Here is a 60,877-nt window from a genome sequence, read left to right as displayed (position 1 = left end):
AGAGATGTAATTATAAGGAGATTGGATGGGATGTGTTTATTCTCAGGAAGCTAAATAGGAGTTAATAACATTATGAAGTGCATGGTCTTCTTTCCCAGGGCAAGCAGGTCTAGAATTAGAGAGCATAGATTTAAGGTGGGAGGGGAGAAATTTAAAGGTGATCTGAAGGATGTCTTTCACACATTGGCTGGTGTTTATCTGGGACGAGCTGCCAGAGAAGGTAGTGGAGTCACATACAGTTAAGATATTAAAAAGCTATTTGTACAGGGGCTTAGATCCCCTTTTGTGGTGCAGTCTCGAAGGGCCAAATGGACTCCTCCTGCACCTATTTTCTATGTTTCTAAATAGGATAAACATAGAGGGAAGGAGGTAAACGGACATCATGGTCTGCATGGGCTGAAAGGGCTAATTTCTGTGCTGTGTGCTTCTGTGATTCTATGGAAGCTATGGAAGAGTAGGCTATTCCATGAGTTATGTTTGAACTGTTACTTCAGTTACACTTTGCTACATTGATGTGACAACCTTTGATTTTCTGAATATCCAAATCTGCTTTCTGTCTTCAATATACTCACTGACAAACCTTTCCTGGTGTTCTTGGGTACAGAATTCCAAATATTTCCCCAGACATGCTGTCTGATCCGCGGGGTTACTCCAGTATTTTTGAGTCTATCTTCCAAATATTCAGTGCCTACTGAGTGAAGAGATTTCTTGCAACACCCTCCTGATAGTCTGACTCCTGAATTTTAAATGTTAGCTCTTGGTTCCAGATATCTCACACTAGGGTTAGTTCGTTCAGAAGAGGGAATGACTGGGGTGTAAGTGATCCCTGATTATGTTGGCTGCTTTATTGAGGCAGAGTTAAGTGTAGCTGGACTGATGGAGTTGAAGGGGGAGAAGGTTGGTTTGGATGATGGGCTGGTTCGCATCCACAACCCTCTGCAATTTATTGCCGTCTTGTGCAGAACATTTGCTGATCCAAGACTGACAACAATTTATTGCTAATTTCCATTGACAAAAACTTTCACTGGAGGAAGGCTCTCTTTTTATCTCAAAAACAAACCTTCAGAAAATTTGCATTGCAGCTTATGTTCATTCATACTGTACAATTCACAGCACAAGGCAGGCACCTCTGTTTACATTAAAAATGCTGATCATATCAGCATAGCATTGATTTTCCTTTTGCAGATCTTTTCATGAACAAATGGATTAACGAATTTGCATGGGTTCCAGGTCGTCAGTGTGCAATGGTAGCAGATCCTTATACAATGGCCTTTCTCAATTGAGTCTTTGCAATGGGTCAAATAACCTTCTGTACATTCTTCAGCATGTTGTTCTGGACGACTTGCACAGAAGGAACAAAAGGGACCTTACACCATGTGTAGTTTAGTTTAGTTTATTATTGTCACGACCACCAAGGTACAGTGAAAAGCTTTTTTCTTTCCCTTTTTTCACCTCATGACAAAACAGATGGAAATATAGGGCCACCTGAATGTCCCTGGAATGCTGCAGCCATTCAATGTTCTTACTACTTCCAAAGTGGGATGACTCCCAGAAGAATGAAAGTTAACAGTTCAAGGTAATTTAATACTGAGTACACTGATGGTTCTACATGGCCCTTGTCTTGATAGTTATCTACAACCTTTTCTGGCCTTGACCGGAGGTTGTTTTTTCTTTAATAATTACATTTCTTTGTAGAACAAAATTACACAATGTGCACCAAAGAATGAAAATCCCAATAATCTTCTGCCGGTGTGCTGTAACATCCATTCAGTTTTCTGAGGTATTGTGTCTTCAACATATCTGTGACATGTTTTATAATGATCTTGTTTAAATTTCAATTTATCTGCACTTGGGTTATTTTTGTGGCTGATGCAAATAATAAACTTATCACTTCTGAGACTGAGAATTGCTTTTTGTTCGATGGTGACATATAAGCTTTGACTGGGTACCATGACATTGATCTGCATAATCTTAATAGTAATGGAAATAGGAACTATTTTAGCTCTTTTCAAAGACGTATATAGTGACCCAGATATCCAAATGAATACTGTCAGCAACTTGTATCTTGGAAATATTTTAAAAATGTAGTCAAATAAATCAAATCTATATGTGCAGAGGAAAAGAGAGTTAATGTTTTCAGAGATGAAAAGAAACTAAAACAAGGATGTGTCAAGCAAATCGAAAGGAAGGATGAAGAGGACAAAGGGAATATCTGTGACAGATTGAAAACCAAGGGAATCTTGGAAAACCTAGATAGCATATAACCATCTGTGTAGGAAGGAACTGTAGATGCTGGTGTAAACAGAAGGTAGTCACAAAAAGCTGGAGTAACTCAGCGGGTCAGACAGCATCTCTGGTGAAAAGGAATCGGGTCGACCTGAAATGTCACCTATTATACCATATAACCATATAACTTTTCTCCAGACATGCTGTCTGACCCGCGGAGTTACTCCAGCTTTTTATGTCAAACATAACCATCTGTTGTGTCATGAGATAACATACATGTCATCCAAAAAAGCAATAAAACCTCTTAAACATAACCAATTGGACTGGAGGATGTGAAATTAGAGACAATTGAGAACAGGGAAGATAAATATTGGAACTGTGAGATGCAAAAAAGTGCAGTTACAGAAATATTCATCGGGTCAGGTAATATCTGAGTGGAGATCAAAACCAGGTGAATGTTACATGCTTTATGACCTTCCAGCAGAACTGCCAGATTTGACAGAAACTGGAAAGACTGTTTATCTGAAATTGTTTAACAGGAAATTAATTAAGATCTTACACATTTGTAAATTTGATTTAAAATATTGAATGAGGTCCTTCCGACTCCACTGTGGAAGCCAGGAGCATTGGCGGACATCCTGACCCATTGGCAAAGAATTTGCTGGCTTTTGCGTGCAGTTCTGCACAGGACTGCCAGTATTTCCTATTTTAATGCTGACCAAGTTTCACAGTTCTCAAAAACTAAAACTGCCATGTGTCCAGACTGAAGATGAGGTGCATTTCCTTGTCCTGTGTTGGGGTTTGTGGTAACAGTGTGGCAGGCCATGGACGGTGAGGGGTTACAGTGAGAATAGAAAGAAGAATTAAAGTAACAAGCAACTGAGACACCTTTAATAACAAAATAGAAGCATTCTACAAATTGGTCACCCATTCCGTGTTTGGTTGCTCCAAGCAAAGGTGTTCTAAATTATATTTCAAACAACTGTTTAATTTCTCCATAGATGCTAGAATGTAGAGCATAGAACAGTACAGTACACGAACAGGCCCTTTGGTCCACAATATCTGTGCCAAACATAATGGCAAGACCATCAGTTATCTACCTGCAAATACACCATATCCCTCCATTCCCTGCATATCCATATGCCTTTCCAAAAGTCTTTAAAATAGCACTAATGTATCTGCTTCAACCACTATTCCAGGCAGTGTGTTCCAATCCTGGCACTCATCACCTTCTGAGTAAAAAAAACCTGTCCTGCACATCTCCTTTAAACTTTGCCCCTCTCACCTTAAAGCTATGTACTCTAGTATTTGATTTTTCCAACCTGGGAAAAAGATTCTGACTGTCTACCCTATCTATGCCTCTCATAGTTTTATATACTGCTATCAGGTTTCTCCGCAACCTCCGGTACTTCAGAGCAAACAAGCCAAGTCTGTCCAACCTCTCCCTGTAGCTAATACCCAGTAATCCACGCATCATTCTGGTAAAAAAAAGGGTCTGAAGAAGGGTTTTGACCCAAAACATTGCCTATTTCCTTCGCTCCATGGATGCTGCCTCACCCGTTGAGTTTTCCCAGCCTTTTTGTTTTCCTTCGATTTTCCAGCACCTGCAGTTCCTTCTTAATCATTCTGGTAAATATTGCTATGATACTATGTTGGTTCATCGACTGAGTATCTCCAACTTGTTTATTGTTTTACAAACTGATTTTGAATAGCAGCATTTTAGATTTGCTTTATTTGACTACATGTTTTCATTTCCCAAGATACAAGTTGCTGACAGTATTCATTTGACTATCTAGGCCACGACGTACATTTTCTGAAAGACTGAAATAATTTATATTTCCATTGCTATTAAGATGATGCCTTCAATCAAAACCAATTTGCAGCATCTGCAATTTCTCCTTTTCCCTTTAGATTAATGATCAGGTTGTCCCTCCGGAACTATGTATCAATAATCTGTTTTCTATCTCTGCCTTACAAATTGATTTAGAGGTCACCTTGATGACGTCAAAAATATTGAAGCTAGAGAATGGTACTGATCTTAATTGTTAATGACACTACTGTTGCTGTGATATAGATTGTTTGCAATTCCACTTGCAATAAATTCACATGTCTACATAGCTATCTTCCTGACAAAGCTCCCCTCAAATGCAGTTCGCCTCAGATATAACCAGATATCCGCATATGAGTCTGTGTTGACGTACTTTTAGCGTTTTAGAGAACAGCTCAGAAATAGGCCCTTTGGCCCACCGGGTCTGCGCCGACCTACGATCCCCGCACATTAACACTATCCTACATTTTTTTTTACATTTACCAAGCCGATTAACTTACAAACCTGTACATCTTTGGAGGAGTGTGGGAGGAAACCAAAGTTCTCGGAGAAAATGGTCTGATGCATTCAATCTTTTTTTGGGTTCTGAGTTCATTCATCTGCAGCAATAATAACTACTTACTTTTGTAATGTGATCTTTGCCATTCATCAGAGTGCTGCTTACAAGATCCAGAAAGTAGGAATTATTTTATAAGAGGATGGCAACAAGCAAAGTTGTGTGGCATTCTTCCATGAGTGGGACTAACTTCTTGAGACTCAAAAAAACTCCACAGGGTTAATGTGTTTAATCGCTCTGCCATGAAAATAACAAATGTCATAGACCATAGCACAGGAGCATCCCCAGTAATTTATGTGTGTGTTGCGAATCAACTTCTTTTTCAAGATGTTCAGAATGAACCCATCTGGTTTTTATTGATAAATAGAAAAGGACACAAAGTGCTAGAGTAATGCAGCATGTCAGGCAGCATCTCTGGGGTACGTGGATTGGTGACGTTTCAGATGAGGAAAAAACATCGCTGCTGAGTTACTCCAGCACTTGGTATCTTTACTTTTTTTTGAAAACCAGCATCTGCAGTTCCTTGTGTCTGTTTTACTTCGTGCTTTAGACAACGCTAATGCTTATAACACAGAAAATATGCTAGCAAAAAAAGAGCAGGATGCCCAGATTGTTCAATATTTTTTCCATAGTAGAACCTTGCAGGACAATATATTTTTCGGACAAATTGAGTAATATTCTTGCTGCCCAACTGAGTACATGAACTTCAACTAGAAAAAAGCCCAATAAATATTTTCTTCTATTTGGAAATTAGTTTTAACTGCAACCATTTGATGTGCGCAGCAACATTGAAGTAAAACAATTGTTTGATTTGTGTGGAATCTGGGGAAGAAGCCAATTGAATTATGAACCGGGTATTATCTTATTTTCCTATAGAAGCACTTAATCTTTAAACTAGAATATATAAATCTGGAGATCCGCAGTAGCTCTACATTTTTTTAATGCAGACTGATAAAGAAGAGTTCAGGAAAGGAGTTGACGGACTGAAAACCTCATAAAATTACACCAGCTGCTGTGTCTCCTACATGAGACACGAGTAGATGTCAGGCCTCAGGCACGTCATCTGGATATATGCAGTCTCTCGTGGCACCATTCAGCTGTATATACTGTATATCCTGTAGTAGACATGTGGTTTATGTTTGGTGCCACTGGTGGGAGAGACAGTTTATTTTTATACAAACCATTAATTTGCTGCCCATATTTAAAACATTTCAAGTAAAACTCAATTTTTTTACTGAATTATAAAACACTTCAAAATGATACAATAAAATATGAGCTGCTTGCACACAACAAGGTCATGTGAAGAGCACAAGATAAAAATAACTGCTTTTAGTGGTCTTGCTTGAGAAGGGATTTTGGAATTTTACAAAACGCGATATTTCAAAATGATACAATTAAAAATTGTAATCGTACAATTCGTAAGTATGTTGTTCATCAGATCACGCAAATTGCTGCAAGATAAAATAAGAGATGTTTTCGGAGCTTTTAGTTGAGAAGAAAGTGTTGGCTGGGATCCCAGTCTGAAGAAAGGTCCCAGCCCAAATTATTTGCCTGCTTATTTCCCCCCACAGATGCTGCCTAAACCTACTCCAGCGATAGACACAAAAAGCTTTTTGGAAAAAACATTCTGGAGATAAGGAATAGGTGATGATTCAGGTCAAGATCCTTCTTCAGACCTTGCTCTAGCGATCTTTCCTTTGCTCAATATTCCAGTCTCTAGTGAAGTCCTTGTTTTTGTTCCTATTGTACCACAATCTTCCCAGCTGTTATCAGGCATCTGAACCATCCTATCAACAACTCGAGGGTGATCCTGAGCCACTATCTACCTCATTGGAGACCCTCGGGCTATCGTTAATCGGAGTTTACTGGAATTTTTCTTGCATAAACGTTTGTCCCTGTATCATGTATCTGTATACTGTGGATGACTTGATTGTAATCATGTATAGTCTTTCCGCTGACTGGTCAGCATGCAACAAAAGCTTTTCACTGTAGCTTTGTACATGTGACATTAAACTAAACTAACTAATAATTATATCTTGAGCCATTCATCCGAACAGACCAAATAACTTTTCAACATTGCAGCTGCACCTTCTCTGTGGTGCTGGACAGTGCAGAACCTGCAAAACATCCAAGAATGTGAAGCGAAAAGCCTTTACAAATATTGCTTCCTTTTTAAATAAATACTATTTCTGCACACCCCACCCTCTCAATCTGCATTAACATGTGATTGTTACAAGCCATTTGCCAAGTCAAGTGTTACATTCTGCATCCTCTCAAATGAACACATTCTAGAATAAGCAAACACCAACAAAGATCACAGGATCATGGTGATAAACAGGGGAAATCATGGCCAAGGTGGTCAAATATTTAATTGAAAGAGCCAAGTTGATACTGTCTCAATCGGTGTTTGATTAATTTACTCTTGAATCAATGAGCAACTTTATATAACATACACACTGAGCTATGTTACACCAAAACTATGCTTGGATAATTTGTTGTATATTTGAATAAAGATGCCTCATAGCTTTGCTGTTTGTTGTTACACAATGTGAAAGAGAATTAAGAAGCATCCTGACAGAAAACGTCATTGGCCCATTACCTCCATAGATGCTGCCTGACCCGCTGAGTTCCTCCAGCATTTTGTATTTTGCTCAAGATTCCAGCATTTGCAGTTCCTTGTGTCTCTCTGAAGGAGTTAGATGGACGAAATATGTAAAGAGCTCCATTGCCTCCAGACAAATACACAAGAAGCTGGAGTAGCTCAGCAGATCAGACAGCATCTCTGGAGAAAAGGGTGACGTTTTGGGTCGAGACCCTTCTTCAGACTGGTAAAATAAATGGTTTGCATAAAACGATTAGCCTGTCACATTCACGGGCTCCCTTGTGAACACAGCAAAAGGCCAAACTACGGGGCGGCAAGCATTAAAGAAAAATATCAAAATATGATAGAGGGAATAAAGTGAATTGGAGGGCCAGCGTGTTTAAAACGGGACCAAATTTCGAGGATACACGGAAAATCAAACGAGAAAAGAACTGAGAAGAGGTCAAATGAAGACAGGGGTTATTATTAGGGTAAGTAGACAAGGGTCTCGACCCGAAACGTCACCCATTCCTTCTCTCCAGAGATGCTACCTGTCCTGCTGAGTTACTCCAGCATTTTGTGTCTACCTTCGATTTAAACCAGCATCTGCAGTTCTTTCTTACACAAAGGGGTTAGGGCATGTGGATTCGGGCGAACGCGCACAGAATCACAGAAAATGGAGATGGTTCAGAAAGTGTAAGCTGTAATGCACACCCGGAAACTGGAGCGAAGGATACAATCAAACTTAGGCACTGCCTCACAGCGCCAGAGACCCGTGTTCGATCCTAACCTGGGCTGCTGTCTGTGTGGAGTTTGCACGTTCTCCCTGTGACCGTGTGGGTCTCCTCCGGATGCTCCCGTTTCCTCCCACATCCCAAACAAAGATCCCGTGCGGGTTCTCAGGTTAATTGGCATCTGTGGAAGTAGCCCTAGTGTGTCTGGAGTGGATGAAATAGTGTGTCAACGTAGAACTGCTGTGACAAGTGGTTGGTGGGCCGAAGGGCCTGTTTCCATCTTTAAACTAATTTAAATTAAATAGGACTGCGTTGTGGAAAATATACATTAACAACTAGGATAATAACGTGACAAAATTGGAGCGAAATTATGCTTCCCTTCCCTAGCGATGTACGAATAGAGCGGACAAAATTGAATAACGAGAGGAAAAACTTTCGGCGCCGTTTTGGAAAAGGGCAATTCACCATTAACCAAGTAAATGATTTAAAGGGTGCACTGTTTGGAGTACATTTATTTTTTACTTCAACGAGGAACAATGAAAAATAAATATTTCGCTGAATTTCAGAAGGAAGCTGATTAAAGGCCGCGCTGTCGAGAAAGGTACAATTAATAATAAATAGATGGTTCACGGGAGCAAAAAGTTTGAAAGGAGATTTGAAAGGAGACGCGAGAGGATTAGAAAAAAAAAATCACGTCGCGTCCTGGGGGAAGGGGTTGAGTTCGCTCCCGCCTTCTCGAAATCCGAGAAGTTCAGAAGATGAAATCAGCGGTGCCCTTCCCGCGGCCCAGCCCGTGTGCGTGTGTGTTTCAGACAAACCTCCAGCGAGCGAGCCAAACCCAGCAGAAATTAACAAGATGATGTTCCACCGAACAGCATTGCGTCCCTCGTCGGCGGATCACACGGGATTAACAGGATTAGATTGAAAACTCGAATATCCACCCTCCAGCGAAGAGTTGCCATGTGTGGACGTGCAGGAAATCACAGTAAACCGAGATGATTCGGAAACATTAAGCTGGAAGGGGGACCTAGGAAGGGATTCAGTTGTCTGAAAGTTGTCCGCTTACTTTGCTGGTCTCGACCCACACCCTCTCGTTTGCTCCTCACTCACAGGAAGTACAGTACAGCGGTGCTGTCGGAGCTCTAAGATCTTTGGTCGGAATGACGATCTTCTGCATTTGACACAAGCTCTTGGCCGCCGCGCTGGTAAACATTGCTGGGACAGTAAAGTGGGAGACCCGTTCGCCCCACATTTTTGTGTCAGTTTCACTACTTCATCGCAAGTAACTGGAAACCCGGGCTGGGCGAGTTAGTTCTTCCAATTCGCTCTGGTGTGTCGACAGAGTTGTTTGGTCTGATGTGTTTGGTCTGATGCCGAACGACTGATAGTTGGAAATTGGCGCGGATTATTTATTTATTTTGAACAGCAGCGGCGCCCGCCTTTTGTCGCTCCGGATCGCGGAACACCTTTCCTACAGGAGCAGCGACATAAGGCAGGCAGTCGGTGCCCGGTCCGAGGATGCCCGCGGCGGCGGGGGACAGCATGGACCACCCGGCTCCGGGAGCTCTCCGCATTGCCACCTCGGAAATTAACCTTCCATTTTCGGTTGCCCATGTTTCTCGAGAGTCGATCCGGAATTTCCACCACACCAAGAGGGTCGGAAGCTATCTGATTGGGAGGAAGTTAGGAGAGGGCTCTTTCGCCAAAGTTAGGGAAGGATTACACGTTCTAACTGGTGAAAAGGTAAATTAATTTACTGGCTCTAATTTGATATGTATTTTTTTTTAATCAATTGGTTCCCTGTCTGGCTGAAAGAGTAGAAGATTAAACATGAAAGAATAGCTTCACGGGTTTAAGGAAGAGTCAAACCAGGTTTGATAATGACAGTGGGCGAGAGAAATTCCTCCTTCCACATTCAGAACAGAACAGAACAGAATTTGATGCAGGGCATTGTGACATTGGAGATGAACGCCTTTGGGCAGAGGATCTTGGAGGAAAGATAACAAAATGCTGGAGCAAATCAACTCAGCAGGTCAGACAGCATCCCTGGAGAACATGCATAGGGTGACATTTCGGGTTGGGACCCTTCTTCAGACACGACGCAAAACGTCATGCTCTCCAGGGATGCTGCCTGACCTGCTGAGTTACTCCAGCTCATTGTGTTTCTTTCCTTGGTAAACCAACATATGCGGTTCCTTGTTTCCACGTGGTAACTTGTGCTGGAAGAGTGGAAGAAAAGCGTAGACTGGTGATGGACTCCCCTACTCAAAAGTATGCTAACTTAAGTGTGTCGGAAGGAACTGCAGATGCTGTTTTTTTTACTGTAGATATGATAGATAGTTTGAAGAAAGGTTCCGACCCGAAATGTTACCTATTCTTTCTCTCCAGCGAAGCTACCCGACCCGGTGTTATTCACCAGGATTTTGTATCTATTTTGTGTTAGATTTAGGTTGGACTTTCCTGTATTGATTTGTGGTAACATCGGAAATAGCAGGGACAGCGTACTCTGCCATTCGTTAAATCAAGAAGATGTCCAATTTATATTCCCACCTAATCTCTGACTCCTTTTATTTCCTCATTGATTTAGAACACATTGACGTCAGTTAAATTAAAAACTGACCATCAGTGGCCTGTTGAAGTGGAGAATTCCAGATCCATCCCCCTTTGAGCATGGAAATGTGCCCTGTCTATGCTGAGGTCATGACCCGCAGGTTCTAGACGCTCCAATACACGACTCAACATCCACCTCGTTAATCTTAAATCAGTAGTCAGTCCTTCTTAAACACTCCCCAAAGATTAATCCTGTCATGCTAAGAGTGAATGTCAAAGTTGTTTTCTCTCTTCTCTGCGGCGCTTGTTGCCTATTCAGCAACTATATTAGGGGTGGCTGCATCGGAGAAAGTACGCAAAGTGCTGGAGTAACTCAGCGGGCAGGCAGTATCTCTGAAGAAAAAGGATGGGTGACATTTCGAGTTGGGACCCATCTTCAGGCTATTTTGCAGCCAGGAATCTGATGCTGTGCCATAATAAATGTTGCCCCCGTTGACATTTTAGTACATATTTTCTGGATGTAATATGTTGTAAAGCTGCTTCAAGCATCTTAGCCAACTTGACAATTTTGCTTGCTGTGGATTGCTATGGGCAAGAAAGAGTAACACTGAATTTTTGGTTGATATGCTTCTTGGCTCAAGGCCTGTGTATAAGAGATAAAAGGTGAGTGGAACTGTGCAAGCTTGTTATGTCCTGGGTCCCCTCTGTCCTGGGTCTCCTCCATTGCCAGAGTGAGCAACAGTGGAAATTGGAGGAACAGCACCTCATATTCCGCCTGGGGACCTTGCGTCCGGATGGCATTAACATTGAATTCTCCCAATTTTGCTAGCCCTTGTTGTCTCCTCCCCTTCCTTAACCCTCTAGCTGTCTCCTCCCACCCTCCTATCCACCCGCCCTCGGGCTCCTCCTCCTCCCCTTTTCCTTCCTTCTCCCCCCCCCCCCCCCCCCCCCCCACCCCCCATCAGTCTGAAGAAGGGTTTCGGCCCAAAACGTCGCCTATTTCCTTCGCTCCATAGATGCTGCTGTACCCGCTGAGTTTCTCCAGCATTTTTGTGTACCTTCGATTTTCCAGCATCTGCAGTTCCTTCTTGAACAAGCTTGCAGCACCATTTAGGATAATTAAATTTTAAGAAGGAATCTGGAGCCAAAAACAAACTGCTTGAAGAACTCAGCAGGATAGGTTGCACCTCTGGAGGGAATGGACAGACGATGTTTCAGCTCAAGACCCTTCTTCAGGCCATTTGGAATCATTGGTTGGGGAAGAGAGTTAATGGCACGGACCAAAGAAAATTCTCAGTACTTGATTGGAGAAAACTTTTTTAAAAAAAAATCATTTTATACAACGGATACATTTAGTGACAGGAGAATGATATGGTAGTGCAGCAGAGTTTGGTGTGGTTAGCATCCATGTCAGAATGGTTCTTAACTTTTGATGCCATTACTGAAGAATAGGAATGGGCCAGGTATAAGCTCATGGTGACAATCTGAGGTATTGCTGCAGTCACAAGAAGGGATGAGATTGGAGGGGAATGAAAATAAATACACTTAAGATGTTGCAAACCTAAAATAAAACAACAAATGCTGGAAACATTTGACGGCCTCTATGGAAAGGGAGATTTGGTTAACATTCAACGATCCTTTGTCAAAATTACAATGGAGATAAACTTGGGAAAACGATTTTTGATTGTGAATGACTAAATAAGAATGGAGCCAGATGAACTAAACCTAGGTGGACATTGATGAAGAGGCGGTGGTGGAGGGTGATATGGTTGGATAGGTTGAGAATGTCAAGGAGTGATAAATTACTCATACAGAACTTTATTAGTTATCTCGATCAATAGTGTACCTTTAAGTGTGAACTCTACTTCTGTGCACTGTTTATGTTCATACACTGATTCTTGCTCCGGTTAGTTTGTGATGTGCCAGCTTACCAATAATGTAACAATGTTACCGTATGGAACATTCTAGTACTTCTAATGAAGACACAGTATGTGCAAAACGTAGGTATTCCGCCTTGAAAGCAAATTATCATTTTTTCACATAGACTAGTTATATCTCTATATATTATATACTGTATATTTAAGACCATGCTATAATGCGTTTGTGAAGACATTACAAACAGGTACTCTAACTGCAGTGGAAACTTGACTACAACAATTCATTTATAATTCAAAGAAAGATAGCCAGAATTTGGAAGTTTTTTGCACTTTGATGGTGCCCTATGGTTCAGGGAATATGTAGTTCTATATATTTTTAGTTCAAGTCTAGACGGTCGTGCGTTGCAATAACAGTGTTCGATTCTAAATATACATTCTGTGCAAGGAGCCAAAATGTACTCACCCAAGTTCACACTCAACTTAGCGAACTTTGACTTGTTTCAACATTGAAAAGAATTTTGGATAGTTACATGGATGAGAAAGGTTTAGGGGGATATGGGCCAAATTCAGGCAGGTGGGACTAGTGCAAATGGGGCATCTTAGTCAGCATGGGCATGTTGGGCTGAAGGGCCTGGTTCCATGCTGCATGACTATGATTCTCCTGACAACCTTCTCCTTATCAGTTAATCTGCTGGTGTCATAAAGTCATAATGAATAGGATTCGAATTAGGCCATTCGGCACATCAAGTCTACTCCGCCATTCAATCATGGCTGATCAATCTCTCCCTCCTAACCCCACTCTCTTGCCTTCTCCCCCTAACCTCCGACACCTGTACTAATCAAAAATCTATCTATCTCTGCCTTACGAATAACCACTGACTTGGCCTCTGCGGCCTTCTGTGGGAAAGAATTCCACAGATTCACCACCCTCTGACTGAAGAAATTTCTCCTCATCTCCTTCCTAAAAGAACATCCTTTAATTCTGACGCTATGACCTCTAGTTTTAGACTCTCCCACTAATGGAAACATCCTCTCCACATCCACTATATCCAAGCCTTTCGCTATTCTGTATGTTTCAATTAGATCTCCCCTCATTCTTCTAACCTCCAGCGAGTACAGGCCCAGTGCCGACAAACGCTCATCGTAGGTTAACCTACTCATTCCTGGGATTCCTGAGTGGAATGGAAGAAGCAACTCATCTACAGAAATCCCCTGCAACACATGTGCAAGATCACAACCCTGTAAATTGTAATTTCAGGAAAACTGACATTAGATATTTTTACGTTAAATTTACACTTTTATACTGGTATTCGCTCTCTTATGCAGTTGTGGTAGAGGGTCTGTGGTGAAATGTTAACTGATTTCTGTTTATAGATGGAATACTGACTTTTACAAAAACAGAATTGATCTATTGCAGGCTGGTATTACATATGCCATCTGCACTACCTCATCCACCTGTGCTGTCAGCAACAACGATCTTTGGACTTGTACACCGATATCCTTCTGTTCCTCAATACGCTGGGGCCAAGGGAACAAAACTGCAGAGGTTAGGGTGGCATGGTGACGTATTGGTTGCAGTATTGTCTTACAGCGGCAGAGACCCTGGATCAATCCTGACACCGGGTGCTGTCTGTATGGAGTTTGTACCTTCTCCCTGTGACCTGCGTGGGTTTTCTCCGAGATTTTCGGTTTCTTCCCACACTCCAAAGACGTACAGATTTGTAGGTTAATTGGCTTGGTATAAATGTAAAATGGTCCCATGTGTATTAATGTGCGGGGATCGCTGGTCGATGCGGACTCAGTGGGTCAAAGGGCCCGTTTCCGTGCTGCATCTCTAAACTAAACTACAAATAGAGAAAATGCTTGAAGAACTGTGACCGTCAAACACCATCCATGAAAGGAAAAGCAAGTGAAAGTTTTGGAGCTTTCCTTAAAACTGGGCGAAAAGTGGAAGCTTTGCAGTTTTCAAAGAGGAGTTCGAGGGTGGAGACAAGACAAAAGACTACAAGGAGATCGGTGAGGACAGATCAGGTAATAAGGAGCATCAGTACTGACCATATAGAAGCTATTTTATAGTAATAAAGTGAGGCAGAGACATAAAAAAAGCAACGAGAGAGCAGTTTTCAAGAGAGCAAGTTAAAACAAAAATCAGCATTCATTCCAGTAGGATGTGAATTACCCAGATGGAAGACAAGATGTTGTTCCCCCAGTTTATATTGGGCCTCACTACAGCAGTGACGACAGACTGACAAGGTCAGAATAGGAATGGGGTTGAGAATTAAAGTGGTACACAATAGGAAGCGTAGGAGACTCGCTTCAGTGCCATGCAATGTGATCACCCGATCTGTGTTTGACTTCTAATGCAGAGGAGGACTCATTGTGAGCAATGAATGCAGTCAACTAGAATGAGCCCTTGGGCCCTACCTTTCAACGTTAATCATATTAGTCCCCCTCAAGTGTATCATCTCACACCAATTAGGATTCAATTCCATATACCATTGCCTTGCTCAGTTTACCAAATGATCAATATTTCCACATAATCTTTCTCACTGTTAACAGTGCAACACTTTTCATGTCCTTTTCAAATTTAGTATTCAGTTTCTACTTTCAGATCCAAATTTTTAATGTAGGTACCAAATAAAAAGAGTCAAGAGTATTTTATTGTCAGATGCCCCAAAACGGAACAATGAAATTTTTACTTGCAGCAGTACCACAGGTATGTAAACACAATACTCTATAAACACATAATAAACAACAGCAATGCTCAGTAGAAGCAATAATCTGCAGTTGTTGGTTTACCAAGGAATGACAAAGTACTGGAGTAACTCAACAGTTCAGGCAGCATCACTGGAGAACAGGGATAGGTGATGTTTCAGGTCGGGACCCTTCCTCAGACTGATTCCCTCTGCTGTCCTTAAGAAAAGGTACAAAGTTGTTGAAGTGAATCAATTTGAAGACTATTAGTAAAACCAAAGCAACAAACAGTGTAATGCAAATCTTTAGTCAGTTGGGATCAACCCCTTAGAACTAGTTTTATGAAATACAAAATAGTCATGAGTGACAGTATTAACTTGCTAGAACACAATTGAGAGCTCCAGAATGTGCAACAATGATCCATTTAATTTAATGTCAGGCCTGATTTGGAATCACAATCAAAGAGCCAAGCAGCATGGAAACACGTCGTGCAGTCCAACTCTTCCATGTTGATTAAGTTGTTTACCCAAGTTGTTTATTCACTTGCCTGCACCTAGACAATATGCCTCCAAATCTTTTCCATTCATGTATCTCTCTCAGTGACTTTTAAATAAAATACTTGTACCTGCTTCTACTACGGTTGATTCCATGTACACCACGCTGTATGTACGTGAGAAAGGCACCCCTCGGTTCCCTTTTAAATACTTTACCTCTCACTTTAAATGCATGCCCTCTTATTTATGACTCTCCTATCCCAGTGAAAAAACTGTAGCTATTCATCTTATTTATGCACCCTCATGATTTTATATACCTTTGTAAGGTCACCCCTCATTGTCCTATGCTCCAAGGAATAAGGTCCCAGCCCATCCAACATCTCCTGATAACTCAATTGCTCCCTACTGGGTAACATCCTCAGAAAAAAACTTTTTTGCACACTTTTCAACTTAATGACATCTTTCCTACAGCACTTTTAATTTTAAATGTTTACTGAAAACTACAATGTTTTGACATTGTACGGTGCACTACTTACATTTCATAATTTGAAGCATATTCTCCAATTTCGGTAAGTTAACTGCTGGGTGTATTTCACAATTGACGTTGACAAATTATGAACATTCGAAACCTCATAAAATCCAAGTGGCAGCAAGGCACCTGGTGGTTTTAACCTACTATCTTTCCAAAAGGAGCTGGCTTATTAATTAGCTTCATAAAATGGCAGGACTGAATTTCACACTGTGGATTAATCATAACCTCTAAAATCTTTTAGGTGGCTGTGAAGGTTATTGACAAGAAGAAAGCCAAGAAAGATTCCTATGTGACAAAGAACCTGAGGAGAGAAGGGCAGATTCACCAGATGATCAGGCACCCTAATATTACACAGCTTCTGGACATACTTGAAACCGAAAACAGCTACTACTTGGTGATGGAGCTGTGCATAGGAGGCAATTTAATGCACAAAATGTACGATAGAAAGATACTAGAAGAAACGGAGGTACGGCGATATATCAGGCAGCTCACTCTCGCAGTGGAGCATCTGCACCGCGCTGGAGTGGTCCACAGGTAGGTGTGTGTGTGTGTGTGTGTGTGTGGATGTGTTTACACATATGCTTCCTTTACGTTAATATCTCAATTTTCCAACAGTTGCTTTCAACAGGTTGCTTTGACCTTGTAAAATAACATAGCTGGTACCATTGCTGAAGGCTGAAATCATTTTCATGTCTGTCATGTCCCAACATTTAGCTGATACGGCTGTTCTCAACATCAAAAAGTCATGCTGCCACCTTCGATATATCAGAGTATAAACCCCTTGAAATGACTAGTGGCATTTTGGGGAAGGCTTGAAGTTAGTTTTCTGACATCTGCTACAGTTGTTTGGAGAAACTAGAATATAAATGGAATTGCGATGAAAGATTTTTGGAATATATAGCATGATAAATTTATTCATTGATCATTTCCAGAAAAACCTGCAAAAACATTCAAGGTATTTAAAGTACAGGTACATGTTAAAAGTCTGATGTTGATGTGATGGGAAAGTTAACCCAGGAAAGGGATGGGATTTAATACAAGATACAAGATACAAGATAGATTTTAATTGTCACATGTGCCAGATGGCACAGTGAAATGAATTCCCATACAGCCATACAATAAAAATAAACAGGACTCAACACACTATAGAATTTAACACAAAACATCCCCACACAGCAGAATCAAAGTTTCCCACTGTCTGGGAAGGCACCAAAGTCAGTCTTCTTCCTCCACTGTTCCCCGTGGTCAGGGTCTCCCCAAGCCCTCCGCAGTTGCAGCTACGGGCGGCCCGATGACCAGGACCGCTCGCCGGGATGATACCAGTCCGACGTCGGGGCTGCGGGACGTCCTCAGCGGCGTGGACACCAGAGTCGGCCCCCTCCTACCAGAGTCGGCGGCTTCCAATGGAGTGTACGCTATCTTTTCCAATTTGTTTTCTTAAATTATTTAATAATTATTTGTGCCCTTTCGCACTGACATAGTAGCTGAATGGAATATGCTTTGTTACTTTGTGTGGATTTGAACAAATCTTTTTTTTAAATGAACAAGTTATTTTCTTACTCCCAGTTCGAAGCAGATTGCACGCCCCGAAAAAAATTCTTATATAATTAATGTATTCTAATGAACCTCTGAGCAGCTAGCAAATACCACTGATATCTGTACGAAACATAAACTTAACTATTTTGGATCCACCAGTGTTGAAACTGCTTAAAATTGTAATCATGGGGAAACTGCTAGTCAGTTATTTTCTTCGACTGAATCAGCAACGAATACGAAACAAAAGCTTTTCAAGGTGTAGTATACACAACTTTAAAGCACATGGCATTGGGGGTACATTGGTGGACAATACAGGAAGCAAAGAGTAGGAGTAAACGGGTCCTTTTCACAATGGCAAAAGGCTCAGTACTAAGCTATTTTCAGTAAAATGAGGGAATTGAAACAGCAGTGTTATATTGCAAGGTGACTTGGAAAGGCAAAAGAACCTAGTGCAGATCCTAAACGGTGGGATGACTTAGCATGCAAAGGCAGTAAAGAAAGCGAATGGCACCAGTACAAATAGTACCTGGAATTGCGTGCAGTTTTTGGTCTCCAAATCTGAGGAAGGAAGAGTTCACCAGACTGATTTTGTATGGGGATGTCAAGATCAATTAAAACATACAAATATATTTGGAAAAAGAATTGGGGTCACAGCTTAAGGATAAGGGGGAAATCCTTTAAAACCGAGATGAAAATTGGCTATATTTAAGAGGGAGTTAGATGTGGCCCTTGTGGCCAAGGGATCAGAGGGTATGGAGAAAAGGCAGGTACGGGATACTGAGTTGGATGATCAGCCATGATCATATTAAATGGCGGTGCAGGCTCGAAGGGCCGAATGGCCTACTCCTGCACCTAATTTCTATGTTTCTATGTTTCTATTCAAGATTTGATTGGTCATAAAAAATTTTCAATGATTACATTGTGCCAGCATTTTGAGTAAAAGATAGCATCCTAAAATTGATTGGAAAACTAAGTCTGAATGAGGGGTAGGGAGCTACCAAAATAAATATCTAAATACATGGGAACCTAGAGTTATAGAGAGATACAGTGTGGAAAAAGGCCATTCGGTCCAACTTACCCACACTAGCCAACATGTGCCAGCTACAATAGTCACACCTGCCTACGTTTAGTACATATCCCTCCAAACCTATTCTATCCATGTACCTGTCCAATTGTTTCTTAAACGTTGGGATAGTTTCAGCCTCAATTACCTTCTCTGGCAGCTTATTCCATACATCCACCAACCTTTGTGCGAACAAGTCACCCCTCAGATCCCTATTAAATCTTTTCCCTTTCACCTTAAACCTGTGTCCAGGTCCTCAATTCACCTACTCTGGGAAAGAGACTCTGCGCATCTACCCAATCTATTCCTCTCATGATTTTATACTCCTCTATAAGATCACCCCTCATCCTCCTGTGTTCCAAGGAATAGGGTCCCAGCCTACTCAATCTAAATTACAGGAAACCTGCATTACAGCCATTCTTGTTATGGAAATTCGTCCTACACTACCCAAAAATCTGAAACATGGAATAAAATTCGCTCATTAAAATTTGTGTGAAAAATGTAAATAAAGCAACACAAAATGCAGCAATTTTTGACGCATGGGCAGATGATGTACCTGTAATGGAAAATTGCGATATGGCCCATTTTCTAGGGATGCAATGCAAATACATATAGTTACCGGACGAAGCGTATCATAACAAGAATTATTTCAGAGGATAAATGGAACCTAGCAGGTTACTACTTTGAATTGGTTATTGAAGGTCTTGCTTTGGCCAATGCAAACCCACATAACACTGTGCTTGTTACGGTGATTCCCCCTACAGAATTCATAAATCACTACCCCAAAAGTTTAATATGGAATTAAATTGGCTCTCATGGCATTAGTGTGAAAAACTGTAAATAAAGCAATATAAAATGTAGCTGTTTTGATGCAAGGACAGCTGTTATGGAAAATTGCTAGAGGTCCCATTTGCTAGGGGCACAATGAAGGGGCTGTCTGTAGTTGCAGTAATAGAAACAGTGGTTTTATAGAGTGTTATAAGGGCCTTTTTTCATGCTATATAACTCTATGTCACTATGACTTGATATCCCAGGGCTAGGGTTTAATAGCAATTAGCTACCTTGATTACTTTGTTACTTTTTTGCATATCTTTCATTTATATCTCTATATCACCGTCCATATCTCTCGTTTCCGTTCCCCCCGAGTCTCCGTCTGTAGAAGGGTCTCGACCTGAATCATCACCTATTCATTTGCTCCAGAGATGCTGCCAGACCCGCTGAGTTACTCCAGCTTTTCGTGTCTATCTTCGGGGAAAACATTAGTTGTTTCAACCATCACTATTTATTTATCTTAATTTAGGAAATGTCACCTGAAAACGAATATTGTTCATGTTATTATGCTATTTAAGAAGGGTGTGGGTAAGGAACCAATGAATTTTAGATCAGTTAGCCACACGTCTGTTGCCAGGAAAGTACTAACAGTTATTACAACCAGCAAAGAGTGGTTGAATGCATTGACAATTTTAAGTTGTTCAGCAAAAGCATGAATTTGTAAAAGATACAACATGCCCCATTTACACTAGTCCCACCTGCCTCATCCAAATGCAGGCAGGTGTGACTAGTCTAAATAGAGCATGTTGGCCGGCGTAGGCAAATTGGGCTGAAGGCCCCTGATTCCGCGCTGTATGACTCTTGACTCCATAAACTTGATGGACGTTTTGAAGAGGTGGTTTAAGTTATATACAGTATAATATTTATGAGTGTTATTTAATGGAAGTTCCAGAAGCGGTTTAATGAAGATCCTAATAAAGAACAGGTCATTGATGATAAAACTTGTAAAATTTATTGTGAATTATTAACCTTTTGAAGATATTGGTTGAACAGCAGGAAACTGAGAGTGGGAATTGAAGGCAGGTGCTAATCTTTGAAGGATGTGACTCTGATAGGGCTTAATGATATAGATGATGTGATTGGAAGCTACATGTCCAAGCTTGCCCATGACATAAAGGTGACACACAGATGGAAGTGCAGAATTACAAATGAGTATCAGTAGATTGAGCAAATGGTTAATACTGTGACATTAGATGTGAGTATTAACTTCATCCACTAGTAAACCTGAAAAATAATTAAAAAGGAGCATATTCTAAATGTGAAATGTTGGAAGAAGTGATCCAGAGATTTTTGGAATCCATGTACATGGATTGTGAAAGGTACAAAATGATGCATCTATATCCAGTTGACTATAATACAAGGGTTAAAAGTTACGCATCATCAATCAAGCCTCAGGTTATATTTTATCTGTAATAACGGGAGCACTGGGCATATATTGGTTTGGAGAGAGGGAAAAACATATCTAACACAATGATAAAGTTGATCCTGACTTTGATGAACGATTATGATTTTTCAACACGATTCAATGGATTGTGACCAGTTGGCCTATTTTTCTCCCTCCATATATTTAGACATTTTCTGCTTCTTATACTCTTTTTGACAAATGCCTTAAGGTGCATGTAACAAAACGAAGAAAAATCATTGATTTGAGCAACTGCACCTTGTCTCCTAAAATGAACATGCAGAACAATACATATAGTTACACAAGAAAGCATGTCATAACAAGAATTAGTGCAGAGGGTAAATGGAACCCAGCAGGTGGCCACTTTGATTGGATTTTTTACAGAGATTGTTCTCTTGCTTTGGCCAATGCAAATCCATAGCACTGTACACACTGCTGTACAAAGATGTTACTTGCACAAGTAACAAAACAATGTCAAACTACTTTTAAATATCCAATTTGGACGTGAAATGTTCAAATAAAATTGATTCTGGGATTGCAAGTAGAGCCTTGAATTGCCACACAATCAGCTATTTATTGTTTTTACAAAGCAGACCTCACTTTGCCCTTCAACTGATTTACTTCCGTACCAGAAAGCGCTATGCACCTGCAAGCAATTCTTCAGTGCAATAATTATTTAATGGAATTCCAACTGTTTCCCATCGATCCTTTTCTCTTTTAACTCATTAATATGTTCTTGGTTAAATAGCACACACAGGAATTAGAAACAGAAGTGTTAACCAGTGCAGTGAAAAGAGGAATGACCCCCTTTGCTTCAAGTTCTATGGGCCTTTGCACGGTTTTCAGAGCCATTAGACGTGCTTCAACAATAAATTATAATGTGTTGCTGTACTTTTGAGCGGTAAACTCCAGATACTTTTTCTACCAATGCCTAAAATGCCATAAACAAGCTTGACAGATCCCCAGAGATGAACTGCATTTTTCATAAGCAGTAAACACTTTGCCCAGTCTTCAATGACTTCATTCACTGAGTGAATACACATGTGTAGAGTAGCTTAATCACTTAAGTGCGCGCTTTCTTTCTCTTCACAGTTGGCGCAGTTCATAGTCTATTCACAGTTATCTTGTCATAACTGCTGCAACACAAAATGTTCCGAATGAGCTCATAAATTTCTTGTTCTTTTTGCAGAGATCTGAAGATTGAAAACCTTTTACTCGACGAGGAAAACAATATAAAATTAATAGGTATGCTCAGTGGGCAGGGGTTCAGAATTGGGAGGAGTTGTATACTTTTCAGACCTTCTCCGTTGTTGGCTCACATCGGGAAAAAAATTGCATGAGAATACTGTGCTTAAAATAAAAACACACGAGCAGAGTTCACAATTATTAGAATGTTGCCCTGGGAAAGAAACTGGGCAGAAGATGAAATTGGGGGGAGGGAAGGGTGCAAAGGGTCTGTTTCCATGCTGTATCTCTCCTAAGCTAAGGATTTTGGACTTTGAGGTTAAAATGGTGTCACAAGGGACAAGCAACAAACACAAAGCTCTGGAGGAACTCAACGGGTCAGGCAGCATCTGTAGAGGGAGATGGACAGATGATGTTTTGGATCGGGACCCTTCTTCAGATTGATAAAATGGTGCCAAGGGACAAAACTGGGAAAATAAAACACTTTGATCCTTGAAAAGACTTTAAATGTGACTGTAATTTTTTTTCCAGCATATTTTCAAGCTAAGACGGCCTTCATTTTTGTTTCTTTTTCCATTGGGTTCACCAGATTTTGGATTGAGCAACTGTGCTGGTATATTGGGTTATTCAGACCCTTTCAGTACTCAGTGTGGAAGTCCAGCCTACGCAGCTCCAGAGCTTTTAGCACGGAAGAAGTATGGTCCCAAGGTGGATATATGGTCAATGTAAGTGCTTTAATAATGATTACATTGGATTTAAATAATAGATATTCAATGAAAGCAAATGCCTTCAGCTTTAGCTTCTCACATTCCTCTTTAAAATTAATGCAACGTTATGGTGAGTGACTTTTAAAAATGTGTTTTGTATTGTATTTCGCCCAGCAATATTTGAATGCATTCACCATTTGTATCCAGGCATGTTTTATTTGCTGATTCTTTCTGATGCATGGTTATTCTAAATCAGTTTATAATGAGGAGCAGCTTTAGTGTGCATGCTGCTGTGAAGCTCTAAGTCATAGAACCTCAACAATATCAGAATTAAAGGATGGTAGTTCTTTTTTAGTTTCAGCTAATGTCAGAATAAATAGTTCTTGGCTTTTTCCATATACCTGAGTTTTGAAATTCAGTTATTGATTTAACAGTTATACTATGGACAGGAAATGTGGGGACGCAGTTTTGAGCTAGGGTGGTTTATGTGTTGGTGGTAGGAAAAATGGGGCTTATTATTGGTGTGACTGTATGGCAAATCAAATTCCTCGTATGTTGCAAAACATGCTTGGTTAAAAATATATGATTATGATTATGATAAATTCCCATTTATTTTATGATGGCACACTTGCTCATGCTTTCTTTTTGTCCTCTAGTGGTGTGAACACCTATGCAATGCTGACTGGCACCTTACCTTTCACAGTGGAGCCATTCAGCCTGAGAGCTTTGCATCAGAAAATGGTTGATAAAGACCTCAATCCCCTACCTGTACATCTCTCATCAGGTAACAAGACGCCATGAGTTTTATTATATTACGTTATGTGAAAGGCTCCAGCAGTCTTTGAAGGAGAATTGCAAACCAGGAAATCAGATTACAAATTTTACTTTCATTTACTTTCACTAATATATCTTCCTAATCTTTGTGTTTACACCAAGGATTATTTCAAAAATGTCTAAACATACTTCCAGGTGCTTTACCAAGAAAATGAGTTACATTTTTAACTTTTCATTGTATTTCTTCCATCTGCAATTTTTAATGCAGATGTTTCTGAGAAAATTTCCTCAGGGGGAAAAGAAAATGGGCCAGACTTTCTCAGGAGTCGGGCTCATATCAATGAAATGCGTTAACTGATGCAGAAACAAGCTGGGTCAGCAGTTCTCAAGAAAAATCAGACAAAAGTAAATTTTGGAGCAGCAGCAACACAATAATCTACAAATAAAAATAGCAATCAAAATGTATTTTACAATTTTCTTAGCACCTTGTTTCTCTCATTATTTTCCCGCCTCCTTCCCCCTGCTCCTTGCTGGTCCGTAATCTTGCAAGCAGTTAAGTGCTCCAGTGACTGTTGATTAACTGTAAGGAAAGTGCAACAAGTTTCTCACACTCCCCAGACGTGATCTGGCTGCAGAATGCAGAGGGCTGAGGCCAACTGTAGTCCTTCCAACTCTTGCTTGGCATGAAGCCAGATAACCAAACAAAAACATATACTGATGAAGAACCGTGAGCATTTATGATCTGGTCAGCTGCAAGTTTAGTCAACTATGTTGAGATATTAAAGCAGTTACCATGGCCTAACTCACATACTGGACCCTGATTACTCTGTACATGTTCAGTGGCACAGCAGTTGTGTGAAGCTGGTGTTAAAAACGTGACAATTATACTACATACTGATGCAAAATAGTGGAATGAATAAGATGGCTGCACCTCGTTGCATGTTTGCAATATGTTTTCAGAGGAAATATAGAGGGTTAGTAATTGTTTCCATAAACTGAGTGAAGATAACGGGTTTCCAACAATTCAGAATAACTCAGGCACTTCTTAGGACAATGTAACACCATCTAAGATGGATTTAATCCAAACTAAACTGAAGTGAGGAAAGGAAAAGTGTGGCACAGCGGTAGAGTTGCTGCCTTACAGCTGCTTACAGCACTGGAGGCCTGGGTTCGATCCCGACTACGGGTGCTGTCTGTATAGAGTTTGTATGTATTCACCGTGACTGTGTGGGTTTACTCCGTCCGGGATCTTCGGTTTCTTCCCACACTCCAAAGATGAACTGGTGTGTAGGTTAATTAGCCTGGTATAAGCGTAAATTGTCCCTAGTATGTGTAGGGGATCGCTGGACCCACTGACTCGATGGGCCGAAGGGCCTTTTTTTGCACTGTATCTCTAAAACAAAAAATCTAAAAAGTAAAAACTAAACTCAAAAAACGTCATGGCCACTGTGATTTTACATAATATAGTAAATTTCAGTCTTTATCACTGTGCATTTCTATTCTGTGCATTTTTCTAATTGTGATTCAAGAATAGTGCGAATAATGAAGTAGAACGCAAAGGAAATATGCTGGTAATCTACCATATCGACCTGTAATGGTAATGGGATGGAGAATTCTACCTCCCATTACTCCTATGGTAATGGGAGATAGAATTTTTCAATAATGGCTTTTTTTCTTTGCAAAGTATTCTTTCTAATAGAAAATGATTCATTTGCATTTCGTATTTCTCCTTTTAAATATCAATCCGCAAGCATTCTATGAACCACAGGGTTGTAGAGCTCACTGTCACATCCAATGCTGTTGGATTTGCTTCTCATAAGAGCATGGCTACAATGAGAGGTTTTCCTGACATTTACGTTGAAGAACGGAGGCCTTATTTATACAACTTCCACACTCTGTAGATGTACGAGTGAAAGCAGAGATTATCCGTGGTTGCAAAGATTCCTTGTATTTATTATTTCTCTCAAAAAGATTAAGGATATTTCATCGTGTTTATGAAGGGGGCAAAGTGGTGCAATGGTAGAGTTGCAGTGGCAGAGACCCAGGTTCAATCTTGACTGTGAGTGTGTTCTGTCTGAAGTTTGAAAGTTCTCCCTGTGACCACATGGATTTTCTCTGGTTGCTCCGGTTTCCTTCTACATTCCAAAAGAGGTGCAGGTTTGTAGGTTAATTAGCTTCTGTAAACTGTAAATTAAGAATAAGGAGTAAGCCATTTAGAACGGAGACGAGGAAACACTTTTTATCACAGAGAGTGTTGAATCTGTGGAATTCTCTGCCTCAGAGGGCGGTGGAGGAAGGTTCTCTGGATGTTTTCAAGAGAGAGCTAGATAGGGCTCTTAAAAATAGCGGAGTCGGGGGATATGGGGAGAAGGCAGGAACGGGGTACTGATTGGGAATGATCAGCCATGATCACATTGAATGGCGGTGCTGGCTCGAAGGGCCAAATGGCCTACTCCTGCACCTATTGTCTATTGTTTATTGTCCCTAGGATGTAGGATAGAATTAATGTATTTGTGATTACTTGGCGGCGTGGACTTGGTGGGCTGAAGGGCCTGTTTCCACGCTGTATCTTTAAAACCAAGCAAAACCAAACTAAATTTTCTTTGTATTGGTGAACATGAGATTTTAAAAAAAAACTTAGGGCAATCACTGGAGTTCTTTTTCTACTGTAAGAAATATTGAATGCATTAAGAATTGTACCACACAGCAGGTCATTGGAGCCCCGCTGCCCCACATCACACACTGTGTCCAATTCCATGCTTAATGCTGAAACAGCATAAGTGTTTTTTATATTTAGTTTAGCAGCCATTTGGCCCATCGAGCCAATGTCATCACTCATCAGCTCCATTCCCCATCTTGTTTCCCTGCAACACATCATCCAACACTATGCAGCCACTGGACCTTATGTAATGGTAGGTGAGATATGTCAGCTGTTATCAGTTTCAACAACTGAATCACGTGGAACCCGCTAGTGCACTTTCGTAATGAGTCATATCAAACCCAACTAAAAATAATATAAACCTACCACATCTGGAGCCTGTTTTAAATTTATGTCACTTTAGTTTCTCACTGTGTTTAAACTAAGAAAAGTGGATCCAGATGGGGATTAATAGTTCATGAAACCACTTTTTTTTTGCCCATAATGTATCACATATGTTGTAGACTTTTTCAAGATATCTTTTAAGAATTTTGTTATGACTGAAAAAAATGTAACTGCAAAAGAGACTAGGTGTTTCTCTCACAGCAAACTGGGTGAAATTGTTAATGGCAAAACAACAGACAATCTATGAGGACAGATCAGTAAGACGAGGGAAAATAATTTAAGGTGATGCATAACCAGTTTCTAGCCCAGAGGAGAAAGAGTTCCAATAGCCAAATAAACATCCAGGAATGATTAAAGAGCTAAGGGAGCAACATAAAACTTGAAGAAAAAGCAGATCAAATTACAAAATCCTGCTCAGATCCCAGTGACAGGAAAAGATACGAAGGGGAACAAGAGGTTAAAAAAATAGAGAATAGTTGGAGAGACACATAGTAATGTGCTGTGGTAACTCAGCAGGTCAGGCAGCATCCCTGGAGAACATGATGCTTCGGGTTGGGGTGCTTCTTCAGACTGAATCTGCAGTTCCCCGTTTCTAGAGAATAGATGGAAATGTGCAAGGGATATCAAATTCAACACAAACAATTGCAATTATGATGGAGGAAGAGTGTGTCAACACAGACAATGTAGCCTTTGGAAAAACTAATAATGATGACACTGTTAGTGACAATAAGGAGAGGCAGGTGTGTTCATGTCGGCAGTTTCACTGTGGTCCTGTTGAGTTTCACTGTCTGTATAACTCGTTATCACCTACCCCACACACAACAATGGACCATTGTGGGCTCCTCCTTTTCTTGATCATTGTTGATTTTTGCATATCTTTCACTCATCTGTTCTATGTACTGTCTATATCTCTCGTTCCCTTTCCTCTGACTCTCAGTTTGAAGAAGGGCCTCAACTATTACTCTTTTCCAGAGATGCTGCCTGACCCACTGAGTTACTCCAGCTGTTTGGGTCGATCTTCTGTTGAATACTTATATTGATCAGTATTTACATTCCAGGAAGGGATAGGTGCCAGATGTTGTGACATAACTAACAGTGAAGTAACAATGTGGTTTTACCAATGTTAACATAAGCAGAATTTCAACAAAGATAATAACAGAACGTAAGAATGATAGGAATTTAGAAACAAATGATTTTCATCCCAGCATCATAAACACTGATAGGTGGAGTTGTTCCTCGGATCAGCAATGAACTCAATGGTTATCAGGATAAACCGAGGCATTACATCTATCAACTTTATATGCATGTGAGTGTGCAGAGGGGCTTCAGGCAATGCATAGATAAATCTCAATGGAGAAGAATTGTCACTTCTATCCCCTAACATGACTTTCTGTGTGCAAAGCTGGGGTTGTTTTTGCCAAAGATAGACACAAAATGCTGGAGTAACTCAGTGGGTCAGGCAGCATCTCTGGAGAAAAGAAATAGACAAGTCAAGTTTATTGTCATGTGTCCTAGATAGGACAATTAAATTCTTGCTTGATGAGCAAGAGATGAGTGTGTGGCCAGGATGGTGTGGGTCCTTGATTATGCTGGCAGCCTTTTTGAGGCAGCGATTGGGATAGATCCCCTCGATGATGGGGAGGTCAGAGCCAATGATGGACTGGGCAGTGGTCACAACTTTCTGCATTATTTTCCGCTCCTGGACACTCAAGTTACCGAACCAAGCCACGATGCAACCAGTCAGCATGCTCTCTACTGTGCACCTGTAGAAGTTCGAGGGAGTCCTCTTTGACATACCGTCGCTCCGTAACCTTCTCAGGAAGTAGAGGCGCCGATGTGCTTTCTTTATAATTGCATCAGTGTGCTGGGACCAGGAAAGATCTTCGGAAATATGCATGCCCAGGAATTTGAAGTTCTTGACCCTTTCCACCATCGTCCCACTGATATAAACGGGATTGTGGGTCCCTATCCTACCCCTTCCAAAGTCCACAATCAGTTCCTTGGTTTTGCTGGTGTTGAGAGCCAGGTTATTGTGCTGGCACCATTTGGTCAATCGGTCGATCTCACTTCTATACTCTGACTCGTTACCATCAGTGATTCGTCCCACAACAGTGGTGTCGTCAGCGAACTTGGTGATGGAGTTCGCACTATGTCCGGCTACGCAGTCATGAGTATAGAGTGAGTACAGCAGGGGGCTGAGCACGCAGCCTTGAGGTGCTCCCATGCTGATTGTTATCGAGGATGGCACATTTCCACCAATACGGACAAACTGTGGTCTGTGGATGAGGAAGTCGAGGATCCAATTGCAGATGGATGCGCAGAGACCCTGATCTGAGAGCTTGGTAACCAGCTTGGAGGGGATGATTGTATTAAATCCTGAGGTGTAGTCAATGAATAACAGCATGACATATGAGTTTTTGTTGTCCAAGTGGTCCAGAGTGGAGTGGAGAGCCAGTGAGATCTCATCCACTGTTGATCTGTTGTGGCGGGAAGCGAACTGCAGTGGGTTGAGGTTCTTGTCGGTGCAGGAGTTGATATGCTCCATAATCAACCTCTCAAAGCACTTCATCACCACAGACGTTAGTGCCACTGGTTGATAGTCGTTGAGGCACATCACCTTGCTCTTCTTGGGCACCGGTTTTATTGATGCCCTGTTAAAGCAGGTGGGAACCTCGGACCTCAGAAGTGAGAGGTTGAAAATGTCCGTAAAAACTCCAGTCAGTTGGTCCACACAGGTTTTTAGAACACGACCGGGTATACCATCAGGTCCAGGCGCTTTCCGAGGGTTCACCCTTCTGTCGTCGGCCACTGTGACTGTGACTGAAATACCATCACGGCGAATGGGGACTCGGGAAGGCACATCAGTGTTCTCCCTATCAAAGTGTGCGTAAAACGCATTAGAGCTCGTCAGGGAATGATGCTTCACTAATAATTGAGCTGCTTCCTGATTTCGCCTTGTAGGAGGTGATGGAATTCAAGCCCCACCACAGCTGCCGAACATCTGTCTCATCCTCCAGCTTGGAGCAAAAGTCCCTTTTGGCCTTTTTAATGGCCTTACCAAGATCGTATCTGGACTTCTTGTAGACCTCTGTATCCGCAGACCTGAATGCCCGGGATCTGGACTTCAGAAGAGTGCGGATCTTATGGTTCATCCAAGGCTTCTGGTTAGGAAACACTCGGAAGATTTTTGTTGGGATGCAGTCCTCCACACATTTCTTTATGAAGTCTGTGACGACTGTGGCGTATTCATTCAGGTCTGTTGCCCAGTCTACAGAATCCAAACAGTCCTGGAGTTGTTCCTCTGCCACGTCTGAGCACCACGCAGAGTTGACCATGAGGCAGACGCCCCCTCCTCTCCCTTTCCCAGATGCCAGTGTACGGTCCATGCGATGGATGGAGAAACCTTCAGGCTGGACCGCTGAGTCTGGGGAGCTGGGGTTGAGCTATGTCTCTGTGAAACAGAGCACAGGGCATTCCCTTAACTCCCTTTGGTAAAGCAGCCTTTCCCTTAAGTCCTCCACTTTATTTTCAAGTTACTGTACATTGGCCAGTAGGATGGTAGGGAGAAAGGGTCGAAGTTCCCTGCGCTTCAGTCTGACCTGAAGTCCTGCCCATCAGCCACGTTTCCAGATACAATGGAGGCCTCTCCATTGTTTCCAGGTACTGTACTTAGTGCACCTGCTGTTTCTGTGAACCTGCGCTGGAACGGGGATACCCTTGCAAATGGCAGCTCCAGCTCCTTAGCGATCGGGGATTCCCTCACAGTGGGCAGCGCCAGCTCCGTTGCTCCTGGGAGATCCTGCCCGTCGGCTCCGGAGGTCTTCCCGGTGTTTCCAGGTACAGTACCTGCGATCCTCAGCAGGGGTCGGGTGTTCTCCAGCGATCGAGGGATCGCTTGCAGTCGGGGGCTCCCGCAGCTGCGGGTGATTGCGATATCGCTAGCGCCTTCAAGTGCACTAGCAGCTTGTCCGTTACGGAGCCGATTTCTGCCGTTTCTCTGAACAAGGTGACTTGATTGAAGTTATAAATAATCCTCTTCTGTTGAGCTGCTGGCAAAATGTCGCCACAGGCAGGCGCCATCTTTAAAAAAAATAGACAATAGGTGCAGGAGTAGGCCATTCGACCCTTCGAACCAGCACCACCATTCACTCTGTCATGGCTGATTATCCACAATCAGTACCCCATTCCTGCTTTCTCCCCATATCCCTTGACTCTGCTATCTTTAAGAGCTCTATCTAACTCTCGAAAGCATCCAGATAATTGGACTCCACTGTATTCTGAGGCAGGGAATTCCACAGATTCACAATTCTCTGGGTGAAAAAGTTTTCCCTCCGTTCTAAATGGCCTACCCCATATTTTTAAACTGTGGCTCCTGGTTCTGGACCTTCCCCCCCCAACATCAGGAACATGTTTCCTGCCTCTAGCGTGTCCCCAAAGCCAAGTAGCAAAACATTTGCCTTTCCAGATCTATCTTAAGCTATATACGGAAAATAAAGTAAATGTTCTCACTGGGTCAACATGGGACCTTGGTCAAAATTGTGCTTGCAATTTTGTTTAGAGAAAATATATTTTTAGACTGTTACCTCATAAGATGGATTTTCAGTGGAGTATTTTTCAATATTTATAAAGGTAAGAAGGAAATTTGTTGTGGCTGGTTGTAAACTTATAAATAATACATTTGTTATTTTGATGGCTTACATGACATAAATCCAGTCTAAGAATAGGCATGTAGCTTGAGATATTGTGTAGTCTATTGTGGTATAAGTTTGGTTTCTGGGCTGAATGGGCTGGGCTGGGTAAATGGGCTGAATTAAATTTGAATATGTCTTGCTTAATAAAGCTGCCAACCTAATTTAGGACTTCAACTTAAAATTTTTTTAATTTATTTGCTGACATGATAACTGTAAAAAATGGTTTCTGCCATGGAAGGTTCTTTCTTAAAAATATGTTATACATTGATGTGCATGAAAAAGATATTAGTGTTACTTAAGCAAAAGTCACAAACAATTAACATTCAAAGTCACTTAAGAGATTTACAGTATTGTCTGTGGCCAACACGTCTGCACTGGTATTGGCTTGTGAGAAATAAAGTTATAATTACAATTTAAGAATGAAGGACGAGAGCAGAGTTATTGAAGTCTGTTTGCTCGTTCTACCATTTAGGTTATTTTTAATACATTTTCTGATGTTAATTTCCTTCCTATTAGAAGACTGAATCTTTGCCTCCAGTTAAATCTTGTCAGTTTCTTCTCATGAAAATAAATGGAAAAGCTCATGTTCTACTTACATTTTTCTAGAATGGTGATGGTGGTAGTAGTGGTGTACGGTGTGCGATATCAAAATAAATGAAACACAATTAGCACAAAATATGTCATGTTGGTTTAAATATCTGATCTGAGCAGTGGTAGAAACAGAGGCTGGTTGTACAGGGCTGGGCTCTTGCCTGCTAGGACAGGGGCTTCCCTACCTTTTTTGTCCCGTTTACCCCTGGCAACTGTAATAGACAATAGGTGCAGGAGTAGGCCATTCAGCCCACCGAGCCAGCACTGCCATTCAATGTGATCATGGCTGATCATCTCCAATCAGTACCCCGTTCCTGCCTTCTCCCCATACCCCCTGACTCCGCTATCTTTAAGAGCCCTATATAGATAGCTCTCTCTTGAAAGTGTTCAGAGAACCGGCCTCCACCGCCCTCTGAGTCAGAGAATTCCACAGTCTCACAACTCTCTGTGTGAGCACATAACTATATTATTTCACTTATTTATAAACTACTAATGATGAACAGATACCGGTATACCAGAACCAAGCACAGTCAGTCAATGAGAAGAAATATGTACAAATCCATAATCAACAAATTTACCCCCTGGGTAGGCGAAATTTACCCCAAGTTGGGAACCCTTGTGTTAGGAGATAAGAATGTCCACAGACCGTTAGGTGGCACGGTGGAGCAACTGGTGGAGTTGCTGCCTCACAGCACTAGAGACCGGGTTCGATCCTGACATCAAGTGTTTTCTGTGTGTAGTTTGCACGTTCTCCCTGTGACTGGATGAGTTTCCTCCAGGTGGTCAGGTCTCCTCCCTCAACCCAAAGACTAGTGGGTTTGTTGGTTAATTCGCCTCTGTCAAAAAAATGCCTCTCGTTTGTAGTTAGCGGATATGGAAGTGGGGTAACATAGAACTAGTGTGAGCAGGTGATCGATGGTCAGTGTGGGCTCGGTGGGCCAAAGTGCCAGCTTCCATATTATATCTCTAAACTAAATACACTTCACAATAACTGGCTTACAATGACAATGTTGGAGCTTGGGAAGAGCATCCTCCTGTTTTCCATCAAAGCTGAATTTAGTGAGTGGTAAGTTATAGCCCAAGAAAAATTGGAAGGAAAGAGGAAATGTTTATTTTAAATTTAGTTTAGTTGAGAGATACAGCATGGAAACAGGCCATTCGGCGCACCGATTCCCCGTCAACCAGCGATCCCCGTACACTAACACTGTCCTACACATTAGGGACAATTTACAATTTTTAACAAAGCCAATTACCTACAAATCTGTACATCTTGGGTGTATTTACATACATGTGGGAGGAAACCAGAGCGCCTAGTGAAAGCACACATGGTCACAGGGAGAATGTACAAACTCCTTCCAGACAGCACCAATAGCAGAGCTGCCAAGTAGTATGAATTTTCCGTATTTTGTACGGAAATGCGATCAGAATACGGATGTACGTATTTGCTTTGTAGAATACGGATTTTTAAAAAATCAACCTGACTTCAGTTTCAACTTCCTGCTTAAAGCATGCAAGGATATAAAAAGTTATACTGTACCTCTAAAAATTATAGCAGATGAAATCTATTAGTATTTTAAATTTCAAAATCGGCATGATTATTTTTGTAAGCTTTGATCTACCTGTCCCGCTCCAGGTTTAAAAGGCGCTGTCAGTTTAAGGGCCTGTCCCACTAGGGTGTCATTTGCGCGTAATTTACGCGGCACGACGCGTGTGTTGTGCCGCGCACGTGATGCGCGCATGGTGCGTGGTGACGTAGATAGTGACGCGAGGTCACGCGCGGCGCCCCGGGATTTTGGTATGTACAAAATCTTCACGCGCCATCTGCGTGACGCGCAAATGACGCCCAAGTGGGACAGGCCGTTTAACGCGTGGGAATTTAAACGAACAGCGCTATGGGTTCTAAAAATAGTGCTCCCAGCTGGAGCCCTTTACACATAGCGCTATGGCCACAGTGCTGTGGGTCACAGACTGTTAGGGAAAGGGAAAGGAGGAGAGAGAGGGGAGAAGGAGAGGGAGAGAGGGAGGGTGGGAGGGAGAGGGAGGGAAAGAGAGGAAGGAGGAAGAGAGAGCAAGGGAGGGAGAGGGAGGCTTCCAAAATGGCTTCCACATCATCATCTGGTGCTAAAAGCAGGAAGCAGCCATTCAAACAGCAGTATACAAAGAGATGGCAATGAATGCACTGTCAAGTAAGGTGCGTAGAAGACATGTCAATTAGTAGAAAAAGTTATGCATTCTTGTACTCTTATGTGGATACGACCGCACATTTAAAAAAAAAACATTTTTTCAGCAAAATGGCACCGCGTAAAAATACTGATTTCCTCAGCAAAATACTGATTTTCAAGTACTAGAATACTGAAATGCTCTGACAAAACTTGGCAGCTCTGCAATAGTCAGATCCGGCTCTTTGGTGCTGAAAAGCAGCAACTCTACTGGTGTGCCACTGTGTTGCTAATACTGTAATAAATTGCTTTCAAAATGACAAAGTAGTTAAAAGTGAGGATACAATTTAAGTCAGAATGATTTTTTAAGTACAAATGATTTTTTGTATGTTTCCTTTCATTGTTTCATAGTGTGAGGATTCATTATTATTCTTTGCTTCCAAAGTCTGTTTTCAACTAAAAATCATAATATTGCAGGTAATGCATTCGATAAATACAAATGCAACCTTCTGAAATATTCCATAGCTATAACTGGTTTAATTTGTATATTTTAGGCTGCAACACAAATGACCTTCTGTTAATAGTAAATTAATGTAAAGCAGGTGGCTGCATTAAACCCCAGTGAAAACAAAATGAGGCATCAGTATCCAATGCCGTTCTGACACAGACTGAGAGTAGTAACATAAAGATGCCAAAGAGAGGCGTTGGTTAAAATGCTCAATACTCACTGTTAAGGAGGGAGAGAGAGAGAGGGTATTTATATTTCAATGGGACTAACAAATGCTGTATTACCATTTTTATTATTTTTTTCAGCTGCTATTAATTTTCTGCTGTCTTTACTGGAGCCTGACCCCATCAAACGGCCAAACATCCAACAGGTACTTTCCGACCGCTGGCTAAATGACGACCCTCAAAGGACACCTACATCAAGCACAGCTTACACAAACCGGTAGGGTGTAACAAGCTCTCTTTGCCTCAGTTAACAGGATAAAGCCCTGCATGTTGCAACAAAGGTTGTGGAGTTACTTGGGCATCACCGCGCATGTCCAAGTTCCTCTGTGTGTTCAATGCTGTGAGGACTTGGTAGGCAGTCGTAGACATTGTGGCATTCAGAGTACACCCTCGATTTTCCTTAGTGAATGATTATTGATGAAATTGAATTGCCAGGTGTATAAAAAAACACTGTCCTGCAATTACATTTCCTGGCATGCTTGTTTGGTGGATAAATGCAAAGAGGACTTTGCACCAATATGGTGAACACTGCCGAGTCCATCACAGGTACTGACCTCCCCACCATTGAAGGGATATACAGGAGTCGCAGCCTCAAAAAGAGCCAGCATGATCAGAGACCCACACCACCCTGGCCACACACTCATCTCACTCCTGCCACTGGGAAGAAGATACAGTAGAAGCTTGAAAACTGTACCATTTCAGATTCAGGAACAGCTTCTTCCCTACAACCATCAGGCTATTAAACATTACAACCTCCAAATAAGCTCTGAACTCTTAAGCCCTTTGTTCCTCTGGGGAACATAGGCCATTGACAAATATCTTCCACGTGACTCGGATGTTGGCAGTTCTTTCGAGATCTCCCCAGTTGAGCCCACTCTCAGACATTTCTGTCTGGACACCTCTTTTCCAGCTGTTCCTGGGGCAACCTCAATATATATATAACACACACACATTTTGTGTGGCCGATTGGGAAAGGGGGGGGAGATGCAGCGAGACCTGGGTGTCCTGGTACACCAGTCATTGAAGGTAGGCATGCAGGTGCAGCAGGCAGTAAAGAAAGCGAATGGTATGTTAGCTTTCATTGCAAAAGGATTTGAGTATAGGAGCAGAGAGGTTCTACTGCAATTGTACAGGGTCCTGAGGAAGGACATTATTGCCATAGAGGGAGTGCAGAGACGGTGCACCAGACTGATTCCTGGGATGGGCGGACTGTCTTATGAAGACTGGATAGACTTGGTTTATACTCTCTAGAATTTAGGAGATTGAGAGGGGATCTTATAGAAACTTACAAAATTCTTAAGGGGTTGGACAGGCTAGATGCAGGAAGATTGTTCCCGATGTTAGGGAAGTCCAGGTCAGGGGTCACAGCTTAAGGATAAGGGGGAAATCCTTTAAAACCGAGATGAGAAGAACTTTGTTCACGCAGAGAGTGGTGAATCTGTGGAATTCTTTGCCACAGAAAGTAGTTGAGGCCAGTTCATTGGGCTATATTTAAGAGGGAGTTAGATGTGACCCTTGTGGCTAAGGGATCAGGGGGTATGGAGAGAAGGCAGGTACGGGATACTGAGTTGGATGATCAGCCATGATCATATTGAATGGCGGTGCTCGAAGGGCCGAATTACTCCTGCACTGTTCTATGTTTCTATTTATATATATTTAATTCAGAATACTAAGTTTACATATTCGGTTGTGCTGCAGAATTTCACTGTTCTGTCTGGAATATATGACAATACAACACTCTAGACTCTAAACCCCACTTTGCCCCTATGACGAATTCTCTGGTGATGCATGTACATCGCAATGCAGTACTGGCCTAGATTTTGTTACCAAGCCTCTAGTGGAACTAAAATTTACAACCATTTAACTAATGGGTGAGATCACTGTGTCTGAAGCATAGCTGACGCCCATATGGGAGAATGTGCACAAGAGGCACAGCAGTTTGTTCTGCTGCTGTGTAGCTTCCGAGACCAGAGTACAATCCTGACCTTGACCGCCGTGTGTGTTGAATTTGCATGTTCTCACCATGGCTGTGTTGATTTCTCCTGGGTGCTCGGATTTCCTCCCACATGCCAGAGATATGCTGGGATAAATGGCTACTGTAAATTGTTCCTCGTTTAGTTAGGTGGCATAAAGATTTGGGAAACACTCCAGAGCATAGGGTCATAGAGTCTTACAACGTGAAAACATGCCCTTCGGCCCAACTTGCTCACACTGGCCAACATGTCCCATGTTGCCTGCATTTGGCCCATATTCCACGACGGCGATGCAAGAGATAAAATTGGATTGGTGTAATTAGATGCCTGATGGTCATCATAAATGCAATGGGCTGTACAACTGTAATGACTAGTCAAGTAACCATGTACAATTTGCTGACCACTCCTACTCCCAGTAGAATATCTGTAAAACCAATACCATTCAATTCACCAGAATATTGTGGCCACTTTTATGTTGCAGTCTGAAGCTGTAATCTCAATAGAGCTTCTGCTAATTAAAAACATGTTGAAGAATTGAAGAAGGACACCTACATGTAATTGAATTATAAGCCCAGCGCCGCTGTTCGTACATGTTACGGCACAGAAGGTGCTAAATCCACGGATACAAATCAAATCTCTGTGGCAAGTGTAGAGATTCTCTTTAAATTAAAATCGCAGAAGATTAACAGCAGCCCGCAAGATGGAACAACGTGTTTGACATTCAATACACTGTGGCAACATACAGAGCCACGGGGAAAATTAGATTTCAAGCCAGATTTGCACCTGCCCTGTTGACAGGGGTTTATGGAGCATCTCAAATTGTTATCTGACTTTCATCTCTGACAGCAATAGAGCACGATGGATAGAGAGACCCCAAAAGAAGAAGGCTGAGGCAAATCGGAGGGAAAAAAAGAGGGATTGTGTGCAATTGTTGACTGAGAACTAATGTAAATCTGTCCATCAGATAGTGGTGACGACAGACATCATGACAGACTGTATTTGGGGAAAGAAATATCTTAACTTCAATCATTGTGTTGAAAATAACTACTGATACAAAGCAATTCTTACAATATCTTTAGTGTAGGGGAGCCATACTGCTGGACTCTCAGAAGTAAACTGTGGCAAACTAAGAACATACAAACATATGGAACAGGAACAGACCAAGTGTCCAACCCCTTTAGTTTACTCCATCATTTAATAAGATTGTGACTGATCCAGTTGGAACCATTCAGCCCCTGGATCTTAAAAGAGCATCTTTTTTTACCTCTGTCGAAAAAAATATTCAATGTCTCTGCCTTCATCCCTCTTTAAGTAAATGGTTCTAAAGGCACGCAGCCCTCTGAGAGAAGGAATTTTGCCCCATTTTGTATTTATATGGGTGCCCACTGTTGTTAAATTGACCTTTACTTCGAGATTCTCCCCCAGTAAGAGATATATTATAATACACCAGATGTGGATTTATTATATCCATAGATGCTGCTGCACCCGTTTCTCCAGCAATTTTGTGTACCGTAGATTTATTTAAACAAGTCAAGAGTATTTTATTGTCATGTACTGAAAAGGAACAAGACGTGTGTATGACTGATGCACAAAATCAGGCCAAGACCAAGGCTGAATTATTTTGGAATCTGCATGGTGTAATGTTTGGATGGGAGAAAATGACTCGGAAATGGCCGTAGCCACATTTGACTCAGTGCAACATTAATTTTCAGTCCTGCAACATTTGGAATTTGTTTACCTGACTGAATTTCAAGGCATGAAGGCCAGTATTATCAGCCTAAGAAAACTTAAAAAATCACCAGATTTTATTAATTTTGTTAATCACATTAAATTAACCAGAAGTATAATTCAGCACTACACAACAACCAATAAAATATGACCCATTGAAACAGAATATTGTTACAATCGAATTTTCACCCATTAAGGATGCATTGTTAACCTTAATAATCTTTTTGTTAATAATAAGTAGGGCAAGCAATTTTTTTGTTGCATGAATATACCATCGTTCAGAGTTGATTAGAATCTTTACTGCCTCTGGAGTAGCCGAGCCACATCGCAAATTGTGTTACGCACAGTTGAATCCACAGGGCTTGTTTGTGGGATGCCAAGCCTTGCCACATCAAATAATTCAGTTCTGAGCAAATGCCTGTCAAAAATCCCACTAACTGATTCAGTCGCTTGATGGTCTGGTTGTCCACTCCCTTGACGTCTCAGCACACGTACTGTGGAGTGATAGAGTGCAGGCTTTTTCCTTCCTTGTTACTGCTTACATTGTTGGTGTTGGGTTTCTGCTGGAATTCCCAGATGAGGGGGTGGATTAAATCACTCAGAAGCTGTAACATCACCTATTTCCCAGTTCATGAGTACAACGGGCAGAAATTTAGAGACACATAGCCAGCTCACTTTCAATTGGGAATTCAGAAAAGGACTAATAATGAATTTATTGCAGATCAGGGAAAAAGCATTTTTATAAAAGATGTGAATTATAAGGATCAATGCTGAAAGCTACAAATGAAAATGTTCGTTTTATTATAAATATTATTGTGTTATTATTAATTATTAATCTATTAATAGTTTGTTTATTTTTAAAGGTTGGTGTTTCTAAACTATCTGTACCTTGTTATCTTCAAACTCTCATCATTCTTTTCTCATGTGTTTATGCTGGACCCTCGGACTATGTCTAATCAGATTACTGGACTGTGTCTTACACTAAATGTTATTCCCTTTATCATGTATCTGTACATTGTGGATGGCTCGATTGTAATCATGAATTGTGTTTCCACTGACTGGTCTGCATGCAACAAAAGCTTTTCACTACTCGATACACTAAACTAAGCTTAACGAAACTAACATTGCTGGCAGGAGCATCATTTGGTAATTACTTAGGGAATACGTCGTTTTTTATTTGGGCGTTTTATTTATATGATTCCACAACATTCCTTTTGACTCTCATAAGTACTCATACAATGATGTCGACTGTTATTACCAAACACATGTGCAAGATAAGAACACTGATTACAGATGTCAGACTTGTGCAAGCTCCTGGAAAATTCACCATGCCCCAGGTTTCAAGCTAGAGAGTGTTGGCTGAGCAGGGCGTTTTAAAATCATGAGTGCCTTAGTTGACATCCCTCTCGGACACATATATGAATTAGGAGCAGAAGTATGTCACTCGGCTTCTCAAACCTGCTCTGTCACTTCACCAGATTGTGACTGATCTGACTCGTAATCTTAAATCCACGTTCCCATCCATCTTCAGTAACCTCTCACCCCCGGCTTATCAACCATCAATCTTCCCCCCCGGCCTTAAAGATATACAAGCACTCTGGTTCCCCTGCCCTTTGAGAAAAAGTAGCCCATGACCCTCAAGACAGGAAGAATAAATCACCTCACCCCAGCCTTAAATGGGCAATTCCTTACTTTTAAATAGTGCACACAAGCTTTAGGTTTTCCCAGGAGATTAAATCTCTCATGCATCAGGCCTCTGAATGGTCCTTCCATAAGCTCGGGGACTATCTAATGTACTTTCCCCCCATTGCAAACATTGGGCTTTGTTTTTGCAACTGACATGCTACAAAGCGGAGATCCATATTCTGCAAAAGGACACAAAGTGCTGGAGTAACTCAGCGGGTCATGCAGCATCTCTGGATAGGGGACGTTTTGGGTCGGGACCTTTCTTCAGTTTGATTGTAGGGGGGAGGGAAGTCTGGCAGGGAATAGGTGGTTTCAAGTGAGGGGAGGGGTGTTGACAGATGGTTGGACAAAGGTGAGAGATGAAAAGACCGAAGGTGTGAAACAAAAGGAGGGAAGGGTTGCGAATTGTGAAGTTAGAGCAGGGATCGTAGGTGGAAGGGAAGGGAGAGATCGAGAAATAGGTGGGGCACAGGGGAGGATGGGGTAAGAAAGGGGAAGGGGGTTGCCCAATTAAAGTCTGCTACTTATCCATATGTGGATCTCACCTCATCCCAGAGCCAAAAACAAAGATAGAGCAGCAGGGTCAGTGGTAATGTGAAGCCCGAGGGCTAGAGTTAGATTGCTACCCTGCTTTCTTATCTCTTGTCATTTATATGTAGCTACAATTTTTGCTGCTGTTTATTTCCACACATTGGGCCTTAAAGAAACTGGTCCATAAACCATGATTCAAACATTTCGCCTATGCAGTAGATACTAGAATAGTAACGTTAACACAGTTAAAACGGTCCACATTGAAACCAAAATTATATAAATGTAAAACAAGATTCAAATAAAAAAATAATTTACAGATTAGATTCTGATGTTCTTTCTCTCACTGTAGTTAGTAGGCCATTCAATTACAAGAGCATTAGATGATGCAGGAAACATTAAGCACATTGTTGGCACACATTACTGCTTGTCTTACTTAGTAGGAATGATATGTTGGGGCACTTAGCTGCTGATGTCTATCTAAAATGTTGAACATCAATTCCATTGTTTACTTTTGCAACTAGAGTCATACATTGTTAATCAAACGTAACCTGCAATTAGGCCTAAAATGTGTTTACTCTCTCTTTCTGATGTGCTGGAGATATGGAAAGATGTTGTAAAACATTTCTACTTATCTAGGCTTCATCCCGAGGACTTGAACCAGAGTGTTATGCTCCACATGACTGAGAAAATGGGATATAAACATGCTGAGGTGGTAAACACAGTGCTGTCAAATCGGGCCTCCCACACTCTTTCCATCTACTTCCTGCTAAATAGGAAATTGGATCATTATTTCAAAAGTGCTGCGGTAAGTAATAGCAATGTTTTTTAAATAATAATTTACAGGAAGAAATTTAACTAGCAAGAGACATAAAATCATAAGACAGAGGAGCGGAATTAGGCCATTTGGCCCATCGAGTCCACTCCAACATTCGATCATGGGCGATCTATTTTCCCTTCTCAACCCCACTCTCATGCCTTCTCCTTGTAACCTTAGACGCCCTTACTAATCAAGAACCTATCAATCTCTGCTTTCAAAATACCCAGTGACTTGGCCTCCACAACTGCCCGTGGCAATATATTCCAAGGATACATCCCCCCCCACCACCCTCACAACTCACAACCACCACCGTTGTAGGAACTGAATGCAGTGCATTAGATGAATCACAGAACTCAGATGACAAACTTTGATCTCGAGAGTCATCAAGAGTGTTTAATTGTCATTTGCGCTGGCAACGGAACAATGACATTCTTATTAGCTGCAGCTTTACATCCCCATGAACGCAATATCATGTAAATAAATATACAATAATCAACAACACAATGAATTAATAATCAGTAATACTAAATAGCCAGGCTATAAAAGTGCCAAACTGAGGTCTGTGGTGCAATCAAACCAAAGTATGTGGAATGAGGTTTAGCTGCTGTATCTCTGTGTTTTTGAAGGTAAAATATATTAGTAATTTTCTTCTTGATCTGTAGTCTCCAACCTCGTCCAGCCTGGAAGAATAATTGGTTGGATGGTGAGTGGGTAAAGTTGCCCTCAACAATACTTGTGTCTAGGCTGGATTGGAAGACCAGCGTTTATCTGATGCAGGACATCCTCAGACTATTACAGCCAATGTAATCACCCTTGTAAGAAACGGTGAAGCAACGGTAGAGTTGCTGCGGGTTCAATCCTGACTATGGGTGCTTGTCTGTACAGAGTTCGTACATCCTCCCCGTGACCTACGTGGGTTTTCTCTGGGATCTCTGGTTTGCTCCCACTTTCCAAAAACGTGCAGGTTTGTAGGTTAATTGGCTTGGTGCAAATGTAAATTGTCCCTAGTGTAGGATGGTGTCAATGTGGTCGACGTGGACACGGTGGGCTTAAGGTCCTGCTTCTGCGCTGTATGTCTTCACTAAACTATGTTTGCACAATAAGTCTCCATTGATGTACAGTTCAAATAAGCTTTTACCCACCCCCTCAACTTCCCAGATTTTCTTCAAAACTATGTAACATGATTTTTTACATCAGTTGAGGGGAGCAGCTGTTTCAGCTGAAAGACAACACTTCTGACAATGCAGCTGCCTTTAACTCCTGGTCTGGAGGGTTAGCCCCGATTTTCGCTCTGAGCTGGGACTAATTATTGCAAGTGTTGGTGACGCTAAGGGTTGCAGAGTCTCTGTGGAGGAAGAAAGGCAATCAGAAGAAAAGAAAACTAAAGGAAACTGTGATGTATGTAGCCTAAGAGTATATTTAATGTTTGAGTGCACCATGAGGTATGACTTTGATACCTGTACTTTGATACATGGTTGTACCAGCCACTATTATTTGGTTGAGAGTTACTGCCTTCAGTAAGGGACATTCCGTTGATATCTGTGTCTGTGACTTTGCTTCAAGAGCCTGCATTGGCAGTGAGCCTGGGATTTTGATGGTTGAGGAAGCACTGGGACGATGAGGCATTGAAAAAGAGGCTGAGAGTTGGGGGTCTTTTCTTAAAATGATGATAATAGTAGGCAGATTTTATAGCAGGTATTTGTTGAGCTTGATAGAAGCAAGCTGATCCAACCATTGGGCCTTTACAAGAGTAGAAATATTTCTGTGGGGAAATAATATTGTCAGAGAAATATGATAAACAAGTGTGAATGGAGAAGTATTTTGCTTATGGTGCAAAGACTGGAGACACGGTGATGATGATTTAACGAGCGGCACCGACTACAGATGACGTTGCGCACGAGAACATCATTTATTAAGGAATCAGCAGATAATTGATACTTTAGCAAGCTGAATGAGTGTAGCAGGGTGTGGATGCCTAAATCTGAACTCCTAAGAAGTAGAAACAAGGAACTGCCGATACTGGTTTACCAAAAAAAAGATACAAAGTGATGGAGTAACTAAGCTGGTCAGGTAGCATCACTGGAGAACATAGATAGGTGACGCTTTAGTTCGGGCCACTTCTTCAGACTCTTTTGTTAAAAAAAAGTACACAAAGGATTGGTCCCTATATCTATCTGCCACATCAGATTAAATCAACCCTAAAGTTATTTTTGACTAAATGAATAAAAAGCTGCAGCAATGTAATAAAGGTAATATTTTCCTTGGCACAGAAAATAGACAGCAATATGAAAGTGTACATTGTGCTGCTGAAACAGGGAGTCCGGGAGTCAAAGTGAATAAAATTGTTGGAGACCTATCCAGGAAAAAGTGGTGGCTGTGTTAGATGCGAGATTGGAATTTGTTTCTACTTTGGGATTCATCAGTACTGAATGTGGTCACTCGGTTGAGTCACTTTCAAAATTTGGTACCTTAAAGGGACCCTCTGACACTGGAGTGAAGAACAATAAAAGGCCTGCAAGCCATGCAGAACTAAAACTTAGTATTAAATGCTTCCTGATGCATTTTGATTTGTGGAATGCATTCTGGCTCTCATGTGTTCTCTTTGGGAATTAAGTGGTGCATCCATTATTGATGTTATGGAGAGAACGGCACAAGCTGCTGACTGTGAATGCTTCTCAAAACTTATCAAGCCCCAATGATGAGCAATATCCGCAAGCTGAAAAGAAATGCTCTGGCCATCACTTCCAACTGCTTTAAATGCTGGGCAGGCATTTCATTCGGGTGATATGCACAAAATGCTGGAGTAACTCAGAGGGTCAGACAGCATCTCTGGACAAAAGGATTGGGCGATGTTTCGGGTCAAGACGTCTCAACCCTACACATTTCATTCTGATCACAGGTCATAAGCTGGTTTCAATTCTTGAACCAAGATAAGTCATCCTGACAAAGGTGGCAACCACACTACTTTAGTAGCTATTGCACATTGACGCACGGAGTCTCTTGCCCAGAGTAGAGGAATCGAGGACCAGAGGACATAGGTTTAAGGTGAAGGGGAAGAGATTTAATGGGAACCCGAGGGGTAGGTTTTTCACACAAAGGCTGGTGGACGTATGTAATGAACTGCCAGAGTAGGTGGTTGCGGCAGGGTCTATTGCAACATTTAAAGAACATTTAGGTAAATAGATAGGACAGGTTTAGAGGGATATAGGCCAAATGCAGGCAGGTGGGACTAGTATAGATGGGGCATGTTACTGGTGTGGGCAAGTTGGGCCGAAGGCTTGTTTCCACACTCTATGACTCCAAGCAAATTACTGCTATCAAAATGATATATTTGTTTGATTCTGAGTTAATCATTTTATGTTTATCTGCACAGCAGATCATTATATTGCTCAATGCTTTGGTTATTTTTTGTGAAACTTTAGATAACATGAAAATTGTTCGTGACCTCAGACCCATGATATAATTCTACACAAAATTCTTGTTTTAGTAATTGAGTGCTGTCTACAGCTTTGAGGGAAATGGATGGGAAGAATTATTGGCACATTAAACCTGACAATACAAAAGCTAACTTAGTACGTACACTGTCGAAGGTCTAGAATTACAGAGCCTCCCTGCTTTTAATCTCCTTTCTGTTCACTCCACTAAGTCCAATAAATCTTCCAATTCACTTGTATTACTGTCAGGTTAAAGCTAAGATTAATAAAACAGAATAAAAAAAGTTTAAAACTTCAAACCCTTTGAAAATGTATAAAAACAGGTTAATAAAGGATAAGTTTAGCAGAGCCTAGTTATTTTGTTAATTCTATACGCAGGGTTCCCGTTAAAACAAAGACATTTTGAAAGTAATAATAATTCAATACAAATATTTTACTAAGCTATATATCATTTAACTGGACTGAGTGTACTGAGAAAATCACCTGCCAATGTTAATCATATTTTTTACTTTTGTAGAAACCAGACTTTGCAGATGGTCTTTGCTACAAGAACATATTGCATCAGTTGGATAAATACAGACTGAAGGAAGTACAGGAGGTACAGTATCTGCAGTTTAATCTAATTTTATCCCTGATTATTTTATTTGTATTGATTTTTACATTTGGTACTGACGTCACAGTTCCATGCTGTGTTGTTCAAAATATTCTGGGATAATTCCCATATAAATGCAAATGTATTTTGATTTAAATTAATCTCTTGTCCACGAGTCATCAAATTGGGAATTCTTTTTAAGGTTACTTTCAGTTTTTGGAAGTTTATTGTTTTACGTAGATGAGTGGGGCCGTATCTGCCTGGCTTCGTAATACATCAACTTGTTCACAGGAACCATCAACTTGCTTTCTGATCATCTTGCACTAATGTCTTGTTTTTTTGCAGTCTTTCTTATCACCGTCTTGTAGAATTTATGTTTTTGTGTGTTTGTCTAAGTCTGTGTACCTGTGATACTGCAGCAAGCAAGATTTTAGTTGAACGTGTACTTATGTATATGACAATACACTTGACATGACTTGCCCTGAGGGCAGATGTACAATTTGGATAACAAGAGGAATTCTCTCAAAAGCTATGACAAAGGACAAAAGACAAAGGACATTTATTGTCACATACACCAATTGGTGCAGTGCAATTTGAGTTACCATGCAGCACACAAATAAGATAAACACAACATTATAGAATTTGACATAAAACATAAAAACATCCCCCCAGAGCAGAATCAAAGTTTCCCACTGTGAGGGAAGGCAACAAAGTTCAGTCCTCTTCCTCATGTTCACCTGTGGTCAAGGCCTATTGAGGCCTCCGCAGTCGCCGCAACGGCGGCCCGATGTTTCAAGCCCTCAAACGGAAGAACACTCTCAGCGGCTTGGAGTTTCCGAATCGGTCGTTTCCCACTGGAGACCGCGGGTCCCGAAGTCCACAGGCCAAGCTGGGCGGAGATTCAACGCTGGCGACCCCGGCAAGGATCCCAGGCTCCACAATGCAAGAGTCTGTGCCGCCCGCGGCTGGAAGCTCCGCGGACCACAACTCCACGGTGTTAAAGTCGGTAGTCCCAGCACTCCGAAGCTCCAACATGGCGATCCCGGTAAGGCACCGTCCGCTCCGCGATGGTACTTCAGTGCTGCGCCGTTGCTGGAGCTGAAGCTCTGGCCGGTCTCCGGCAGGAAAGGCCGCATCAATCCAGATGGTAGGCCAGGAGGAGGGGGCAAAGATGTAGCCCAGAGGAAAGACGCATCCTTAAGCAGGTAATGACTGCGAAAAACAGTTTCCCCCTTCCCCCCGCCCCCCACATAAAAAAGGCTAAAACACCTCCAAAACAAAAACTTTAGAAAGACTAAAAATAAAAAAGGATGAAAGGACGAACAGCTGCTGGCGAGGCTGCCACACTCAATGGCACCACCACTTGTTTAAATAGCCGATACTAGCAATGCTTAGCCCCTTAGTCATCACTTGTAAATGGAGAAACGATAATGATTCATGAGAACTGGAACAAAATAAGCATGGTCCTTGAAGCAAGAGCAAAGATAGGAAAGGGGAAGGGGAAAGAACAAGAAGGCAGTTCCATGATATGCATCAGATTGAAATATGATGTGACACAAAGCAAAATATGTGACAATGGCAAGTCAAGAGGATGTTGCCAGGACTGGAGGGTCTGAGCTATAGGCAGAGGTTGAGTAGGCTGGGACTCTATTCCTTAGAGCGCTGGTGGATGGGTGATCTTATAGATGTGTATAAGATCATGAGAGGAATAGATCGGTTAGATGCACAGAGTCTCTTGTCCAGAGTAGGTGAATCGAGGATCAGAGGACATAGGTTTAAGGTGAAGGGGAAAAAGATTTAAAAGGGATCTGAGGGGTAACTTTTTCACTCAATTGGTGGTGGGTGTATGGAACAAGCCGCCAGAGGAGATAGTTGAGGCAAGGACTCTCCCAACATTTAAGAAACATTTAGACAGATACATGGATAGGACAAGTTTGGAGAGATATAGACCAAATGCTAGCAGGTGGAACTAGTGTAGATGGGACATGTGTGGGCAAGTTGAGCTGAAGGGCCTGTTTTCACACTGTATCACTCTATGACTCTAAGAAGAAAGGTGGAGAGGTGATGAAAATAAGAAAGCCTGCATCATTATGAGCAGCTGCTGTCTGAATAAACGGGAGCAATCGTAATGATCTGAAATGATTGGACTTTATGTTGATTCCAGAATGCTGTCAATTAACTTTTTTTAATTGTTGCTGCATGCAGATATCTGTCAGTTTTCATGTGCCTTTGGTGGAAGTGTGCAATGCTTAGGTTTGACATATGCTGATGAGAGAATGAATAGTTTTAAAGGAAAGGGAAAGCTAAATATAATGCCAACTAACATCACAACATGAAGTATAAACAAGCACAAAAGGACACAGTGTTGGTGTAACTCAGCGGGTGAGGCAGCATCTGTGGAGAACATGAGCATGCACGTTTCACTGTGAAGAGGGGTCTTGACCCAAAACATCAGCATTCGATGTTCTCCAGAGATGCTGCCTGACCCGCTGACTTACTTTCTCCGCTCAGTTCGCACTAACTAACCTAATCTCCCGATGGCTCAGCACTTCAACTACCCATTCCAAATCTGACCTTTCTGTCCTGGGCCTCCTCCTCTGCCAGAGTGAGGCCTAGCGTAAATTGGTGGAACAGCACCTCATATTTCGCTTGGGTAGTTTACACCCCAGCGGTATGAACATTGACTTCCCTAATTTCAGATAGTCCTTGTTTTCCCCATCCTTCCCCTCCACCTTCCCAGCTCTCCCACAAGCCTACTGTCTCCGCCTCTTCCTTTCTTTTTTCTGTCTCCCCTCACCCGACATCAGTCTGAAGAAAGGTCTCGACCCAAACCAGCATCTGCAGTTCTTTCTTAAACGCTGACTTACTTCAGCACTTTGTGTCCTTTCATCACAACGTGAAAAATAATTGAAGTGGCGGTGAAATGAAAAAGACGTAATAGGATCAAGTAATAATAGAATCCATTATAAATTATAAATTATTAAATTATTAATGGGAAACAGATGCTCTAAATGCAACAATGTTAAAAGGCATATCATTAATGACCTGCTAGTTTAATTTCTCAGTTTCTAAGAGCTGAGCAAGGTCAGATTCTATCCATTGTTCTGGTCTAAATGGTCATTGAGTTGCCCTTCGGCCCAACTCAACTGTTCTGACTAAGTTGCTCATCTGTGCTAGTCCTATTTGCTGCCGTTTGACCCATTTCCCTCCAAAGCTTTCCTATTCATGTTTCTGTCCAAACATCCAGCAAATGTTACTATTGTATCTGCCTTGGGTGGCACAGTGGTGCAGTGGTCAAGTTGCTATCTGACAGCGCCAGAGACCCGGTTAGATCCTGACTATGAGTGCTATCTGTATGGAATTTGTACGTTCTCTCTGTGACCTCGTGGGTTTTCTCCAGCTGCTCTGGTTTCCTCCCACATTCCAAAGAAGTGGAGTTTTGTAGGTTAATTGGTTTCTGTAAATTGTCGCTAGTGTGTGAGGTTAAAAACAGTGTATGGGTGATCGGTGGGCAGCGTGAACTCCATGGGCCAAAGGCCCTGCTTCCACATGACATTGTATCTCTAAACTAAACTAAGCCTTAACTATTTCCTCTTGCAGCTCCTGTTCCTATATGTACTGTCCTATGTATGGAAAAAGTTGCCCCCTCAGGTTCCAATTAAACCTTTACATTCTCACCGTAAAATCGTATTAACCTGGAGTTAATACTGTGGCCAGTACCTATCACAGGGGCACCATCCAAAGTTGTGTCACAGGTAGATGATCCAAGAATGGGATGCTGTTTCCAGGGTACTCATGCCAGGAGGAGAAGCAAAAAAAACACATCTACTACGGTTCTTAAAAAGACTCCAGTATATCACCTAATATAAGGCTGTTTGTCATTTCTAAACATTCAAGCCCTATTGTTTTCCAGCGCAGATTGTCCATGCTGTGTTAATTGTGGCTACTATCAACTTACATTGAGATCTGGATGTTAACAGAGAACTGTTTCCTATTTGCTTCAGTGAACAGAGTGACCTCTTTGTCCAGTCACCTTCACGTTTGCCTGAAGCTCTTTGACAAATGTTTGCAGCTGTCACACACTCTTTAGCCTTGCCAATTTCTGTTTCTAAGAATTTGCTTTGATGATTTCAAATTTTTCTTTACCCCGAAGTTGTCAAGTCTTTTCCTCTGAGATTCCTGTAAGGAGCAGCTGTGTTCCAGTTTCATATTCCTGTAGTTTAAATTTCACGTTCAATTTCTTGAGGCAGACTTGCTGACTACAGGAACAGTTTCACCTCACCAGCTGCTTCGCCTTTGAAAGCGACCCGAGGATTTGCCCATCAGCTAAATGCACAGTATAATCAAGCATAATTAGTTATACACTGAAGCTGAAGGAATTGCTAACCTACATGCCAATCTAGATAATAGAAAATAGACAATAGATGCAGGAGTAGGCCATTCGGCCCTTCGAACCAGCACCGCCATTCATTGTGATCATGGCTGATCATTCCCAATTAGTACCCCGTTCCTGCCTTCTCCCCATATCCTCATGACTCCGCTATATTTAAGAGCCCTACTTAGCTCTCTCTTGAAAGTATCCAGAGAACCGACCTCCACCGCCCTCTGAGGCAGAGAATTCCACAGACTGACAACTCTCTGTGAGAAAAAGTGTTTCCTTGTCTCCGTTCTAAATGGCTTACCCCTTAGTCTTAAAATGTGGTCCCTGATTCTGGACTCACCCAACATCGGGAACATGTTTCCTGCCTCTAGCGTGTCCAAACCCTTAATAATCTTATATGTTTCAATAAGATCCCTCTCATCCTTCTAAACTCCAGAGTATACAAGCCCAGCCGCTCCATTCTCTCAGCATATGACAGTCCCAACATCCCGGGAATCAACTTTGTAAACCCACGCTGCACACCTTCAATAGCAAGAATATCCTTCCTCAAATTAGGGAACCAAAACTGCACACAATATTCCAGGTGTGGTCTCACTAGGGCCATATACAACTGTAGAAGGACCTCTTTGCTCCTATACTCGGCTTCTCTTGTTATAAAGTCCAACATGCCATTTGCTTTCTTCACTGCCTGCTGTACTTGCATGCTTACTTTAATTGACTGATGAACAAGGACCCCCCAGATCCCGTCTTCAAACAGACTGACAGTGCTCAAAGAAAAGCTGACACAAGCCCAAATAAGCTAACATTCCATGATTTTTTTTTTCCAAAATAAGGATGGCACAGTGGTGCAGTGGTAGAGTTGCTGCAATATAGCGCCAGAGACCCAGGTTCGATCCTGACTCTGGGTGCTATCTGTACGGAGTTTGTACATTCTCCCTGTGATTGCCTGGGTTTCCCTCGGGTATTTCCACAATTCAAAGACGTACAGATTTGTAAGTTAATTGGCTTTGTAAGTTAATTAATTAAAGACTGCAAATGATCCCTAGTGTCGAGGATAGTGCTAGTGTATGAGGAGCCGCTAGTTGGTGCGGACTCAATGGGACTAAGGGTCTATTTCCTCGCTGTCACTCTAAACTAAACTAAACCTTATTTATAATAAAAAAAAGTATACAGGCATTCCTGACTTAAGGGTTACATTCCGTGAACCCTTACATGTCAGATTTTACGTTGAAGACTGGATCTGGGGGGTCCTTGTTCATCAGTCAATGAAAGTAAGCATGCAAGTAAAGCAGGCAGTGAAGAAAGCGAATGGCATGTTGGCCTTTATAACAAGAGAAGTCGGAATCACTGACTGGCCGTTCAAGTGTTCTGAACTTTGCGGAGGTTTATAGTTTAAAGAATTGCCTTAATGGTGATCTCACTGGGATTCTGAGAGATACACTCGTGCCTTGAGTTGTCTAGAGAGTAAAGCGGCAATACTGAGGACCTGTTACTTTCTGCAAAATAACATTAGCAACATGTCCATACTTGGCCTGTTCTTCCTACAAGGATGGGATGTTCACTGTCAGGAAGTGAGTCACCCACCACAGGACACCCAGACTCTGACCTGGTCTTGCAGTCACATTATTTATGTGGCTGGTCCATTTGAGGCCCTGAATAATGGGGACCCTGTAATGCTGGTGGTGAGACCTTAGTGATGGTTCTGTATCTCCCTTGTTAGAGATGGACATTGTCTGGCACAAATGTTACTTCCGACTTATCGGGCTCTGTCTTAATATTGTCCAGGACTTGGTGCAAGCAAGTTCTCTGAGGTATATTAAGATATAATTTATTTTTGCAAAATCTCTTTTTGTTTAAACAATGTTTAAATTGCGTTCACCTCCACAGGAAAAGAAGGCCAAGGATTCAGGGAAAAGAATGGATGTTATCCAGAAGCCTTTCTCCAGAAAGGCAGAGAAAAGTTTTGGAATTTCAAAATTCCAAAATTCCAAATTTCTTGCTCCAGTGAACCCCGGTAATGTTGATCAGACAGACAGAAAGGTCTCCAAAACTGAAAGAGGTAAGCCCAATGTAGTGCGATACACAGGAAATGTGGAAGAAACACTCTTTAAGTGAGGCAGTGTCCATGGAGGAGATAGAATTACCTCAAAAATTCATGTTCAATTTTCAGCGCTGAGTGAGCAATTTAATAACAATTCAGTACAAAAAAATGAACATGAATTTGTCTACGAAATTTTCTGTCCACAGAAGTACACAGAACATAGAACAATAAACGAGTTTGGTATCTCGATATACGCAAGGAATCATGGGATTCATGTCAAAGGTCATTCGGGATTAAAAATAAGCGAAAACAGCGCTGTATAAACTCCGGATAAATTGAAACTATTCTACCAAGGAATTAATCTAGAATTCTGTCAACTTAATAGCTTCCTTTCTTGTTCTGCTGTTCACACACTACTTGCACAGTCCCAGTTCTAGTTCAGTTCATTCATGTACAATTATGAGATATTGAAAAAGTTAAATAATTTATTATTTTCATTTAATCCTTAATGTGTTTGCTACTGGAATAAAAAAATATTACTTCTGTTTGAAACATTTTTTAATCTTTATTCATAATTTATGTGTAAAAATATATTTAATCTGAGGAAGAAAGCAACTGTATCAGTGTGATGTGGGCTGATGCTTTACTGACAGGCGGTGGGAATGTACCGTTAAGGCAAAGATTCATCTCTGAGGAAAACTGAGTACAGGGTTGGCCCTGTGAAGGAGCCGCCAATCCGATATAAGGCATTTCACTGCGAAATGCCTGCTCTTTAGCATTGGATAGATTGCGTGGCGGGTCTGTGCTGTTCCAAGTTTGCGGTGAGTTTCCCCCAGCCATCTCGCCCAGTGCATGTTGACCAGCACAGTTTGCCAGCCCTTGTTAGCAGAGGCTCTTTGTGCAGGTGTTACCTGATGCCCAAAGGTTTTGTGGAGGTTCTGCGTTAGGATCGGGCACGCAGCGAGCTAGCGAGAGGGCTGTCAGATCAGATCAGCCCAGGTTGCCGAATGGCCGAAGGGCAGATTTTAATGGGTCGTTATTAAACAGTTCCGTCTGTGCGGCATCGCCAGCTCTCTCTCTCTCAGATCCCCCACTCCTACTGTCGACAAAGTCTGACTGAGAAAATGATACCACTCATATTACGGGTTGGCTCCGCATTTGCCCACTCGCTAGGGCGGACGACACCTCCTTCAAAGAGAGCGAGAACTGGTCCCCTCAGTTTGGGAGCTGCGACCCACTCATGAGTGAAGCCTCTAGTTTGGCTGCGGTTCAAATGGCTGCAAATTCTCATAATTATCTCCGCCTGGTCACCCGGACCAGGCTCCCAACTGTGTGCCCTGACAGACTGGAACCAACCCCAGAGGTTAAAGTGACAGCATCTTTATTTAAGCCAACCCACCTTGAAAGTTTAACCAGCCTGTTTGAGTCCAACCTGAACCTGCATATTCTCCTTGTTTCCTTCAATCAAGGAAGGTTATTTAGATAGGAATGTAAGGATTGTCTCAAATTGGTTGACCACACAACTTGTAATTTGTGTAAATCAATATCGAATTTGAATGGCTGTGACTCAGGCTAATGCCAGGGATTTTATAATTGATATGTTTGTACCAGGCATTCTTGCGTTTTCAAGGCTGGTGCTGTATTAAGTCAATAATTTAAATAGATACAAGTCTGGATTTGTGTAGCCTGCAGGACGCTGTGGCCTACTGCTGACATATTTGATGGATACATTTATTTATAAATCTCATTGAAATGAATACGCAGGTCCGTACACACACACAGTAACTCAGCTGGCGAGAATGTTTATCTCGAATGACCCATGACCTGGGCATGCGCAGTTGTAATACCGAACTCGCTTATACAGCACAGGAACAGGTTGTTTGTCCCAAAATGTTGATGACGACTATGATGCCATTCCAAAACAATTCCATCTGTCTTCACGTGGTTTACATCCCTACATTCCTTGCCTGTTCATCTGCCTGTCTAAATCCTTCATAATCATTGCTTTTGAAAAGCTTCCATGATTTTCCTGACAGCCTGTTCCAGACACCCTGTGCAAATATTCTTCAAACTTTCCTTTAAACTTTCCCTCTTACACTTTAAACCTATGACCTCTAGCATTTTACATTTCCACGTTTGGAAATAGACTCAGACCATCCAAGTCTATGCCTCTGATAATTTATATACTTCTACGAGGTTGCCCATCAGCCTTTGACACTCCAAAGATACCAATTCAAGTTCAAGCCTCTCCTTATAGCAAGTACACTCTAAGCCAGTCAACATCCTGGTGAACCTCTTCTGCTCCCTCTCCAAAGCCTCCACATCCTTCCTATAACACGGCAACATAAATACACACTATATTCCAAATATGAACAAATCAACGTTTTATAAAACTGCAACATGACTTTCTGACTTTTATACTCAACACCTCGACAGATGAAGTCAAGTATGGAGTACGTCTTCTTTACCACTATCTACCTGTGTTGCCACTTTCGAGCTATGCAGAGTCATATATTGCGTGGAAACAGGCCCTTCGGCCCAACTTGCTCACACCGACCATCTAAACTAGTCATACCTGCCTGCGTTTGGCCCATATCCTTTTTAACACTTCCTGTCCATGTACCTGTCTAAATGTTTCTTTATTGTTGCGATAGTAACTGCCTCAACTGCCTCCTCCGGCAGCTCGTTCCATAAACCCACCCCGCTTTGTTTCAAAATGTTGCTCCCTCAATTTCCTGTTCAATCTTTTCCTCCTACCCTAAACCTGCCCTCTGGTTATTAATTCCCCTATTCCGGGAAAGAGACTCTGCAATCTATTCCTCACATGATTTTGTACTTGCAGCCCAAGATCCCTCTGCATTGAAGGGCCCTGCTATTTGCAGAAAACTTTCCTCTTGCATTTGGCCTCCCAAGAGGCAACTCCTCACATTTGACTGGATTATATTTCATCTGTCATTTCACTGCTCATATTTCCAATTGGCCTCCCAAGAGGCAACTCCTCACATTTGACTGGATTATATTTCATCTGTCATTTCACTGCTCATATTTCCAATTGGTCCATATCCTGCTGAAATAAATCTCTTCCCCCAATGTATACGCTTTCTTTAGAACCTCATTGCTCACTCATGTATAAGCTTAGACTTTATTATTTAAAGTATCTTTCCAACATCGTCAAACTGATTTAATTCAATGAAATTGCATAACACTGGAACTATATGTTTTTTAGCAGAGATCCTTCAACAGGACTAGTCGAGCCCTTCTTCCTGAAACAATATCCTCTCTTTACAGATGTCCAACATTTCCAAATTGCTTTCTGTCAATGTTTTCTCTAAGACAGTGGACAAGAAATGTTTTCTCTAAATGTTGGCAATTGCGGTTGTAAATTACATCAACCTGCTATCCATAAATTATCCTATTCCCTTTCAATCATCAAATTTTTCACTGCTCCTATAAATTTTAGATATTCAACATCTGTATTAAAGCCAGAATTCACTTTCTGTTTTTAATTTGTGTTCCATATCATAACTGTGCTCTGCAAAAATCCAGCTAGCTGGAAAATCATGATGAAATCTCTTAAAGTAATTAATCAAACTACCAAAATTGACGAGTAACTCAGCGGGTCGGGCAACATCTCTGGATAGAAGGAATGGGTGATGTTTTAGGTCGAGATCTGTCTGAAGAAGGGTCTCGACTCTAAACGTCACCCATTCCTTCTCTCCAGAGATGCTGCCTTTCCCGCTGTTACTCCACCATTTTGTGTCTAACTTCAGTGTAAACCAGCATCTGCAGTTCCTTCCTACACATACCGAAAATTACAAAAGAAGGGTTTCGGCCCGAAACGTTGCCTATCTCCTTCGCTCCATAGATGCTGCTGCACCCACTGAGTTTCTCCAGCATTTTTGAGTACCTCCGAAAATTACAATAATTTCCCACAGTGCTGCAGAGACCTGAGCTCCACGGATGGTGAAAGAGTTAGAAAGTGGGGTGAAGCAGGGGAGGTGTTCATATGATAGATGTTAACTTAATCATTCAAATGATCGATATTAACTTAATAATTCAAAGGAGAATGAAGCTGATTATTGGAGGTACAGAGAGCATGTGGAAAAGGAAATTAGCGCAGCAAACGTAATGTATGAAAATAGAATGATCAACATTACGTTAAATCGATAGACCTTCTATAACTGATAATAGTAAAAGAGTTGTCAGAGATAAAGGGGATAGTTAGGGAAAATGAAGATCTATGGGTGGACACAAAGATATGTGGTAAGTACCACCGGATGGCGCCGGCAATGGCTGCCTCGCCTCGTCCTTTGTTCTGTTTTGGTATTTTAAGCATGTGTTAAAGAGTATGTTTTAATGTTTTCTGGTTTGTTTTATGTGGGGGGGGGTCGGGGGAAGCTTTTTTTCAATCTCTTACCTTGCCAGAGATGCAATGTTGTTTTCCGGATCGTATCTCCGGTCGCTCTGCGGCCTTACATCATGGAGCTGGAGGCCTTGCTCGAGACTGACTTTGAGCACCACCCCGGGTCCGTAGACTTTCCATCGGAGCTTGCGACCTCATGCCTGGGATCAACGCTCCAATGTGGCCTGCGGATTTCAACATCGAGGAGCTCGCGTTCTCGGGTAGAAACTGATGTCGGGAAGCTCCAAGCCGCAGGAGGTACGACCAGCCCCGACTCGGGAGTCTGATCGCCCGGCGCGCGGAGCTGAGAACCCCCGATGCGGGAGCTTGATCGCCTGATGCGGGGGGCTCGACTGCTGGTTGCGGGAGCCAAGATCGCCCTGACAACGGAGGGTTTGAGTGCCCCGACAGCGGGAGAACAAAGAAGGGAAGAAGATTGAACTTTTTTTGCCTTCCATCACAGTGAGAAATGTTGAGGAGTCGCTGTGGTGGATGTTCATGTTCAAAATGTATTTGGGTGTCTTGTTGCTCTTTATTGGTATAAATGTATGACAAATCTGAATACCTTAATTGGTACATGTGACGATAAACAAACATTGAACCTTGAATATATTCTTTACATTGTTATTTATTAAGGAGAAGGATTTTCCCAGAGAAATAAAGGGCCTGTCCCACTTAGGCGACTTTTCAGCGGACTGCCTGCGACCTTCAAACTCGAGGCGCCAGAGTGGAGCACGAACTGGAACACGCGCATCGTCAGAGCGGAACACTCATGCACGCACACGCACGCACACGCACATGCACACACACACGCACAGACAGGGAAAGTGGGGGAGCGCTGTCTGAAATTCACACGGCGCAAAGCCAAGATGATACAGACACACACCGCTATGAACAGGAAGGTTAAAGACGGCTTGCACAGTGTACGATAAGCCCTTTAAAGAGGAGGGGGGAGGGGAGGGGGGGGGGGGGGGGGGAACGAGGAGTGGAGACACTTTTAAGAAGACATCCAACTTTTAATAAGCCAGAGATACACGGTTGTGAAGTTCGGTGGGCATTTAACATTACCAGTCGGTTTTCCTTGGTTCTGAAAACTCATGCTTACGTTTTTTTTCCCCCAATGAGCCAATGAAAATGCCCGGTCAGCAGAGGAGATTAACTAAAACTACCTACGGCTACCTCGACTACCCATAACTACATGGCGACCCCACTGCCACTGCACCCACGACTACAGGATTATCGATTTTTTCCATGGTGACCAATTTTTGGTCGCAGAAAATGTTTCAACATGTTGAAAAATTTGCTGCGACCATACGGAGGCCGCGACTAATTCCCAGAAAGCAGGAACTCCTCTCGACCATGAAGGAGACTCAGCAGAGTCCACCAGCGAACATGTGGCAACTATGTGGCGATTATGAGGCGAGCGCAGAGTCTCCTGCACTCGCCTAAAAAGTCGCCTAAACACGTGGCCTTAACACATGTGATGGTTATAAATGGAGAGTAGAAACAAGGAACTGCAGCTGCTGGTTTAAAAAAAAGTGCTGGAGTAACTCAGTGGTTCAGGCAGCATCTCTGAAGATCAAGGATAGGTGACATTTTGGGTCAGGACCTCAGACTAATTGTCAAACTCAACCAGTCTGAAGAAGGGTTCTGACCTGAAACATCACCTATCCATTTTCTCCAGAGATGCTGCCTGACCCGTTGAATTACTCCAGCACTTTGTGTCTATCTTTGGCATAAACCAGCATCTGCAGATTATTTTGATTATATAAGATTTTTTGTCGTGTGTTAAGCATCTGCAAAATTGCTGAGAGAATTTATTTATTGAAATGTTGGCAATCTGAAGCTTCAAATACTGTTTTGATGTTTTGCCTGCAGGGTTGTCGCTGGAACCTTGCCGTCCTGTTGCATCCATTCCAGTCGGTGGAGCCAGAGCCAGCAAGAATGGCTACATCAAGTCACCTTCCTTGGAAGGTGAATACTTGGAAATGCACCGTACCCACCCAAGGACCCCTCTGCCTCTCAGGCAGCACGAGTCTCCGCCCCTGGGCTTGGTGAGGTCAAAAAGAAGAACAAAAGGTATATTTCCCATCGTCAGCAATGGGCACCCACCTGGCATGGGACAAGATCAAATAGAGCTGGCTCCTCGGCAGAGAGGCTTGGTATCTGCAGGAATTTTCTCTTCCGCAGCCAACGAAGAACACGAGTGCTTGCGTCCCATGAAACTTCCGAGCTACCCCGCCCACACCGTTCCAACGTATGACGGGAAGAAAGATCTTTTAAGGCCCCAGACGTCACCTCTTGGCCCATTGGATTCGCCGAACTCAAAATCTCATGAGCTGGCCAATCCTTGTCTGGTCAAAAGCAGGGGCAAGTTTCCAATGATGGGCATTGGGCAGATGTTGAGAAAGCGGAACCAAACCTTACAGTCACGCACAGAAGGACCCACAGACGTGAATGGTCACGAGACACCAAAACCAACTATTATACAGGAGATATTCTATACTGCCAGCAATCTACAACCCCAGTGTACTCTTCATTCTTGAGCCATAGACTGAGACATGATTTATCTCTGGGATGCATGCACAATGTTTGTGAAATTGCTCATTCAATACACTATATATATATTATATGATTTTTTTTTCTCTATATGATTTTTTTTTCTATGATATTTTTACGTAAATTCTCTCAGGATCTCATAAAAAATAATTAATCTGATTTTATCATGCTGAACTAATTTGGTTCTTTAAGCCACAAAACCATGAAATTGTGTCATTTAAAATAACACAAAGCTGATCCATTCCCTGTACAATAACCTTGGTCCGTTGAATATTAAAAAGAACAGGGAAAGCACCTCTGAAGAGGCTTTGTTAATCATTTTCACTTGATGATTTTGAATGGCCCTTCGGCCCACCCAGTCCCCACCGGGAATCGATCACCAGTTCACACTAGTTCCATGTTATCCCACTTTCCCATCCACTCCCTGCGCATTAAGGGCAATTATACAGGGACCAATTAACCTAAAAACACATGCATGTCTTTGAGATGTGGGAGGAAACCCAGAGAACCTGGAGGAAACCCATGCATTCACAGTGCAACGTGAACTGATTGTGTGGAGAACATGCAAACTCCACACAAACAGCATCTGAGGTCAGAGTTGAACCCTCGTGCTGTGAGTCGGTGGCTCTACCAGCTGCACCACTGTTGTTCTGATGTTCATCACTAGTTCTTCATCAAGGAACTAATTATTTATTGGCATACAATTTAATTGTTAACCATCTCAAACTTCATTATTTAACCAATTTAAATCCGAATCACATGTAACTTAATTTTCCCTAAAAGCAGCAGTAGGCTGCTGTGTATCCTCCATAATCTGCAGGGGGGCCTTGCCCCTTCACCTTGAGTGGCTTCTACTAGGGTTTGTTTTATGACATTGGCAACACTGATGACATTTAGTAGGTCTGAATAAATTAAGCTTGTGTACGGGGGAATATTAGGACCCACACGAAACTGACATGGGTCACAAAGCATCTTTTTCATGTAGGTTTTTAACAAGCCCATATATCACTTGCAAGAGTTTTATTTATCTTTCACTCCCAGACTATCTCACCCTGAAGAAGTTGCCTTCAGAAATCATTTAAGTTCTTCTAGGGAGTGCAATAAAATGTGAATTCAGTCATTGGCAATGGAATGTTCCGAAATAGCATGGACTCTGCTGCAGTGATTCATGACTCTTACTTTGCTTGTGAGGAAATATTTTGATCTTCAGATACTTTCGTTTGAAACATAAGCTTTCTTTACATGCACAGGATGTCAGGAAACATAATAAAATAGTTAGGCACCTTGGAATAGAACAGGGGTAATTATTTTCTTGTTTGAACCACGAGACCAGTTATGCAACACACTCTGAGGCTCTCTCTTACCGGCTGAACTATAAAGAATAGATCCTGTCTGTAATTATGTTTGCAATGAGTGGGTAACTCACTCTGGGAACATTACATCTGGACTAAAAGTCAAAATGTTTCTTCGGGAATGGAATTCACAATTGAAGAATGTATAGCCCTTATATCTTGCAATGCCAGCAAAGGTTCTGTCGAGAAAAGAGACTTAATAATAACCAGCAATAACATTGCAAAAATTGGAATTTAACTTCAATTCCAGAATGTGACTAGAAATAGAATCTAGATTAAATTTGAAGCCTTAACTATTTTGGATGCAACTATACAAGTTGGAAGCTGTAGGAAGGGACTGCAGATGCCGGTTTAAACTGAAGAAAGACACATGAAGCTGCAGCTGAGTTACTCCAGCTTTTTGTGTCTATAAAACTATATGTTCACTGACTGATAGTTTTGAAAATTTGAGTGAGGTGTTTATTCCCACAAGAAAGGTCAAAATGACCTTCCACTGTTTGTTTCTACTCAAGGATAGAGTTAGTCCATAACCATCAATATTTTCAAGAATAGTTCCATTAAAATTAAGACACAATGACTAAATTGCTCAATTGTA

General features: G+C 41.8%; 1 protein-coding gene and 1 long non-coding RNA gene across 4 annotated transcripts; one reads left to right on the top strand and one right to left on the bottom strand.

Moving 5' to 3' along the window:
• Nucleotides 1-5,533: 5,533 nt before the first annotated feature.
• On the bottom strand, nucleotides 5,534-9,058 carry LOC129702952 (uncharacterized). Of its 3 annotated transcripts, none has more exons than XR_008724482.1 (3): nucleotides 8,744-9,058; nucleotides 7,945-8,129; nucleotides 5,534-5,758 (listed from the first exon to the last, which is right to left on the bottom strand). It is a non-coding gene; the product is annotated as an uncharacterized LOC129702952 (long non-coding RNA). The 3 variants fall into 3 exon arrangements; XR_008724481.1 differs by lacking the exon at nucleotides 7,945-8,129 and adding an exon at nucleotides 7,210-7,296; XR_008724480.1 differs by lacking the exon at nucleotides 7,945-8,129.
• A 10-nt stretch (nucleotides 9,059-9,068) lies between these two features.
• hunk (hormonally up-regulated Neu-associated kinase) lies at nucleotides 9,069-59,222 on the top strand. The gene is made up of 10 exons (XM_055645061.1): nucleotides 9,069-9,668; nucleotides 16,314-16,606; nucleotides 22,094-22,149; nucleotides 22,679-22,814; nucleotides 23,453-23,580; nucleotides 34,868-35,003; nucleotides 41,341-41,509; nucleotides 45,473-45,553; nucleotides 51,816-51,987; nucleotides 58,250-59,222. The coding sequence occupies exons 1-10, from the start codon at nucleotides 9,444-9,446 to the stop codon at nucleotides 58,915-58,917; spliced, it is 2,064 nt and encodes a 687-aa protein (XP_055501036.1). The 5' UTR covers nucleotides 9,069-9,443; the 3' UTR covers nucleotides 58,918-59,222.
• The last annotated feature ends 1,655 nt before the right edge of the window (nucleotides 59,223-60,877 follow it).

Source organism: Leucoraja erinacea, chromosome 13 (genome assembly GCF_028641065.1).
Source record: "Leucoraja erinacea ecotype New England chromosome 13, Leri_hhj_1, whole genome shotgun sequence".
Lineage (NCBI taxonomy): Eukaryota > Metazoa > Chordata > Chondrichthyes > Rajiformes > Rajidae > Leucoraja > Leucoraja erinaceus.
The sequence above is the reverse complement of the archived record's forward strand: the minus strand, read 5'-3'. Positions and strand labels throughout refer to the sequence as shown.

What these genes read in the sequence shown, in the direction of transcription:
- hunk (XM_055645061.1), top strand. Translation starts at nt 9,444, where the DNA reads ATGCCCGCGGCGGCGGGGGACAGCATGGACCACCCGGCTCCGGGAGCT. An exon ending in AGCACAGCTTACACAAACCG is followed by an intron (nt 35,004 to 41,340) that starts GTAGGGTGTAAC and finishes CTACTTATCTAG; the next exon opens with GCTTCATCCCGAGGACTTGA. An exon ending in ATTATTTCAAAAGTGCTGCG is followed by an intron (nt 41,510 to 45,472) that starts GTAAGTAATAGC and finishes TTACTTTTGTAG; the next exon opens with AAACCAGACTTTGCAGATGG.